This window comes from Rhinatrema bivittatum, chromosome 9, assembly GCF_901001135.1.
Source record: "Rhinatrema bivittatum chromosome 9, aRhiBiv1.1, whole genome shotgun sequence".
In the NCBI taxonomy this organism is placed as follows: Eukaryota; Metazoa; Chordata; class Amphibia; order Gymnophiona; family Rhinatrematidae; genus Rhinatrema; species Rhinatrema bivittatum.
Window position 1 is genome coordinate 3922814 of NC_042623.1, and position 72089 is coordinate 3994902.

At 44.1% G+C, this 72089-nt stretch overlaps 1 protein-coding gene across 1 annotated transcript; it reads right to left on the bottom strand.

Moving 5' to 3' along the window:
- Positions 1–12363: 12363 nt before the first annotated feature.
- Positions 12364–52966, bottom strand: LOC115098866 (protein piccolo-like). The gene is made up of 2 exons (XM_029615913.1): positions 51582–52966; positions 12364–14270 (listed from the first exon to the last, which is right to left on the bottom strand). Exons 1-2 carry the CDS (start codon positions 52860–52862, stop codon positions 12423–12425), a joined length of 3129 nt encoding a protein of 1042 aa, XP_029471773.1. The 5' UTR covers positions 52863–52966; the 3' UTR covers positions 12364–12422.
- Positions 52967–72089: the final 19123 nt, after the last annotated feature.

The window sequence follows — 72089 nt, forward strand, 5'->3', positions numbered from 1 at the left end:
GGGGCCTTGGGGCAATTGACACCATACCCAGGAGGAACACCATTCCCCTTTTTTTCCTTTTGCACGTTGTTCCCTGATCTATTGCAAGCACTTTCTGTATAATACACTGGCTACTTAGTTTTTGTACTTTCCAATATTAAACAGTTTTTGTGTTTATTATTGTGCCATGATGGCCAAGCATTGACAACAACTGTCTGCAATTGATCTATGCTTAATTTATCAATACTTATTTGTATATAGAATCACATGATTGTTCATTTGTGCTACGTTTGTTAACATTATTAGGTGTTCATTTATTTAGATTTTTTGTGAATGATTAATAAAGATTAATGTTTTAATTAATGTCACATTAACAATACTAGTGCGCTTTTGTCCATTCTGTGTCTGTACAAGCCCTGGGGAGGGCGTGGCAGTACATGAGCTTTGAGGTTCTTATCTATCATATTCTTTGTTTCTAATGAAGACATCTCACTAACTCTTGTCTTGATCACAACTGAAGCTAATTAGTTTTATGCTTTGATAATTGCTGGATTCATATTTATTTATTTTACTTTATTTTATGTTGACTTTTTATCTGCTTAGCTTGTTTTTACCCTTATAAGTGGAATATAACTATTGTACATAAATAAATAAATAAATAAAGGGAACCTGAGGAGATAATCAGAAGCAGAAAACCAAAGATCCCATCCTTTCTTAAAGTCTGCTACTGTTACTGCCTCCACCACTTCCTCCTCAGCTGAGTTTATTAAATTTGTTATACCCCCTTTCACTAAATCAAAGCAGTTTACATTAAAAAGAACAATCTGTCAATATAAATAAAGAAAACATAAAACAGAGAATACATAAAATATAAAAAAAATGCAAATCAAAAAACAGATTGAACATTAAAAAAAAAAAACAGTAGATTCAAGGATGCGGCTATCTAGACAATTTTTAACTAAAAACTTGCTTAAATAAACATGCCTTGATTGATTTATGAAATCTCCAAACTTATAGCATTCCTTTAAAACAGCCTTTGATAGCTAAAAGTTATCTAGCCTGGCAACTCTAAAAGATCCTACTGTATAGATATCAAAGCCAGAGCAGGATGATAGGGAATAATAAAGTCAGCAAGATATTGAGGAGAATCTCAATGAGGCTTTAAAAAGCAAGCATAGGATCTTAAAACATACCCTGTATGAAAATGGAAGCTACTGCCATTCTTCTAGACAAGCTCTTACATGATTATATTTTTTAAACAAAATTTAATTCTGGAAAGTCATTTTATGAATGCACCATAAGCTTAGTGAAGATAATCCAATACAGTGCTCTCCGGTGGTGCGCACTGTTAGCCCGGGTTTGGAAGCGTGTTTTCGACGCGCTAGCTTTACACCTTATACAGTAAGGGGTAATAGCGCGTCAAAAATGCGCGGCCAACTCCCCCGAAACTAATAGCGTGCGCAACATGCAAATGCATGTTGATGGCCCTATTAGTTATTCCTGCACGATACAGAAAGCAAAATGCGCAGCCAAGCCGCACATTTTACTTTCAGAAATTAACGTCTGCCCAAAGGCAGGCGATATGTTTAGTCGGCACCAGGAAAGTGCACAGAAAAGCAGACAAAACTGCTTTTCTGAACACCCTCCGACTTAATATCATAGCGATATTAAGTTGGAGGCCCCAAAAGTAAAAAAAAACTTTAAAAATTAAAAAAAAAAAATTAAAAAGCGGCCCGCGGGTTGGAAGACGGACGCTCAATTTAGCCAGCGTCCATTTTCAGAACCCATGGCTGTAAGAGGGTTTGAGAACCGACGCCGGCAAAATTGAGCGTCGGCTGTCAAACCCGCTGACAGCCGCTGCTCCTGTCAAAAAGAAGGCGCTAGGGGGGGGGGCGCTGTTCGCCACGAGACGAGATGGCCGCCTGATTTCTCGGCTCCCGCTTCCCCCCTGAATAAAACGTTCCGATTCACAGGTTTTTTGCGCTTGAACAATCCAAATTTCTCTAACAGAGACAGCTTTGAAGTCAGATGACTACTAAAAGGAGAAGCGATCTGCAAAAATTTTCGTTTACGCGATCTGCTTCGGAGATGAAAAAGGCAGGCCTCGCTCTCACGGATGGCACGGTAGAGGAAGATGGCGAACCGGAGGCTGAGGCCCCGCTCCTTTCACCGCAAGCAAGCATTGCGCCTCTGCCAACATTAGCTGATATACCCACCAAAACCACAATGAGAGAATGATTTATGGAACTTAGAGCGGAAAATAAGGCTAATAAAACTGAAGTGTTGGAATCGTTCTCGGAACTCCGAGAGGACTTTCTAGCCTTAGGCAGAAGGGTCGACGAGCTCGAATTGCGCTTAGACGAACAAGATACTGCTCTGCAAGACCTGAACCGCCACGATGCAGACACGCAAATGGAACTGATTCTGTTAGCGGACAAGATCGAGGACCAGGAGAACAGGTCGAGGCGCAATAACATTCGCCTCAGGGGAGTCCCAGAAACCCCGGAAAATGCGGACTGCATGACCATAGCACGCGAATTCTGTTCGTACTTACTCACACAGTCGGAGTTGGGACCCGAAGGACCTGCAGCGCGGGATCCCAAGCACTTTCTGATCGAAAGAGCTCACTGCTCTCTTGGTGCCCGTAGAGATAACAGGGCCCGGGACATCATTCTTAACTTTAACAGCTTCACCCAGAAAGAACAAATTCTGGCCATTGCTAGGAAAAAACGGCTCTGGGAATGGAATGGCGCCGAAGTGGCGGTTTTTCAGGACCTTGCCGCTAGTACCCTGAAGAAGCGCTTTGACCTGCGATCTGCTATGGATTCCCTGCGGCAATCTGAAATACGATATCGATGGAATTTTCCTTTCGCCCTAGCCTTCCAACATGGCGGCAAGTCGTACAGGGTAAAGAACATGGTGGAAGCTGTAACCACCTTTCGCGATGCAGGCCTGCCTTTACAGATCCCGGACTCGTCAACCAAAGCGCCAAAGCAACGGGCGGTGACCTCAAATAAATGGCAGAAAGTGGCAAGAGGCAAAAAGCGTGCGAACGCACGTGTCGGCAGTGATCAGGGGAGCTTGTCCGACCAGGGCTGACTGAGTACATAGTGTCAAGACGCAAGCACCGGAGAGAGGTCTCGGGTTTGGGTTAAATGCTTGCCTGGATTTTCCAATTCAGCGGTATGAAGCTCCTAACATGTGCAGGACTTATTTCTTAAGGTTATTTAGTTTATATGTTTAACTTTCTCTGTGAATTTGAGTGTTTCTTGTTGTTATGCTTTATATGGTGCATGATGGTTCGGGGGGGGGGGGGGGGGGTGAGGGGGGGCATTCTTGTACCTCTTGGCGAGATCCCCATGGGTAAGGGACCCAGGGAGAGAGGAGAGCTGGGTCACAATAACTACTGGGGGGGGTATGCCCAACAGATGTTCCTCTTAATACTGCATGGCAGACCTCCAAGCAAAAGTTCAGATAGGCTGGGACAGCTTAGAGAATCCTTAATACATAGTCACCCGGTATACACCACTACTTGCCTAGCTCATGGTATATGTCTTCACTCTACATTCTCATTCAATATGAGATGAAATGACCCTAAAATTAGCATCCTTTAATGTTAAAGGATTAAACACTTATAGGAAAAGGTACCTGTTGCAGAAAGATTTGTCTCGCTTACACGTGTCTATTGCATTTTTGCAAGAAACACATGTACGTAAACACCATGAAAGGCTTCTGAGATTCCGGGGATTTCCCCATATCTTTCTGGCTGCTGCGGGGAAAAACAGTAGATATGCCAGGACGGGTATTCTTATCACATCTTCTGTCTTATTTGATTTACTTGACACAATTACCGATGATCACGGCAGATATGTCTTTCTCAAGCTGCGTATGGGAGGGGACATTTATTCCTTACTATCCATCTATGCTCCCAACCATGATCAGGCCACATTCTTTGTTAAACTGCAGAAACTTCTGGAAACACATGGGGAGGGACATATTATATGGGGTGGAGACTTTAATATCACCCTAAATGCCTCCAAAGATAACTCCTATTTGAACCCGCAGACACCTAATCCGACGGGACATCGGGCCCGATGTGTGTTGCAATCCGTTATGAAAAAAAATCATCTTGCTGATGCTTGGCGTCACCTTAATCCTGTCTCTAGAGCATATACTTTCTACTCCAAGCCCCATAATTCCTACTCTCACATTGATTTTCTTTTGGTGGATTTATGCCTCTTATTGAAAGTCAAGCGAAGTGAAATAGATCCTATCACGTGGTCTGATCACGGATTGGTTTGGATGGAAATTTCCATCAGACCGGGGCAAGAAGGGCAGACCTTTTGGAGACTCAATGCCTCTCTTTTACAGAATGCTCTATTCACACAACACCTTACAAGACAATTAACAGAGTATTACGACCTTAATCGCACAGCAGATGTATCCCTCGGTTGCTTATGGGAATGCTCTAAGGCTGTAATTCGAGGGCACTGTATTGCTCGCGCCTCCGCAGTTAAGAAGGAAAGGGAGAGGGAGCGCCTAGCGCTGCTTAATACTATAGGGCAGTTAACCAGCTTACATTATAAATCTCAGACTGATAGAGTTTATTGCCAGCTCAAAGAGGCCCATCTTAAACTTAGATTGCTGGATGATACACAATTGGCTTACCAATTGGAACGTACTAAACGCATATATTTTGAAGGTAGCGACAAGGCTGGTAAAGTCTTGGCTCGACAATTGAAGGACCAGATTGTCCATAGTATTATCCCTAAAATAAAAGATCCCCAGGACCAGCTGACCATGGACCCCTCAGACATTCGGAAATGCTTCACGGATTTTTATGCCAATCTCTATAGCTCTGACCAACGAATTCAAGATCAAAATATTGATGAGTATTTACATACTGTCAAACTTCCCCAATTGACTGTAGAGCAGCCCATTAAGGAAGAGGAAGTATCATTGGTGATACAATCTCTCAAAAATAACAAGTCCCCGGGCTTGGATGGCCTTTCAGGGGAATATTACAAGAAATTGTCTCCCTGTCTATCCCCTTTGTTGACGGAACTTTTCAACGCTATCAGAGAGGGGGAACCCTTATATGCACAGGCTAATACAGCTGGAATCACAGTCCTGCCTAAACCTGGCAGAGACCCAGCTCTCTGCAGCTCCTATAGACCAATCTCATTAATAAATCAAGATTTAAAAATCCTGGCCCGCATATTAGCTCTGAGACTTAATAATTATCTGCCTAATCTGGTCCATTCTGATCAGGTGGGGTTTGTGCCACAGCGAATGGCTTCCGACAACATGCGGAAGATATTAGATTTGATCTGGTGGGTGAAAAGAGAGGGGATTCCAACGGTCTTACTTTCTATCGATGCTGAGAAAGCATTTGACATGGTCCACTGGTCCTTTCTCTTTCGCACTTTGCTCCAGATGAACTTTGGGTCACATTTCATGCAGTGGCTTTCCCAATTATATAACCAACCACGGGCCATGGTTAAGGTGAATGGAGGGTATGGAGAGAGTTTTGTTATCGGGAGAGGCACCCGTCAAGGATGTCCCCTCTCACCACTCTTATTCGCCCTGTTTTTAGAACCATTTACTAATAGGATACGACAGTCTACTGCAATTCTAGGGGTTCCTATTCAACATAGCAGCTTCAAGCTCTCCCTTTTTGCAGATGACATCATGCTCACTATAACACAACTGTCACACTCTCTTATAGGAGTTGAATCGGAAATAGCGCAATTCAGCAGTGTATCTGGTTTTAAAGTTAATCTCGAAAAATCGGAACTACTAAATATCAATGTCTCTCCTGAAGAGGTGCAGCGCATATCTGGCCGATTCCCTTTTAGATGGGCAAAAAAGGCCTTAAAGTATCTCGGGGTGTTTTTGAATGCAAACTTGCATGATCTCTTTGCTCTCAATTATGCCCCACTGTCACAAAAAATAGATAGGGATCTAGACAAGTGGCACAAAGGTTCTTTTTCATGGATGGGGCGTATAGCCATAGTCAAAATGAACGTTCTGCCCAGATTTTTGTATTTGTTTACCACTCTGCCTGTCCTGCTGAAGCCGGCTTACATTCGTAACACGCAAAAGAAAATATTTGACTTCATTTGGCGCCGTCGACCACCCAGGGTGGCACGGCGTATATTATACCAACATAAAAAGTTGGGAGGTATGGGGGTGCCCGACTTAAATGCTTACTACGGGGCTGCGCAATTAAAAGCTATAATAGATATGCATCGGGATGTTAATCCAAAGCAGTGGGTGGTAGCAGCGCAATTTATGTGTGGTGAAATGCCGGTGGAGGCGATGCCTTGGCAACCCAAAGCTACGTGGATGCATGTTCAGTGCATTCCATGGTCTTTGGTCACTACTCTCAAACTTTGGGGACAATTGAAAACAAGAGTGGTTGGTCCACATGCTTACTTTTATCAGTCAGCCCTCTTTCACAATAAAGACTTTGCAATAGGATACCAGTCATCTGCCTTCCAGATCTGGCAATCATCGGGCGTTACTACGATTGGGCATTTATTTCAGGGGGGACGCATCCAACCTCTCAGTCAACTGGAATCTAGTTTTACACTCCCAAGGAACACATATTTAGCTTATGCGCAAGTTCGTCATTTTATTCAGCTGCTGGGCAAATCTAAACAATTGAGAGAATATCGTTCCCTTTTTGAGCATTTTTGTATTAGAGCTGATACTATGACTAAAGTTGTGTCGAAAGTATACTCTTTGCTCCTTTCTGATGGAAATGCTAATTTCAAACACTTTGTGCACTGGGAAAAGGATCTGGGAGACTCGATTCCACACGAACTTAGAAATGTAATTAAACAGAGGGCTAGCAAATGCTTGATATCTGCTAGGCTACAGGAACATAACTATAAAATGATATACAGATGGCACCTCTGTCCAGCGCATTTGCATAACATCTATCCATCAACTCCCCCGCACTGTTGGCGGCTGTGTGGCCAGGAGGGAACCTACTTTCATACATGGTGGACTTGCGTAGATATTCATTCATTTTGGCAATCCATCTTTGGGTGGTTGGGACAACTATTTCAGAAACAGCTCACGATATCTCCTATCTCAGCTTTATTAAATGCACCTATAGAAGGGGTGGATATTCACCAACAGCGACTTTGTCTCTACACTTTAAAAGCAGCTCGTATGGCTATCGCACAGCATTGGAAATCCACCACCATCCCAACGCTGGGGGAGGTGACGGCACGGCTACAGACACATAGACGCCTTGACTTCCTAACTGCCATTAAACATAATAGAACCCACTCGCACAACTTAACCTGGAAACCATTTATACAACATATTACATAGGTGGAATCTCCCGGTGTTCCTTTGTGTGGGGTTGGCAGTGGTACGGAAGGCAATATACGTTACGCATTGCGATGGAACTCTTTGTATTCTGTTTGGCTTTTACAATGTGTATGCAACCCTGTATTGCCATTGGCTATCTTTCAATACGCCTAAAGGAAGCCTCGCGGGGCTGAGCTCAAATGATGACTTTATGGGATCTCTAACATCCTTTGACACTATTTCCTAACCTGCAACTGATCAAGGGAAAAGATTATGCTCTAGTAAGGCAATATTATACCGTGATGTATGTAGGAATAATGTGTATTGTATACTTTGACTCCGTGACTTTTCCATTTTATATGCCTAGCCCTATCGGGATTGTTATTATTGTTATTATTACTATGATAATGATTGAGCTACATAGAATATCTTATGCCTTACGACGGTTCTGTCATATTTATGGACTTCTTGCTGGGTAGGGGAGGGGGGTGGGGCGGGATATGTGAAGGGATAGTTATGTAACCGAGTATACAACATATCTTTGGAGGCACCCAATTGATGCCTGTTTTGTTGTTTTTCATGCAGGATTGTATTCCTTGACTGAATCGAGTTTTGCTTATGTTCTCTTGTATTCCTTTTATTGGAAATCAATAAAATATAAATTACAAAAAAAAAAAAAAAAAAGAAGGCGCTAGGGACGCGCTAGTGTCCTTGGCGCCTCTTTTTACCATGAGCTCTCATTCGCATCTTCTGCCCCCCTGAATCACGTGCACAGGAGAGCGGGCGCTTTGCCCGCTCTCCCATGACTCTTACTGAATTGGCCTGAATGTAAATAACTATCACTCAATTTTGATTTTGCCATCAATTTCAAATATCTTGGAATAAATAGTCCACAACTGCAAGATTGCATTACGGAGCATAACTTCCTAGATGAATGTCAATTTGTGTTCCGCTCTTGCCACAACACAGAAACCCTTCTATTATCCTATTCTGAAATTATTTGGAAGGGGTTTGACACAGACACTAAGTACTTAGCTGTTTTCTTGGATATCTCCGCAGCATTTGACATGTTGACCACTCTATTCTTTTTGGATGTTTAGAGTCTATGGGATTGTCTGCAGTTGTTCTTGCTTGGCTCACTTCATACCTCTCTTGTTCATTCCATGTAGCTATTGGAGATGCTACATCTAATCTCCATCAGCTCACCACTGGTGTGCCCCACGATTATTCTCTATCCACCATCTATTTAATATGTATTTTACTCCACTTTGCTCGGTTCCTAGGAGCCTGGGTGTAGTGTTCAGAATATATGAAGTGACACACAACTCCTCGTGCCAATCAGTGAAATGTTGCAGTTGACCTTCAAGAAGCTCAACAACTCTCTGTCTAAAGTAAAAAATTGGCTTACCATGAACAAGCTGACCATGAATCTTAAGAAGACTGAAATTTTCTTCTTAAGATGCACAACAATTTTAGATTTGCTCTCCACGTTTTGTTTTGAAGGGCAGCTTATCCCTATTTCCATGCAAGTACATAATTTAGGGATTCATATTGCTTCATCACTGTCAATGTTACTATAAATCAATCTATAAATCACTCCTCTTATTACAAAATGCGGATGTTACACTCTTGTTAAGTCATACCTATGTCCAGTAGACTTTTGTTTAATTACTCAAGCCCTGGTCCTATCTCCTCTAGACTATTGTAACACACTCTATTCAGGTTACCACTTTCCTCTTGTAATTCTTTACAGCTAGTTCAAAATGCTGTTGCTCGCTTAGTAATTGGTGTTTCTTCACAGGAATACATTACCCCTTCACTTGTAAAACTTCATTGGCTTCCAGTGACCGAGCACATACAATTCAAGGTATTATACTTAGCGGCAGATTTTAAAAGACTTGCGCGCCGGCGTGCCTATGTTGCATAGGCCGCCGGCGCGCGCAAAGCTCCGGGACACGCGTAAGTCTCGGGGATTTGCTTGGGGGGCATGTCGGGAGCGGCGCGGCATTCGGGGGCAGGGCCGTGAGCGTGGTGCTGGCCCGGGGTGTTCAGGGGCATGACTGAGGCCTCCAAACCTGCCCCTGGGACGGGGTATGGCGCACCAGCAGCCTGCTGGCGTGCGCAAGTTACACCTGCCTCGGGCAGGCGTAACTTTCTGCACAAAGGTAGGGGGGGGGATTTAGTTAGGGCTGGGGGGTGGTTTAGGTAGGGGAAGGGAGGGGAAGCAGGAAAAAAAGTTCCCTTCGAGGCCGCTCCGATTTTGGAGTGGCCTCGGAGGGGACGGAGGCAGGCTGCTCGGCGCGCGCAAGTTGCACAATTGTGCACCCCCCTGCGTGCGCCGACCCTGGATTTTATGACATGCGCACGGCAGCTCGCGCATGTTATAAAATCAGGCGTACATTTGTTCACACCGGGTTGCGTGACAAATCTACGCCCGCGCATAACTTTAAAAATCTACCCCTTAGTGTTCAAAAGTTTGTATGATCCTGCCCCACCGGGTGTTTCTTCTTCCATTCAATGATGTCATCTAAACCATTCATTTTGCTCTTCCTCAGGAAATTTGCTTCAGTTACCCCCTGCCAAGTTCTTACAACTTGCTCAACACTGGAAGAGAATTATTCAGTATAGCCACACCTTTCTTATGGAATAATCTACCTGACGTGATAAGAGTTGAGAAGAATTTGCTTCATTTCAGGAAGCTATTAAAAACCCATATGTTTTCATTAGTATTCAGTCAGTTAGGTGGTTAATTAGCAGTTACACAGTGTAATTCAGTAAGAACCTCAATTCTTTGTCATATTGCTTGATTAAGAACTTTTTAAATGTATTTTTGAATACAGTTGTTCTGATTGATTTGTTTAGATTCTATTTTTATTTTTGCCTATGTGCATTATATTAGAATCCACTGAGTTTTATGGCTCAGCAGAATATAAATCTCTTAAAATAAATACCTACATACATATTTTCTGATGTTATTCCCGAGTCTACCCCTTGGAGCTTCATATCATTATCTCCTGTTCTAGAATATCCCTTCCACTGGATAAGGTTTGCGTCTATTCTGCATTATTCATAATTTAGAAGTATCTGAATATCTCTGTCACATCTCCCTTCGCTCTCATCTCCCTTCTTCTTCTCTGGAGTATATATAACCAGGTTTTTGAGTTTCATTTTATAGGGATTTTAGTGCAGACCATAACCTTTCCTAGTCCACAGGAAGCTATTTCACTCGCAGGGTGTCACATTCAAGTCAGTTATAGCACAAAAGAAATGAAATTACTCCATATTTCACAAATAATAACCATCAATTTAACCCTACACAATTAATAATACAAAAATGAAATAAAGTGAGCTGCTAGCTTGCAGGCTGGAATAGCAACACCTGCCTTGCTTTACATATGCATGAGAAGATTGAATCTAATGCTATTTATTGTAAATGTCTTCATACAAACTCAGAATTCCTTGGATTTCTACTTCTAAAAATGACAACTGCAAACTACAGGAGGCAAAAAGATCATAAAATAATTTTTCATATATTTATCTTTGAAGCCTGTGCACAATATATGAAATACTGACAATGGGATCAGCCGAGAATAATGCAGAATAGGAATTTAAATTTGTGGCATCTTGAAATATGCATTAAAAAGTGGCTAAGGCTCTCCCTGAAATCCTATGTCCGTGACTGTTCACCTCATCACCCAGCAGGAAGGGCTGGCAGGTTAACTGTCTGAACCTTCTGCCTTCCACGTGCAGGGGAAAATCCTGTCACTGACCACACACAGACATTGTATTAGAAAAATCTCAGGGGCAGATTTTTAAAATTACGCGCGGGGGGCACATTTGTGCGCGCTACCCGGCGCTGCCGCGCGCATGTTATAAAATCCGAGGTCGGCGCGCGCAAGGGAGTTCACACATGTGCACCTTGCGCGCGCCGAGCCCTAGGGGAGGCCCGATGGCTTTCCCCGTTCTCTCCGAAATTGGAGCGGCCTTGGAGGGAACTTTTTTGTTCCCCCCCACCTTTCCCTCCCTTCCCCTATCTAACCCACCCCCCAGCCCTACCTAAATCCACCCCTACCTTATTTTGTTGAGTTACGCCTGCCTCTGTCTGCCGGCGCGGCAGGCCCCGACACAGGCTGCTGTGTCGGGGCACTCGGCCACACCCCTGGACCTCCCCCATGCCCCCGGACCATGGCCCCCGCCCACGGCCCCACCCACGCCCCACCCATTTTTGCAAGCCCCGGGACATACGCATGTCCCGGGGCTTGCGCGCGCCGCCGAGCCTATGCAAAATACGCTCGGCGCACGCAGGTGGGGGTTTAAGGGTTACACGTATAACTTACGCGCGTAACCCTTTTAAAATCCGCCCCTCAATCTCTGTTATGTTTTTCTTTGTGAAGTACGAGGAAGGATGGAAGGTTAGAAACTAAGCAGTCTGCAAGTGCTATGACTTTCTACTGACTCTCTCTCAAGAAGGCAAGGCTCATTCACGTTGAGGTCTGCCACTCAAGCTTTCCCTCTATCCCGTGCTTGAAGCCTGATTCCCTGGGGCAAACAGATTGAAGGCTCCTCGCCAATCACCATTTCAGAACTAGTACCTGGCTTTTTTCTTCACTCTTGGCATTTGCTGTACTCATGTCTCTAATGTTTATGTGCCCAATTTACTGGTCATAAGGAAAGAATAAAATCCAAGAGATGAAAACAAGTGAACCAAGGAATATATCAAAGACATTGCATTCCAGATAGACCATATGCTACAAAATTCTGCATAAATGGAATTTAGAAATTAAGAAGCTGTGAACAAACCAATTGTGAGACTCCAAAGAACAAAATGGCCTATGGCATGGAAGTGATTGAGACATTGGCATCATTTCATATTTCCTCTTTTCTGTAAAGTCGGTTTTCTTTAACAAAATAGAAAGAAAGTATATAATTCTGGAAATGAGTTAAAGATGGTACTTAAAAATGTTAATTTTAAAATGTTTTAACTTTTCTGAAATCAGTTCCATGGCCAAATTCCAATGAGAATAGCTAACCACAATAATGTAACAAAAATGCATGAATTTTAATGTATTAGTCACATTCTAAACTAAAGATTGTATTAGCATATTGATTTAGTCCTACTATATATTTTTTTTATTCCAGATGCTATTGAAAAATGCAAAAACGTCATTTACTTCTATCAAAGCCATAATCAAATACAGAAACACCCCCACTATAGCAAATGTTTGATTCGCATTTTCTTGAGTTATTACTTTGTTTTTTTCATATATACACACGATAATACATGACTGAGTACCTACCTCAATTAAATGTGGTGTTGGGTTAAATCCACAGAGATTGCACACTATGCTCCTGCATTCTGTACATGTGTTAAAGTTGGGAGGATCTTTGCAACCAATATTTAATTCAGTTTTGCAAAGCGGGCATGTTGTTTTAGTCAAAGTAATCTTCTGTAGCTCTGGGTGTCCAAAACTCTCCATAGTTTCCATCACTTGAGGTTTACCATCTTTAGGAAGTGTTTTTTTCGGTTCTAGCTTTGTGTCCTTAACGGTTAGAATGTGATCTTCTTTGGAAAGCTTCTTCTGTAGCTCTGAATTACCAGAAACCTCTTTAGATTTTTCTACTTGATGTTTACTGTCTTTAAGAAGAGACTTTTTCTCTTCTAGCTTTGCATCCTTAACAGTTACAATGTTATCTCCTCTGGATATTTTATTCTGCAGCTCTGGTTCTCCAGAAACCTCTTTGGATTCTACCACTTGAGGTTTACTGGCCTTTGCAGGATCTTCTTTCTGTTCTACCTTTGTATCTTTAACAGCGACAATGCTATCTGTTTTAGGAAACTCTGTTTTTTCAGTCACAGAAGGTTTTGTTTCATTTTTTATAGATGCTGTTCTTGGAGATGATGGAGCCTGGCTACTTTCTTTGCTTGGTATCTGAGAAAGAAATGGCTGTGATGGAGATGGAGGAGGCTGTTTACTCACAGACCCTTGAGACTGAGTGCTTCCTTGGGTTGCTGTAGAAATAAAACTGGAGGCCTGACTGAATATGGATGCTCCAAATCCAAATAATTTTCCTGTTACTGTTTCTTGAGGAGTTGTAGGTTGGTATTTAGGGGTTTCAGTCATACTTCCTAAATTAAGACTGAAACGCCTTGGTTGGTCTTTAGATTTTGGAGGCTCTGGAGTTGGTGCTGAGGGCTGTATAGGACTTGGTTTTAGTCCAACAGATGATTGTGGCCCTTTTGGCATTTGTTTGGCTTCAGGTTTAGGATCCATTTTAACTTCCGTTTTCTTAGGATCTTCTTTTACTGGTTTTGGTTCAATGGGTTTTTGACCCTTTGTATCTCGCACAGAGTCAGAGCTTGAAAGCTTGGAATCTGCTTGATGATAAACATACTGTTGGTATTTGAGACCCGGAGTCATATCCTTATGTTCATCTGGAAGGATAACGTGTGATGGCTCGGCAAAACCTGTTTTCTGAGAATCAATTGATTTAGGAAGGACGGATGACGGTGCTTTGAGAGTTGGTGATTCTTCTTTTGTCAATGAAGCCTGAGAGATAGCTGTGGTCTCAGCTGCATGTTTCTGCGGAATGGACTGCACTAACCCATCCTCTATCAGGTTTCGATGTTTCTCGTCTGATTTGAGAGTAGGCTTCATCTCTTGAGAAAGTTTCTGGACTTGAGGGTCAGTTACCGACTGTTTTGACTTCAGTGGAGGAGAACCTACTATTGATGGCTGCTTGGTTAGAACTGTTGGCTTTTTGGGTTCTGGAGATTTGGCATGGTCAGGTTTTTCAGCAATATGCTTCTTCTGCAGAGGCTGGGATACCTGTTTACTTGTTGGCGGAGAAGCAGAAACAGTTTTCTGCTTTGGTTGAAGAGGTTGTGGTACAGGGTCAGGAACTGAAGTTGCATCCATACCTAATGCTCGTTTCATCTGGCAATTCAAACAAAGCCATTCTTTCATCTATGTAATAAATAAATAAATAGAAAAATTCAATATGTTAGCAAAGTCATGATTAAAATACATTTAACAAAAAGTCCAATAATTACATAAGAACATAAGAAATTGCCATGCTGAGTCACACCAAGGGACCATGAAGCCCAACATCCTGTTTCCAACAGTGGCCAATCCAAGCCACAAGAACCTGGCAATTACCCAAACACTAAGAAGATCCCATGCTACTGATGCAATTAATAGCAGTAGCTATTCCCTAAGTAAACTTGATTAATAGCAGTTAATGGATTTCTCCAATCTAGCTTCTACATTCTAATTCTGTGGGTTGTTACAGGCATTGCTAGTCTCTTATCAACATAGAATTCAGAAGTTATCTTTGATGATGCAATGAAAATGAAATAAATATTTCCTTCAACAGGCAATCAAATTTAAAGATATTTAAAATGTTTGAATTAACTTAAACTGTTCATATTATGAACGTTATCTATTTCTTTTCAAACACTTTCTCCAACAACTTGAGAAGAATATCATTACTATATCTTTCATTTAAATGAATATATAGTATAGGAACATTACATTTACAAGGACATAGTCCCAGCTTTGAGGTTTGTTTGGGGTCTTTTTGCAAGAATTATAGTTGCAAGGGAAGAGGGGTTGTAGGGAAGAAAGTTGCAAGTAATGTAATCCAATTTTGAGAACATTTTAATTTATTTTATTTATTTAAAAAAATTTTATTACGCCTTTAATAAGAAAGCCACACTAAGCGGATTACAGCGTTAACGTAAAACAATTTCATAAAACAAAACAAACAAAATAAAACAATAAATATAAAACAATAATCATTTAAACCCTTCTCTAAACAAAGCAACCTTCACCATCTTCTGAAAGAATTAAAATCAGAAAGCTCTTTAATCTCCACTGACTCGCTATTGCACAGGACCACATCCTCCAATAGATGAAGCCCATTGCCTTGTGTCCTAAAAATGGACATCTTTAACTGGAGGCAAATCAAAAGATTTCTTGCCAGCTGACTGCAGCACTCTTTTTGGAATATACTCTGTTAACAAATTTACTAAATAAGATAGGGCCATACCATGAATCGACTTGAATTATAACTTGTAATAACTATTTTAGATGTAAAGACAGTCATATAAGAAGATTTTACCATATATGTATTTTTTAAATACTGCACACTGCTATTTTTGTGACAAACTATCACAGCAATTTTAAAAAGCTATTTATGCATATAAAGTGCACTTACATGTGTATAACCTATGAACAATTCAGTGGCACACATAGCAATTTTCAAAAGCCCACTTACATGTGTAAAGTGCATTTATATATGCAAAACATTTTTACAACAAAGTGTTCTCTGTGCTTATCCCATGCCTTACTGAGCCTCCACTGCGGAAGAGCTTCAAAGTATTACCACTCTTCCTGTGAAAAATTATTGCCTCTACAGAAGCACAGATACCTACCTGGGCTAGTGGCCAGATAAGCTGAATTTTAATTTGTTAGCCATAATATAGTTTGATTTCTTGCCGATATTATTCTTTTGCATTTCCTGTGTTTTTTGCATGGTTTGAAATCACTATATATTTTTCCTAGCTGTACCAGTATTTTTGAGTCCTTGCTAGTCTGTATTTAAGTAAATGAGTTTGTGAATTTAAAAAGAAACAATAGAAAGGGCGGGTATCCTCTGGGTCTGGTGAGTCACAGGACATTGTAGGGAGTCATCAAGAATGACCTAAGTAGTAGTAAAATAAATTGCACAGGTGCCTCTACAAAGAATCCTTGCCAGTCTGTATTTAAGTAAATGAGTTTGCTAATTAAAAAAAAAGAGCTGGAAGGACAGATGGGAAAGGAAAGGGAGAGGAGTAGCTCTTTATTTATTTATTTATTTTTAGATTTTTATATACCGGTGTTCCTATATGAAATAAAGATCACATCGGTTTACATTGAAACAGAACATGAAAATTGCCAAAAGGCATTACATAGAACAAGGTTATGAAACTTGGAACAGTGTACATAAGTTCAAAATTTAACAATAACGTTGTAACATTGATGACCAAAAGATAAAGGAGAAAAAAAAAAAAAAAAAAAAGACTTAAACAATTAAGTTGACAGGTCTTATTGAGCATAAAAATTATAACGTATAAGTGAGAAAGTCTCAAGTGTCCTGCAGCAAGAAATTAGATACCGAAGTAGGTAGTGGTATGGAAAATGGGGGTTTGTGAAGAAGATATGTTCTTGCTGGTTGGAGGGGAAAAAATGATGAAAACAATGTCAGAAACAATATCCAACAACTGAATTGCAAGAGACGTGGGGTAGGGAAGAAGCATTATGGGCCGTCCTAAACAAAGAGGATATGATGCTTCCATTTACATCGGTGTGGTCTACAAGCCTCCAATTCAGAAAGAAGAGCAGGACAGTGATCTGGTCGAAGACATCTGAAAGGTGGGAAAGAAGGGAGATTTTAACCTGCCGGATGTGGACTGGAGCATCTCTTCTGCGGAATCTACAAAAGGTAGAGAGACAGCGGATGCCCTTCAAGGTGTTCTGCTCAAACAAATGGCAATGGAACCCATGAGGGAGGGTGTGATCCTCGATCTGGTGCTCACAAATGTGGATAATGTCTCTAATGTCCACATAGGTGCCCATCTAAGCACCAGTAATCATCAGACAGAATGGCTTGATATCACAAACAGAATACAGAGGAATGCACAAGGAACCAACTTCTGAATTTCGAAAATGCAGGCTTTGTCAAAATGGGGATATTCCTTGAGGAAAAACTATAAAACTGGGATAAAATGGACGAGGCGGAACAACACTGGACAAATTAATAGGAGCTGTGATGCTGAGCGGTCAGGACTAGGCAGAAAATAGACTCCAGGCTGGCCTCTGGCAAAAGTCTTTATTAGGGATGTGAATCGTTTTCCATATCATCTTAACGATAGAAATCGTGTGGCAGGGCAAGAAAATCGTGTTAGGCACGATTTTTTAGTTAAAAAATCGTTAAAAATCGTTTTTTCCGATTAGTGCGCACTAAATCGAGTTAGTGCGCACTAACTGGGAGTTAGTGCGCACTAACAAGATTTAACGATTTTTAACGATAAATCGTTAGAATTTCTATTGTATCGTGTTCTATAACGATTTAAGACGATATTAACATTATCGGACGATAATTTTAATCATTGAAAAACGATTCACATCCCTAGTCTTTATAAGCTCCATTATTGGTGAACAATAATAAACAAAACAACATAGCTGGTTTGTGCAGTTCAACAAAACCTTTGTAACTTACAGTTCATTATCTCAAGGCTTCCATCTCACTCTGGAGCCCCACTCATCCCTGCTTGCAGTGATCCACCCTAGCCCAGAATCCCCAGCATGTTTGGGAGTTAAGGAGGACCGTACAGATAGCCGTAGCCGGTCCTTTAAGGTGTCTGGAGAGAGTTTCTTCTATGTCCCTCTCAGGGGCTTTTACAAAGACACCATTCCATGCTAGAACAGTAAACAAAGTAAGAGGAAAGGGAAATCAATCTGGTTCTCAAGAAAGGTAGCTGAAAAGATAAAGACAAAGGGGCGGATTTTAAGAGCACTGCTCGCGTAAATCCGCCCGGATTTACGTGAGCAGGGCCTTGCGCGCCGCTGCACCTATTTTACATAGGCCTACCGGCGCGCGCAGAGCCCCGGGACTCGTGTAAGTCCCGGGGTTTTTCGAGGGGGGCGTGTCGGGGCGTGTCGGGGGCGGGGCCCATCGGCGCGGCGTTTTCGGGGCGGGACGCGGCGTTTCGGGGGCGGGCCCGGGGGCGTGGTTTCGGTCCGGGGGCATGGCCGCGCCCTCCGGAACCGCCCCCAGGTCCCGTCTCGGCGCGCTAGAGGCCCGCTGGCACGCGGGGATTTACTTCTCCCTCCGGGAGGTGTAAATCCCCCGACAAAGGTAGGGGGGGTTCTAGATAGGGCCGGGGGGGTGGGTTAGATAGAGGAAGGGAGGGGAAGGTGAGGAGAGGGCGAAAGCAAGTTCCCTCCGAGGCCGCTCCGATTTCGGAGCGGCCTCGGAGGGAAAGGCGGCAGGCTGTGCGGCTCGGCGCGCGCCGGCTACACGAAATCGGCAGCCTTGCGCGCGCTGATCCAGGATTTTAGCGGCTACGCGTGTATCTACTAAAATCCAGCGTACTTTTGTTGGCGCCTGATGCGCCAACAAAAGTATGCTAAGGCGCGCTTTTTGAAAATCTACCCCAAAAAGAACAGCATATAAAGGATCTCAACAAGAGAAACACAGGGAAGAATACCTGGGGAAAATGAGGGAGATGAAGAAATGAGGTGAAAATGAGGTAGATGAAGAAAGAAATCAGGAAGGCAAGGGGGTCAAGAAGAAGAAAGGATTGCCAAAGAGGTAAAGCAAGGTGACAAAACATTTTTCAGATATATTAGAGAAAGAAGGGAGGCCTGAAATCATATAGTGAAATTGAAAATTGACAAGGAGCAATGTGTAGAGAGTAATGAAGAACTGGCAGAAATGTTAAGGGTACATTTTCAGCTGCAGTGTGGCTCGACTAGTTAGCCAGATAAGCATATCCAACTAAATAGCAAGGTATATTCAACGGTGTGGTCGCATCACTTAAAATGCCTGGTTATGTCTAACCAGCTAACCTTTGGGCAGTTCTATGGCCCGACCACAGTTAGCCGCATAACTTATGAGGCTAACTTCACTCTGCCTAGAAATACCTCCCGCCCGCCCCCAGAATGCCCCGATGAATATCACTGGGTAGCCATTTAGACAGACAACTTTTCATTTATCCATCTACATGGCTTTTGAATATCGACCTCTAAACAAATGCTTCAGTTCGGAGTTCACTAACGAAGACTCTGAAGATGGATCATTGCTAGTTGACATGGGTATCTACTTTAAATCTCTAATTCCTTCTCTACACATATCCAAAATATTACTAAAATGTGTTGATTCTGTTGCGCATCCCGTCGTGCCCGATCCGCTCCTGGGCCCGCTAACCCTTACTCCACACCAGCCAGTTCTGGGTCGGTCTCTCTCACCTCTGCCGCAAGCTCCTCATGGCCACGGCATTCCGCAGCAGCATTCCCCGACGCCTCACCTCCCAGCTCCAGCCAGGCCTCACGGAGGGGCTCGGCATCCTCCGTGGCATCGGCCCCATCCCTAGGTGCACGTGCGCGGACTGACCGCCCTCTTAAAGGGCCAAGGGCGGGCCCTAGCTCGTGGCACACCTAGATTGAGTCTAGTATAAAAGTGCTTCACTTCACTTCCTTGCCTTGGCAATCGGGTTGATCACTTAGTGATAGCAAGTTTGCCTTCCTGCATATCCTGTGTCTCCTGTTCCAGTCTCTCTGTTCCAGCGTCTCCTGTGTCTCCAGACCCAGCGTCTCCAGTCCCAGCGCCTCCTGCTCCTTCGTCTCTCCATCCCTGGTAGTACCCTTCGGACTGATCTCACGGTACTGACCTTTGCTTGTTCTTGACTACTCCTTGATCGCTGCCTGCCCTGACCTCTGCCTGGAACACTGACTACTCTCATCTGCCACCTGGAACCCAACCTCCTGCTTGACCTGACTACATCCAGACTGACCTCTGCTACCAACCCTGCCTGGCTGACCATCCGTACCAAGACTCTGGCCTTAATTCTCGCTTTACATTTGGACACTCTATTCTGGCCTCCTGCGACCTCTGGACTTCCTTGTCTGAGCACCGACCACGCACCCTTGTTCGTGGTGGGCACTCCTTTGAATTTTCTCTCTAGAAGACCCTGCGAGGCCTACCTAAGACCAGGCGGCCCGGGTAACCAAGGGTTCAACCTGAGGGAACCCCGTATTGCTTTTGGTGAAGCTCCAACTAGCCTCTTTCTCCTCCTGTGCTCTGCCTCCTGGTGGCAGGCGCTATCCAGGTCTGACCAGAGGGCCGTACCAATCCTGCACCAGGCCAAGGGTCCACTCACAGTGCAACAGTTTCTTTCTCTATAACATCTCCAAACTTAATCTCTTCCTTTCTGAACAAACTACCAGAATCCATACCCATTCTCTTATCTCCCTCTTAAACTACTGCAATCTGCTCCTCACAGGTCTCCCAACAAGCCATCCCTCTCCACTACAGTTTATGCAAAATTCAGCTGTGTGACTTATCTTTCACCAAAGTTGCTACAACCATATGACCCCTCTTCTCAAGTGATTGGCTTCCTATCTATTTCTGCAGACAGTTCAAGCTCCTCTTACTCACCTACAAGAGTCTTCACTCTGCAGCTCTTTGATACCCCACTTTTGGGAGATACTTTAAAATATAAACCCTTGATTATCCCCATCATCCTTGAATTTATTTTACTACGGAACATTTCATCTTCCGGTAATTTATTGAAGCCTTTCAATTGTTGGAATCTTTCTACCATATGTCCCCTTCTCCTTTCTATTGCATTTTAAGTGCCGTCAATTTCTTTTGTACAGTTTGTGCTGCGGGTCTTGCATCATCTTAGTTACCCTTTTCTGAAACACTTCCACTCTCTCAATTTCTTTTTGAAGGTACAGCTTCCAGATCTAACCACAATACTCAAGATAAATCTCACTCCTGACCTATCTAAAGGCAATATGACCTCCTTTTTCTGTTGCTGACACATCTGAACATACCTGTCCCCACCCATCCTGCCCAGTTTCATGCCATTTAAACTTTCACTATTCTGGATCAAATAATATAACTTCGATACCTCTAGGCTTTTATATTCAAGATGCTTACCTTGTCAGCATCAGGAGCCAGCCCTATTGTTAATGCATCTCTACTCTTGCACCTTTTCTATATTCTTGCACCCCCTTCCCCAATTAACTATGCATGTCCCGCCTCGTTTTTAATCCTAGCTGTACAAATGTCCTTCCTTCTTGTTCTAGGACCATAGAACTATTGCATTATTTCAAATTCCTCATTCTGCACTAACGTGATTCAGCATGCAGTATTAACTCGGTTGGAAGATCTTTTAGCAGAAAAGAATACTCTTGACACATCAATCTGGAACTGAAAGCATGTTGATGGGATTGATGGATGAATTTTAAGATTTCAGCAGTGTTAATCAGTTTAGACTACTCTGCTGCTTTTGATCACCGGATTCTTCTTTTAAGACTGGCAAAAATGGGAATTGCAGGGATTAGTCTTCTCTTGGTTATCCTCGTAGCTATTCTGTCATTGTCAACAGGCGCTTCTGGAGGACTATTGCTCATCTGAATCCACTTTGAGATTACTTCTGGCACCAACTGTTCTATATCTTATTGTCTGGCAATTTAACATGCCATTTTATATTTATGCCGATGATGTCTGTGGGCTAGAAAATGATTGAATCTGAAGCTCAGATTAATAAGCGCTTAGAGGCTATCTCTAATTGGCCGTTGAAAAATACAAAGGAGCTGATATTCAAACACTACTTAGCCGGATAAGCAGGCTACGTGGCAGCCACTGAATATCTGGCCACATTCAGTGGCCACCACTTAGCCGGAAAAGTCACTTATGCAACTAAGTATATAGCTAGATAAATTGTGGGCAGGCACTGGGTGGATCAGGGCAGAGCTACTTATCCAATTAACTTAGCTGCATAAGTAGCAATATTCATACTTATTCAATTAATTAACCAGATAACTTACACCTGCACAATAGAAAGTCTAAATTTAGCCAGGTAACACTTTTCTGGCCAAATAATGATTTTGATAGGGATAGTCAGTAGTATAGCTGTCTTGCTGAATATCCCATGTAACGGGCCGATACAGTAAGGACGCGTAAGAAACAGTGCGGCAGTGCTGGGCGCCCGCTCCTTTGCCGCACGCACATCTTGGTTCACAAGCCACTCGATTCAGTATTCAAATTAGCTGCAAATCCAAGCGGCGTCCAAAGCGTGTCAATGAAGCGGTAGGCGTTTGCAATCCATTTTATTGTATAGAGCGGCATGCAGCGCCTATACAGTATCCAGGGTGCGCTGGCACCACACCTGTCATTTCAAATGTCATTCCACCAGGTAAGTGGATGGTTCTTTTCTACAGACCCTGCTGCCTTAAGCGCCCCTTGGACGTCCGGCCGGGCACTCAAGGCAGTGGGGCCTACAGGCGGGAAGGTCCATGAACGGACGCCGCGACCTTGGACGTTCGAGGTTGCAGTTTCCGTTCATGCACCTTCCCACCTGTAGGCCAGATTGCCTTGAGCGCCCGGCCAGACGTCCATGTCTCCGCTGGACCCGGAGCCTCAGGACGCCTAGCGGACACCCATCTCTCCGGCGTCTGTAAAGGCGTCCATGTCCAGAGCCTCAGAGATGCCCAGAGATGGATGGATGGTAAAGTTGAACCGAAACATATCACATACCTCCTCCGGTCTTGCTGCTGGGTTCTCCGGTCGGATGGGTTCTCCTTGCTGCTGGGCTCCCCTGTTCGCCTCTCCAATCTGCTGAGCATTTCGAGCGTTTCTCATTCGAGCATTTCTCATTCTGCTTCTCAACCAAATGAAAAATGGCGCCAGAGCAATAATATACACGTTGTCCATGGCGCTGTCCGGTACGAAGCTGACTGAACACCACACTAACGCCAGGGTCAGGGTAGGCGGTAAATATGCAAGTTAAAGATGTGGCAAATAAGCTGGTTGAAAAGGTGATAATTTGGGCACACGTTACTGTATCAGAGGGAATAGCTAAATCAATCATTAACATATCATATTCATGCGGTGGGCAGAGACGGATACGCGTCCATTTCGGCAAGCGATAAGGACGCGTAAAACCGGATACTGAATCGCGGGTTAGCCTTACGCGTCCAAAATGTGCATCTAAAGCGGGTTAAAAACAGGGTAACCGCGGCCGCGCTTTACTGTATCGGCCTGTAAGTAAGCCGGATAATTCTTAAGCTTTTTATATTGGCCTTAATGTGTTTGATTGGATAAAACAATGTGCTGGGAGATTCTCCCTTGTTTTATTTAGCAGGGGCAGGATTGAAAGTGAAGAAAGATATCTGGAATCTGGGGGTGACATTAGATGAAGGCCTGTATTTGTGCATGCAAATTGCAAAGGTTTCTAAGGCTGCTTTTTTTCCCCAATTGTGGAACATGTGGAAGCATGTTTTGAGCCATTAGTATTGGGAATACTGACTCAGGCTCTCTTTGGTTTGCAACTAGATTATTGCAACACTTTATATTCTCTGAAAGGTCTCTATGCCATTTATGACATGATGCAGAATGTTGCAGCTCAGGTTCTATCTGGTGTGGGCATTAGGGATCATGTCTCCCTGATGCTAGAAAGCTTTCATTGTTTGCTAAATTCAAAGTACTTTGTTTAACTTCTAAGGCCTTGAGGGGGCCTGCCCTGATATTTTCAGGATAAACTGTACTCTTATATCCCTAAACGGGCTTTATTTTCACAGGATGAAGGCTTATTGGTGATCCCTTCAGTAAAGGAAGCTCGACTGGTGATTACTCGCAAAAGAGCATTTTCAGTGTTAGTGCCTTTTCTCTGGAATCAATTACCAAGAGATGTCCAGCCTGGGATTTACTGGCTTTTCTCAAGCATTTACAGACCTGGCTTTGTGCCCAGGACTGTGTGATGCTATGCACCTTATGATTCAACACGTAAAGGGACGTAGAAATGGACTGGCTGCAGGGATTGTATAAAGATTTAGCAGATTGCTTAATAATTTTATTACTTGATATTTTACTATGGATTTAAATATGTTTTGTGGAGTTACGTTTTCTGAATTTTGTATTTTGAACTCAACTTATGAAACAGGTATATAATATTTTTGTAAATAAATAATACATTTGTTCTGGGAGCAACAGCGAAAAATAAAAAAATCTTGCAAAGCTACTGCAATGGTATCTGTGACTCAATTGTGATTCTGCGTCACCAAGGAACCAATGTTACAGTACTATTTGATTGCAATCCACCTTGAGGTTGTTCTTGGATAAAAAAGTAGAATATCAAATGTTTAAAAATAAATAAAATGTTTTAGGTGATGAATAATAAGCACACAAACCGAGCATTCTCTCTCCAAATTCAAATAGAATTTCATCCAGATGATCATCAAATCTCCTCACATGCAAGACCCTATAATCTTACTAAGGCTCAGTTCATAAGAACATACATAACGTAAGATACGCCATACTGAATAAGACCATCAAGCCCATCATCCTGTGTTCAACAGTGGCCAATCCAAGTTACAAGTACCTGGCAAGTAGCCAAATATTAAATAAATCCCAAGCTACTATTCCTTATTGATTAATAGCAATTTATGGGAAGATCGACCCCACTCAGTAGTCATTAGCCCAGCTTTCATTTATGGGTACTTAAACTTCAATTAATATCAGGAGACTACCATCTTGATAGCTATGTTTGTGTATTTCTTCTTTTCTTTCTATACTTTTATTTAAAATAATAGTAAATTATTTAGTGCTTCTCGTTATAATTTTTTAAAATGTTTATTTATATTGATCATGAAGTAGATTGTATTTTTATTCTAACTTTGTTTTATTATTTTTATCTTATTTGAATTTTTTTGTTACTATCATTGTAAACCACTTTGGTCAATCTTGTATTGGTAAAACGGTATATAAATATTTTAAATAAATAAATAAACTTATCAAAACCTCTTCTAAACTCAGTTACACTAATTGCTGTAAGCACATCCTCTGCAATGAATTTCAGAGCTTAACTATGCACTGAGTGGAAAAGAATTGTCTTAGATTTGTTTTAAATGAGCTACTTGCTAACTTCATGGAGTGTCCCCTCGTCCTTCTATTATCTGAGAGAGTAAATAACCAATTTACATTAACTTTTTCAAGTCCTTTCATGATTTTGTAGACCTCTATCATATCCCTCATCAGTCGTCTCTTCTCCAAACTGAACAGCCCTAACCTCTTTAGGCTTTCCTCATAGGAGAGCCGTTCCATGCCCCTTATTTTAGTCACCCTTCTCCAGTGCAACTATATCTCCTTTGAGATGTAGTGCAGAACTGCACACAGTATTCAAGATGTAGTCTCACCATGGAGCGATATAGAGGCATTATGACATTTTCCATTTTATTTGACATTTCCTTTCTAAAAATTCCTAACATGTTTTGCTTTTTTGACCACCAAAGCACACTGAACCCACAATTTCAATGTATTATCCACTATGATGCCTAGATCTCTTTCCTGGGTGGTAACTCCTAAGATAGAAACTAACATTGTGTAACTTCAGCAAGTGTTATTTTTCCCTATATGCATCACCTTCCACTTGTCCACATTAACCTTCATCTGCCATTTGGATACCCAATCTTCAGTCTCACAAGGTTCTCTTGCAATTCATCACAATCTGCTTGAGATTTAACTACTCTGCATAATTTTGTGTCATCCACAAATATGATCACCTCACTCATCGTACCTCTTTCCAGATCATTTATAAATATATTGAAAAGCACCAGTCCAAGTACAGATCCCAGAGGCACGCCACTGTTTACCCTTTTCCACTGAGAAAATTGTCCATTTAATCCTACTCTCTGTTTCCTGTCTTTTAACCAGTTTGCAATCCACAAAAGGACATCGCCTCCTATCCCATGACTTTTTAGTTTTCGTAGAAGCCTCTCATGAGGAACTTTGTCAAACGCCTTCTGAAAATCCAAATACACTGCATCTACCGGTTCACCTTTATCCACATGTTTATTAACCCCTTCAAAAAATGTAGCAGATTTGTGAGGCAAGACTTGCCTTGGGTAAAGCCAGGCTGACTTTGTTCCATTAAACCATGTCTTTCTATGTGTTCTGTGATTTTGATCTTGAGAATAGTTTCCACTATTTTTCCTGGCACTGAAGTCAGGTTGTATTGATCCACAGTGATCAGAGCCTATATTTTCCCTTCCCATGAGCTCATGGCATTGAATCTGGTTCTACCAAATGAAGACAATGTAGCCTCTCCTCAAGTGGGCATATCCACTAATTGCCTGAGGACTGACCCTTGTAGGGTATCCAGAACCGGTCTATGCTTAGCTGACACTGCAGCAGACAAGCTCCCATCCACCTCCTGGCAGGACCTCCCTTTCCATGCCATCCTGGTGATGTGTCTTAAGTCTGAAATAACCTCCTGCCCCCGAGCTGCCGCAGGTCTGTATAGTACATAGGATTTCTCTTTTTCCAGGCTAATCCACAGTATTTCAACATGTCCCAGTTCTCACTTTATTTAAGTGGTTTCTACTGTGTAAAAGCTGCTTCTGATGTTTCTTTCCCATTGCTACTACATCTAGGAACTAAATTTCTACTAAAACAAATTTCCTTCTGCTTTACCACCAATTAATTGTACACCCTTTCCCCACTTTTGAAGCCAATTTATATGATTTATTCATGGCATTTGGCTTTGCAATTTTTGCTCTGTTATCATGCCTACTGACTGTGCTGTGATTAAAGTTCGATATAAATAAGCAATTATACAAAATAGCTAAAAAGGGAAAGTCATAACAAATTCATACTCCTACATTCCAGCAGCACTGATATAAATATCCATATAGACACACACACATATCATCATTAAAGTCGGCAAAAAGTGTATAATTGTACACATTAAAAGCATAGGATCCACACTACTATTAGGGATAGATTTTCAAAACATTTATGCACGTAAAATTAGTATCTACCCGCATAAGTAGCATGTACTCGCTCACACATTTTATAAGCATCAAAAGTACGTACATCTTTCTGGTCTCGTGTGCACATTTGCACACAAAAAAGTGGCTCAGTTTAGGGGCATTGCAGGGTGGGGCCAAGAGGCACACCTGCTCTTTATAGAAGAGACTTATTCACATAATTTTACACCTGCTAATTATCAGGCTCGTCTATTGTTTACTACTGACTGGATGGGAGGTCTGGGTGAACTGGGGAAGAGTTGAGAATAAAGTACTAGGAGGGACTTGATGATCTGGAAAAGTACTGGGTGAACTGGTGGAGGTTTCGGCAAACTAGTGATTTCAATTATGCAGGCATGTTTTAAAATATAACAACTTCCGCGTGCAAACAGAGTTATACACAAGCAAGTCTTTATGCATATAAAATATACATGCATGTTTTTAAAATAGGCAGGAAAAGTACATGCTTTCAATGCATGTAAGGAAAACATATGTGCATATGTTAAGACATAGACATACATGCATTTTATAATCTGCACGTACCTGATACATGCAAGTTATAAAATACTTTAGTAACTCTCCTTGTGGCCACCTACACGTGTATATGGGGCGGTAAGAGATGTCTGAAAGTTACGCTCTTAATGTTTTATCTTGTATAATCTCTTTATTAGATTTTGGTTATACATAAACCAAGAACACTTGTAATAGAACCAAATGATCTGATAAGTAATATTCGGCCTGATTTTAAAAGCCCTAGGCATGCGTATACCCGGTACTTGCCAAAGACCGACTTGATAAACAAGGGGTGGGCCAGGAGCAGGGTCAGGACGGGGCATGGGCGTGCCGGGAGAGCGCCGGGAGAGGGGAAAAGGGAGGCAGTTTAGATAGGGGGTTTAGCAAGTTCCCTCCTAGTCTACTCCTTTATTGGAGCGGACTGGGAGGGAACTGGGGAAAGGCCTATCGCGTCGCCACGCACTTCTTATAAAATTTCTCCCTTGCGCGTATGCCGATATAAAATTGGGCACGCATGGGCATGCGGGTAGCGGATTTTATAACATGCGCGTGTCGGCGCATCATGTGTGTGTGTGCCGGGAACTGCACGCCAATGGAGGCCCACACGCGTGTTTTCAAATGTACCTTTTAATGCATGAAAGTAAAAAAGAAAGAAAGGAGATATCCATACGATCATCAGTACAGCACCCACAACAGCGGGAAATAATAGAAGGAAAGATCATCTAACGTGAAAACAATATGAAGGCATATTCATTGTGGATATCCTGAAAACCTGACTGGCTAGGGGGCCTCCAGGACAGATTTGGGAACCACTGGTCTACAGCATAGGTAACTAGCAGGGTTGCTCTCAAAGAGATTCCTTCCTGAAGTTTGTGCAAAAAAGCAGATAAATCTGTATTTTCAGTTGACATTATCAGGTCCAACTGAAGAACTGGTAATGGGCACAATATTGCCCCCAGCTGGAAGGTAAAAAGCTTTAGAAGTAGATGGGACAGCATCCAGAGAAACACTGAATTACTCAATATAAAATTGAGAAATTAATAAAGACAGGAATAATCAAGAAGCATAAATTAAACATCCTAGAGTGATTCTCCCTGTTCTCTCCCCTCAGCCGTCTCTTCTCCAAGCTGAACAGCCCTAACCTCTTCAGCCTTTCCTCATAGGGGAGCTGTTCCATCCCCTTTATCATTTTGGTCGCCCTTCTCTGTACCTTCTCCATCGCAACTATATCTTTCCGGAGATGCGGCGACCAGAATTGTACACAGTATTCAAGGTGCGGTCTCACCATGGAATGAAACAGAAGCATTATGACATTTTCCGTTTTATTCATCATTCCCTTCCTAATAATTCCCAACATTCTGTTTGCTTTTTTGACTGCCGCAGCACACTGAGCCGACGACTTCACAGTATTATCCACTATTTATTTATTTATTTTTAGTTTTTATATCCCGATGTTCCTGTATAATATACATATCACACCGGTTTACAAGGAAATAAAACTGACGCCTCGAAGGGCGGTTTACATTGAACAAATACAATTGAACAAATAACAAATAACAGAAAACTTAAAGGGGCATAAAAGGAACATGGGAGAGGTTATAGAGAATAAACATGTCTAATTAACTAGCGTTACTGAATTATTGCGTTAACGAATTATTGCCTTAATGAGTAGTTCAGAAACCTATGTACAAGGGGGATGGTGGGTCAAGGTCTGTAGATATTGTATTCTTCCGACTCTTAGATTTCCGGGAATGCTTGTGCAAAGAACCAAGTTTTTAGCTTCTTTTTGAATGCATTATGGCAGGGTTCAAGGCGGAGGTCCAGAGGGAGCGAATTCCAGAGTGTGGGACCCGCTGTGGATAGTGCGCGGTTCCTCAGGGAGGTTTTCGCCGGGTGGGTGAGAAGCATGTTCCTGTATGCACGTCTAGTCGGTCTCTTGGAAATGTGAAACTGGAGTTGAAAAGTTAGGTTGAGAGGAGAGATGTTATGTAGGGCCTTGTGTATCATCATGATGGTTTTAAAGTGAATCCTGTATTTAATCAGAAGCCAATGAAGGTGCTGGAGGATGGGGGTGATATGATCTCTTTTTTTGGTGTTTGTGAGAATTCTGGCCGTAGCGTTCAGGACCATCTGGAGCGGTTTGGTGATGCAAGCGGGAAGGCCCAGAAGGAGTGAGTTGCAATAGTCCAGCTTCGGGAGTATGATGGATTGAAGAACCAGGCGGAAGTCTCTGTAGAGTAGTAGGGGTTTTAATTTTTTTAATACTTGTAGTTTAAAGAAGCATTCTTTTGTGGTATTGTTTACGAATTTGTTAAGGCTGAGTCTGTTGTCTAAGAATACACCCAGGTCTCTTACTTGTGGAGAAGTTAGGTCATTGGTGGTGACAGGAGATTGGCTAGCAGTAGGAGAGATGGGTGAGACATAATTTTCAGGAGCTATAATGAGGATTTCAGTTTTATTTTTGTTTAGAACCAGGTTGAGGCTGTCAAGTAATTTGTTAATTGCTGAGAGGCAGTTATTCCAAAATGACATGGTTTTGTGTAGAGATTCCACTATAGGGATGAGTATTTGTATGTCATCTGCGTATAGGAAGTGAATTAGCTTGAGTTTGGTAAGTAGGTGACAGAGAGGGAGAAGATAGATATTGAATAGAGTTGGTGAAAGGGATGAACCTTGTGGAACCCCCATCTTGGATTCAATGGGGTGAGACTCTTTGTTATTTATCTTTACCTTGTAATACCTATTTTCAAGGAAAGATTTGAACCAGTTGAACGCTGATCCTGTGATGCCGATGTCGTCTAGACGCTGTAGGAGGCACGAGTGGTTCACTGTGTCAAATGCTGAGGAGAGATCCAGAAGAGCGAGAATGCATGGTTGACCTTTTTCCAGATTAAGGAGAATAGTGTCTGATAGTGATGCTAAAAGCGATTCAGTGTTCCGGGTCTTACGGAAACCAAATTGGTTTGTGGTAAGGATGTTGTTTTCGTCTAAGAATTATGATTGTCTGTTTACAATTTTCTCCATAATTTTGGCAATCATAGGAAGATTTGCTATGGTCTGAAGTTGGCTGGGTCTGCAGTGGACAGGTTGGGTTTTTTGAGGAGAGGCTTGAGCATTGCCAACTTGAGTTGATTAGGGACATGGCCTTGTGCGAGCGAGCAGTTAATGAAGTCTGCAACGGGTTTAGCAATGATATTAGGGATGGAGCTCAGCAGATTGGATGGAATGTGATCTAAAGGATGGGACGATGGTTTTATCTTCTTGAGGATGTTCTCTATTTCTAAAGTGGAGGTAGGCTCGAATGTGTCGAGGGCCGCTAGGGATGTGTTATGTGATTGGAGGGTTGGGTGCGTTGATTGAGGAATGGAGGTGCTTGAGTAAATCAGGTGCGGCGAAGGTCCCTTGAGGGGGGCGACGAGTGAGGTGATTTTTTTGTCAAAGAAGACTGCCAGTTCGTTGGCTTTGTTGAAAGCTTGTTCGTCTGGAATGATGGGCGTAGAGGGTTTAGTGAGGGCTGATACGTAAGAGAACAGAGCTCTTGAGTCGAAGATGAAGTGGTGTATCTTTTTGGAAAAGAATTCTTTCTTGGATTTGTTGATGTCGATTCTATATGAGTTTAGGCATGATTTATAGGTGAGTAGAGTTGTTGTAGATGGGCTTTTCCGCCATTTGTGTTCCTTACCTCTGAGTTCCTGTTTGCGCGACTTCAGCTCAGAGGTGAACTAGGGTTTCCTGTTGACTTTGTCTGGATTGAGTGATTTTGTCGTCCTGGGGCATGCTTGATCTGCTACTTTGTTGGTGATGTTGATCCATGAAGATGTGGCCGAATTGGCGTCCGATAGGTCCAGATGCACTAATTCTGTGGTAAGATGTGAGCTGAGCAGATCTCCGGTGCAAGGTTTCCTAACAGATATGGTTATTGAATTTGTTGATTGTGGAGGGTGCTCCTTGATCTCAAGCATGGTGGAAATGATTCGGTGGTCTGTCCACGGTACCGGTAGGCAGGTTGGGGAGGTGTAGTGCGATATTCCTTCGTTTACGAAGATAAGGTCTAATGTATGACCTGCTTTATGGGTGGGTTCGTTGACAATTTGTCTAAAACCCATATGGCTGAGGGAGGAGAGTAGTGTTTCGCAGTTAGAAGAGCGAGGATGGGCATCCACGTGGAGGTTGAAGTCTCCCAATATGATGGCTGGTTTTCCGGTGTTCAGGTGTTTTGCTGCAAGCTCAATGATAGGGGATGGGTCTGCTTCCAGTAATCCGGGGGGCACGTAAATTAAACTGATTGCCAGATGTTTAGAGTTGAATAGAGCAAATTTGATGTTGGCTAGGTTGTTGGTGGCCTGCAAGGTCATACCTAGCCCTTTTTTGGCTGTGAGGAGGAGCCCGCCTCCTCTTTTTTTGAGTCTGGGGATAGAGAGGATGTCGTAGGACTGAGTGGGAAGCTGGTTTATTAGGACGATGTCGGAGGTTTTTAACCATGTTTCTGTGATGGCACAGATGTCAGGTTTTATTTATTTTATTTATTTAATATCTTTTATATACCGACGAACGTTGGGAACATCTCATCGGTTTACAGAGAACAGAACTTAGCAACAGGCTTTACATTTGTCACATGATTATAATAGGAATAGTAGAAATAACAATAATCGGAGAGGAAATCGTCGAGTATATGAGTTTTCTTGGAGATGGATTGTGCGTTGAATAGGGTAAGCGAGAAAAGAGCCAGGCCAAGTAGTTGCATGACGGGAGTAAGCATGATGGGCCTGAGCCTCTGTTTACGGTTGTGAAGGAGGGAGGGGGGCTTAGGAGCTCTCCTTAGGTGGTTGTAGATGATAGGAATTGTGAATGAGTGCATGGTGGCGGGTGTGGAGGGTAGATAGCAGCGGAGGGCTCAGTGGCGCTTCTTGGTTGGTGGGAACCTGATGGCTTGGGTTGCTGGGCGGGTTATAGAGTCAGGTGAGCAGGCCTGTAGAGTTGGAAGATTTGTATATAGGCCTGTGTGTCCCTGTTTGAGGGAGGGGAGCCAGAGATATATGGTTTTGAGAGGGAGTTACAGAGCTGGGCCAGCGTAAAAAGGCAGCTCAGAATCCAATTACCAGGCTAGGGGCTGCCCTGCGGGGCGGCATGAAGGGGCGCACAAAGGGGCAGGCCCCTTTGTCGCGCGTCTTTGGCGCACGACGCCGGTAGGAGGGGTGATGAATTAAATCCCCCACCCTCTGAGCTGATGACGTCGAGTCCCCGGATTGGTCGGCAGGGAGCTGGGGGGCGGCGAGAGAGAAGGGCAGACTTGCCTCGTGTCCGACGCTGGAGCCCCGGCGGTGAGTGTGGCTTTAGGAGCAGGCCTTGCCCCGGCGGGCTTCAGTGCCGGATGCGCAGGCCTCTCTACTCCGTCTGCACCTGGGGGTCGTTTCTGTGATCGGGTGTCGGCCGCCGAAGAAAGGAGGACGCCGGGAGGAGGGGTGATGAATTTAAATCCCCCGCCCTCTGAGCTGATGGCGTCGAGTCCCCGGATTGGTCGGCAGGGAGCTGGGGGGCGGCGAGAGAGAAGGGCAGACTTGCCTCGTGTCCGACGCTGGAGCCCCGGTGGTGAGTGTGGCTTTAGGAGCAGGCCTTGCCCCGGCGGGCTTCAGCGCCGGATGCGCAGGCCTCTCTACTCCGTCTGCGCCTGGGGGTCGTTTCTGCGATCGGGTGTCAGCCGCCGAAGAAAGGATCCACTATGACTCCTAGATCTCTTTCTTGGGTGGTAACTCGTAATATGGAACCTAACATCGTGTAACTACAGCAAGGGTTATTTTTCCCTATATGCATCACTTTGCACTTATCCACATTAAACTTCATCTGCCATTTGGATGCCCAATTTTCCAGTCTCACAAGGTCTTCCTGCAATTTATCACAATCTGCTTGTGATTTAACTACTCTGAATAATTTTGTATCATCTGCAAATTTGATTACCTCACTCGTCATTTTTCTTTCCAGATCATTTATAAATATATTGAAAAGTAAGGGTCCCAATACAGATCCCTGAGGCACTCCACTGCCCACTCCCTTCCACTGAGAAAATTGCCCATTTAATCCTACTCTCTGTTTCCTGTCTTTTAGCCAGTTTGTAATCAACGAAAGGACATCACCACCTATCCCATGACTTTTTACTTTTCCTAGAAGCCTCTCATTAGGAACTTTTCCTAGAAGCCTCTCATTAGGAACTTTGTCAAATGCCTTCTGAAAATCCAAATACACTACATCTACCGGTTCACCTTTATCCACATGTTTATTAACTCCTTCAAAAAAGTGAAGCAGATTTTGAGGCAAGACTTGCCTTGGGTAAAGCCATGCTGACTAGAACGGGTAGATGTGAATCAGTTATTTACTCTTTCAGATAATAGAAAGACTAGGGGGCACTCCATGAAGTTAGCATGTGGCACATTTAAAGCTAATCGAAGAAAGTTCTTTTTCACTCAGCGCACAATTAAACTCTGGAATTTGTTGCCAGAGGATGTGGTTAGTGCAGTTAGTATAGCTGTGTTTAAAAAAGGATTGGATAAGTTCTTGGAGAAGTCCATTACCTGTTATTAATTAAGCTGACTTAGAAAATAGCCACAGCTATTACTAGCAACAGTAACATGGAATAGACTTGGTTTTTGGGTACTTCCCAGGTTCTTATGGCCTGGATTGCCAGTGTTGGAAACAGGATGCTGGGCTTGATGGACCCTTGGTCTGACCCAGTATGGCATGTTCTTAAACCATGTCTTTCTATATGTTCTGTGATTTAGATATTTAGAACACTTTCCACTATTTTTCCTGGCTCTGAAGTCAGACTAACTGGTCTGTGGTTTCCCAGATCGCCCCTGGAGCCCTTTTTAAATATTGGGGTTACATTAGCCAAGCTCCAGTCTTCAAGTACAATGGATAATTGTAATGATAGGTTACAAATTTTTACTAATAGGTCGAAATTTCATTTTTGAGTTCCATCAGAACCCTGGGGTGTATACCATCCGGTCCAGGTGATTTACTACTCTTCAGTTTGTCAATCAGGCCTACCACATCTAAGTTCACCGTGATTTGTTTCAGTGCATCTGAATCATTATCCATGAAAACCTTCTCCAGTACTGGTACCTCCGCAACATCCTCTTTAGTAAACACCGAAGCAAAGAAATCGTTTAATCTTTCTGCGATGGCCTTTTCTTCTCTAAGTGCCCCTTTAACCCCTCGATCATCTAACGGTCCAACTGACTCCCTCACAGGCTGCTTCGGGTATATTTTTAAAAGTTTTTACTGTGAGTTTTTGCCTCTACGGCCAACTTCTTTTCAAATTCTCTCTTAGCCTGTCTAATCAATGTCTTACATTTAACTTGCCAACGCTTATGCTTTATCCTATTTTCTTCTGTTGGATCCTTCTTCCAATTTTTGAATGAAGATCTTTTGGCTAAAATAGCTTCTTTCATCTCCCCTTTTAACCATGCTGGTAATCGTTTTGCCTTCCTTCCACCTTTCTTAATGTGTGGAATACATCTGGACTGTGCTTCTAGGATGATAATCTTTAACAATGACCATGCCTCTTGCACACTTTTTACCTTTGTAGTGTTCATTACCGGAGCACTTCCATACTCCAGGATTTCAAAGGATGGGGCTGCTCCTTTCATTTTTTTCTATTTTTCTCATTTTATCAAAGTTTCCCTTTTGAAAGTTTAGCACAAGAGCCGTAGATTTGTTTACTGTCCCCCTTCCAGTCATTAATTCAAATTTTATCATATTATGATCACAATTGCCAAGCGGCCCTACCAACGTTACCTCTCTCACCAAATTCTGTGCTCCATTGAGAATTAGATTTAAAATTGCTCCCTCTATTATCGGTTCCTGAACCAATTGCTCCATGAATCGTGCCATATGGAATTCAAAAAGAAGCTAAAGACTTGGCTTTTCGCCCAAGCATTCCAGGAGATCTAAGGGCCAGAAGAACATAGATCTCCTTCTGTACATAGGTTTTCAGATTAGTTCTCTGACTGTCACTTAATTAGAAATGATTGTTCTATGATTGTTCTTTGTATGTTTATTTGTAAGTTCCTTATTTGTTTTAATGTAAGCCGCCCGCGAGGCGACAGTTTTATTTCCTTGTAAACCAGTGTGATATGTATATTATACAGGAACATCGGTATATAAAAATAATAAATAAAATAAATAAATAAAATTGTCATTTATTCCATCCAGGAACGTTATCTCTCTAGCATGTCCTGATGATACATTTACCCAGTCAATATTGAGGTAATTGAAATTTCCCATTATTACCGCACTACCAATTTGGTTAGCTTCCCTAATTTCTCTTAGCATTTCACTGTCCGTCTCACCATCTTGGTCAGGTGGCTGTAGTATACTCCTATCACTATAGTCTTCCCCGACACACAAGGGATTTCTACCCATAAAGTTTCAATTGTGATTTAGTCTCATGCAGGATGTTTATCCTGTTGGACTCTATGCCATCCCGGACATAAAGCACTACACCACCTCCCAGATGCTCCTCTATCATTGCAATATAATTTGTACCCAGTATAGCACTGTCCCATTGGTTATCCTCCTTCCACCATGTCTCTGAGATGCCAATTAAGTCTATGTCATCATTCACTGCTATACATTCTAATTCTCCCATCTTACTTCTTAGACTTCTGACATTAGCATACAAAAATTTCAAAGTTTGTATTTTCATTCTGCTTTTTAATTGATAGGGATAAGTTAGAATTTTTTAGCTCAGGTGAGTTTTTAGTTACAGGCACTTGGACTACTTTTCTAATTATTGGAACCTCACTGTCGGGATGCCCTAATTCTAATGCATCATTAGTATCCTTTGAAGATACTTCCCTCCGAACCATGCGCTGCTGAGCGACTGTCGGCTTTCCCCTTGTTACCTTCTTAATGTTAACTGAATTGTATTGGTAAACCCATTTGAGTAATTTCCACATGATAACATAAACCAAAGAGTCTGATCTGTACATCTGGACGGCACACATCAGAAGTTCTTACAGCGCCTCTGGCTGACATTTTCAATGCTTCTTTATAGGCAGGAGTAGTTGTGGATAACTGGAGACAGGCAGATATGGTTCCTCCTCACAAAAGTGGAAGTAAGGAAGAGGATGGGAACTACAGGCCAGTTAGTCTAACTTTTGTGGACAGCAAATTAATGGAACTGGTACTAAAACAGAGGACTTTTTTATTTATTTACAGTATTTATAGGCCACCTATGCCCAGCTCTAAGCGGCTTAAGGATAATGCAGCTTCTGGAATCCAATGGATTACAAGACCTGGGCCAGAATGGTTTAACCAAAATTAGGCCTTGTCAGATAAACTGCATCATTTTCTTTTATTGGGTGACCAGAGAGCTAGATCAGGAGAGAGCACTATTTTATTTATTTAAACATTTTTCTATACTGTCATTTAGTAATGCACCATCACAACGGTTTACAAATGGGCACGTAAATAAGTTTGGTTTATAAATTATCTAGTAGGTGCCAATAAATTTTCGGTAAGTCCTTTAACATGACTTTGCATAGGTTACATAAATAAACTGAGCACCCTTGGAATGGGCTCTGAAGTGACTGACTGGGCCAGAAACTGGTTGAGTGGGAGATGACAAAGGATAGCGGTAAAAGGCGTTCACTCTGAGAAGAGAGAGGGTCACTAATGGTGTGCCGGAGGGACCAGTCCTTCAGCTGCTTCTTTTCAATATTTTTGTGAGTGACATTGTGGAAGAAGTATTGCAAAAGATTTGTCTTTTTGTTAATAAAACCAAAGTCTGCAACAGTGTAGTCAGCCAGGAAGGTCTGGAAAATATGAGGAGGAATCTAGCAAAGCTCGAGGAATGGTCTAGAGTCTGGCAGCTAAGATTTAATGCAAAAAAAAAAGTCAGAGTCATGCATTTGCACTGCAAAAACCCAAAGGAGTGGTAGATTAGGTTTGTGCAGCCCCAAAAGTTTTGATTCAGTTTGTTTTTTTTCATTTTGCATTTTTTTTTCATCCAGATTTGATTTCTTTAATTTTTTTTTGTTCAGTTTGTTTGCCAAAATGAAAAAAAAAAAATGAGACCAAAAAAAATCCCTCGATATATAAAAAAATAAATACATTTTAAAAAAGGGTTTCTGCTGGTATCAAGCCTTGGTGAGGAAGCCTAACCCGAGGCCTGGTCCCAGGGCTGAAGCCTGATGCTGGGGTGCAGTCTCTCAATGAGGCCTAGAACCAGGCCTCCGGACATTTTCTCTTTAATGATGCCATTCACTTGAAGAATGTGCTGCACTGACCTTCCTCCAAAGCAGGCAGCACCATTTTGATATAACTGCAGACTTCAGTCTGAATTTTTAAAGCGGTTTTATGCGAGCAAATTATATGCATTTACAGTAAGCTGTATTACTTTCAGTTGCTTTCTGGGCAGCACCACAGATTCAGGAGAGACTTAGGCACTCCCTCAGCTAATAAGGATGGACGGAAGTGGGAACCTCAGGTCCTGTAGGAAAGGACAGGTAAATCAATAGGGAATCTGTGCTAGACGTTAGGCAACGAGAAGATGGTGGCAAAGTGTGCACCAGCAGAAAAGTCTATTTTTATTGACCTAGGCACGTGGCCAGGAGTTTCCTGCACTGGAGGCCACGTTTCAGCCGAGTGAGTCCATATATCTATATGTCTCAGCTGTGTATTCATTTTTACTGCTGGGCAGATTGTTCCTGCTGACCTCTGTATTGTCTCAAATTGAGTTCTTGTTCTATACCAAGGGGGACACAAAACGTAAGAGATGAAAATCTACCTGGCCCATTCAGTCTCTCTCTCTCTCTGGTTATCTACCACCTTGGTTAGGTGAGCATACAATTCCTCACCCAAATCTACACCCAACCTCTCAACTGCCCCAAGCGTTTCTCTCCGTCATTTCTTCTACCCATCATCCCCACAAGCTCATCATGCTTCATGCATCTCCCAAGTATTTCTAAATTCATTCATGGCTTTGCTTGTCACTATCTCCGTTGATAGACCTCCCCAGGTATCAGCTACCGTTACAGCAAATAAATCTCTTTTCATGTTTCTGCTGGAAAGCCAAAATAGCAGCCAAATGATGAGCTGCATGATCATGTGTTCCATGTACAGTCCCATAAGTATGAGATACCGTATGACCATACAGTCGTATATCACATGTAGGCCTTTTACAACCTTTAATAAGCAGCTCTGCTGACCATCTTTCTTAATTCACTATTTTGCATTGGAAACCATGATCTGAAAATGTTTTGACATGAAAATCTATTTGCTAGTCAGAGGTCAGAAGCAGTTTCACAGAGAGGCCTAAACTGCTAAAAAAAAGTTCCCTTCAAAATAGTGTTGGATCCTTTAACAAAAGGCAATGCAGATTGCAGCAGAGAAGTTCTAGCTCCAGGATATTTTGTGTAAATAGTGCATCACAAAAAAAAACGCAGCAGCACATCATGTAAGTTTTTGTGTTACACGTTCGCAGGTGGCATGAAGATTTCACAGTTCTGCGCTGCTTTACTCAGCCATTCAAGCAATAAATGGAAAGGTATAAAAACTCATTATTGCCTTCTCTTCCCGAGTTAATGATAAAAATAATTTTTGATAGATTTCTCATCCAAATAACTGTTTTCCATTTTATTGAACAAGCCGTATGGTGGCAACCTGCCAGCTGGTTTCAGACATTTGCAATACCGAAATTGCCTTCTCACTGTACCACTACACTCCAGAGGTCTCTCACCGGTAAGATCTCCCATTTTTCAGTGTGATTATAAATCAACTTTGTCACCCAACTGGTCTCAAATTCCAGAATCTTAACTGTAAGACATTAATCTAAAGCAGGAGCTGGCTTGTGTCTCCAAGCTCAGCTAGGAGCTACCATTAATTGTACACTTCAGAAAAAGAAAACCGTCCTTCAGAAACAAACACACACATATTGTATTCACATATACCAGCCCCCCCAGTATATGCATGAGAATTATTTGCATGCACAGTCATTAGGGATATCCTGAAAACCCAACTGGCCAGGACCAATTTGAGCACCCCTAACATACACAATGATTTCAGTTTTGGTTTTTTTTTAAGCTGATATTTTGCATGTATCCTACGTTCATGTCAGAATACAAATCACAAACATAATTATCACAATTAATGAAATGACATACATAGATATAACATAGAACAACTCGCAATATAAAAAAACAAAGCATAAATGCAGCTTGGAGACAAATAAAGATGCTGAAAATGCCGGCAATCCATACTGCTGCTATGTATATGCCATACCAAGGAGGCAAGTTTTTCAATGTTTGCAAAACTGCTTCAAGCACGTAATTAACCTAGGTTGTTCTAGAAGGGGATTCCAGAAATTAGGGCCAGCAACGGAATTCGCCCTATCCAGTGTATATTTGCCAAATACTAACATACATGCATGCATACATAGGCTTCAATTCTCCAAAACGTCTGCCTCAAATAAACTGGCCAAACACCTGGTGATGTTCTGCTCTTGGCATTTCCTCTCATGCTTGGGCAACTTCTGCTTTGACCCCTGAAGATTTACTTCCATGCAGAACTCTGAATTTCACAAAACAGAGTTCATACAAAACAAAGGGGTAATTTTCAAAAGTATTTACATGCTTAAAACTGTGTTTACGAGTGCTAATGCACGTTATGCCTGAAAGTGGGCTTTTGAAAATTGCTACAATATATGACATTGAATCATCAATAGGTTTTTCACATGTAAGTGCACTTTATGCACATAAATGACTTTTGAAAATTGCTACAACAGTACGTTACATTTACACACGCAACTCCTTTGAAAATTCACCTGTAAATTTGTAAAACAGTGCTTACGAGGAGACAGAGACAATCAAAAAGAGGAAAAGGTCAACTAAGCTATACAGAACTGTGCAAACTATTTGTGAAATAACATGCACTATTTTTCTACTAAGAATTGTATGCAAATAAGCCTGGCAAAAAAATAGCATACATAGTTTTGCTACAGAAAATTTCACAAAAAAAAAGAAACAAAACTCATTGAGGTGTAGGTATTTTTTCTTTTACAAAATCCAGTTTGTGAACCAAATTCTGCATATTAGATTTAATAAGTGCTAATAGTTAATGAACTGTTTTGCATCAATTTGCATCACAGTCACTCATTAAAGTGCAAAAATGTGCCAAATTTTACCATTTGTGGAAGGGGGAAATTTTTGCAAAGTCCACTCTGCATGCTAAGAGGATTTTCAAACATCTCCAAATGGCCCCGTATACACATATATAGGGGTCCGCAAGGAATTGCTTAGGTATTTTAGAATATGTGCAGACCCATCTTCGAGAGTTTTTAAATTTAAATTCATGCACACTTTACAGAACATTTGGTATAATGTGCAGTTTCAGAAACTTTCTAACACGCGCACATTTCCAGTTTTCCTGGGGCAGGCTCATTCCAAAATGTCCTCGCTCTTGGCAACATAATCTAATTCCATCACCAGTGATGGGGCCAGGCTGTGTGAGAACAAAGATCACCTGTTCAATGCCCGAACAATGCAGAGAATTTAATCACACAGCCTCTTAACTCCATGATGAAAGTGCCTCGAGTAAATTGGGGAGGTGGGTGGAGGGATGTGAGGAGGGTGGCGGCCAAAAACCGAACAGCAAAGAGCCACTGTGGTCAAGAGTTAACTGGCATGCATGGAAGAGTCAGAGAACCTGCAACACTGTACTAAAAGCATTTTATTCCTACTTTTCCTCCATACAGATTGAGTACCTCAAGAACCTCATGAAGTAGCCCAGGAACTGCACTGCCTGGATGGAACTGGCTGCAGTAGATGCATCCCAGGCAGGAAGAAGCTGTGGTAAGTTCCCTAAATACTCATCAGTGAGATGTCAACATAGTCTGTCTATTTGCTGCTTCCATCAAAGGCCCCACTATTGCCCTGCCACTCACCAATACTCTGTCTCTGCCAATAGCTGGAAGTAACCCTCATGCACATAAAGCAGCTTCTGTCTACAACCCATAGGCAACCATCCAGTAGTATGGTGAACACAACCTCTGAGTCATGGCCTGACATGTCATGAAGCTCTACATTTAAGATACGCGCGTAACCCCAGAAATTCTGCCCCTGCGCGCGCCAAGCCCGGATTTTATAACATGCACGCGGCAGCACGCGCATGTTATAAACCACTATTGTGGTGGTTAGCTGACTCCTACCTGGGAATGGGATAAGGGGACAACATCTCCCCTTATCCCATCTCCAAAGATCTATTGAGCAGATCCTTCAGTGTCCCCAGAACCTCCTGTCTGTTACCCTTTTTTGAAGAGGGACAACATCTCCCTTATCCCATCTCCAAAGATCTATTGAACAGATCTTTCAGTGGACCCACCAGAACCACTCAGAGCTCTCATCCAGTCCCATGGCATTCTCCACATTCAATTTTGCTAATTCCATCAAATCTCTTCTGTAAATGGTGTGGTCTCAACCCCACTACCATATGTACTCTTGGCATCCAAAAACAGTCCTTTTCTACTCCTTTCTTCAGTAAACACTAAACAGAAGTATTTGTTTAGTATTTTTGCTTTTTCCTCATCTCGCTTTTCTCATTTTGTTTTCTGGGAACACAAGAGCAAAAGAAATGCCATGCTGGGTCAGATCAGGTTCCATCAAGACCAGTATCCTGTCTCTGCCAGTGACCAGTCCAGGTCAAAAGTACCCAGCAGATCCCATAAAATAGATGATTCTTGTTACTGCTCCCAGAGATAAGAACATAAGAAAATGCCATACTGGGTCAGACCAAGGGTCCATCAAGCCCAGCATCCTGTTTCCAACAGTGGCCAATCCAGGCCATAAGAACCTGGCAAGTACCCAAAAACTAAGTCTATTCCATGTAACCATTGCTAATGGCAGTGGCTATTCTCTAAGTGAACTTAATAGCAGGTAATGGACTTCTCCTCCAAGAACCTATCCAATCCTTTTTTGAACACAGCTATACTAACTGCACTAACCACATTCTCTGGCAACAAATTCCAGAGTTTAATAGCAACAGCTTTCTTTAGTCTGCCTGGCTAATAATGTGTTATGGACTTTTCCTCCAGTAACTTGTCCAAACCCTGTGCTGCTAATCACCTTGACCACATCCTACTGCAAATGATTGCACAGCTTGACTGTGCACAGGGTGAAAAAGTACTTTCTATGATTTGATTTGAATGTGCTGGTTGTTAGTTTCATGGAGTGTCTCCTTGTTTTAGCATTATTTGGAAGGGTAGATAACCATCATTTATTTACCCGTTCCACCCCACTCATGATTTTATAAACTAAAATATCCCCTTCTCAGCCTTCTCTTTTCCAAGCTGAAAGCCCCAGCCTGCGTAGCTTCTCATCATAGGAAAGATGGGTCCATCCCCTTTATCATTCTGGTCGCCCTCCTCTGTGCCTTTTTTAGCTCGGCTATGTCTTTCTTGAGATGGGACAACCAGAACTAGAACTGCATATACTACACAATGCATGGTAACAGCATGGCTCAATACAGATGCAATATGATTTTTTCTGTTTTATTTTCTATTTCTTTTCAGATCATTCAGAACATTCTATTTGCTCTTATGGCTGCCACCACACACTGAACTGAGGATTTTAACGTATTTTCCAAAAGGACTCCAAAGTCCTTTTCCTAAGAAGTGACTCCCAAAGCAGAATTCAGTATCGCATTATTTTTCTATCCGTGCATCACTTTGCTCATCTCTACATTAAATTTCAACTTCCATTCAGTGGCCCAGTCTCCAATGCTCAGCCATCTCTTCTCCAAGCTGAACAGCCCTAACCTGTTTAGTCTTTCCTCATAGGGGAGCAGTTCCATGCCCTTTATCATTTTAGTCACCCTTCTGTGTACCTTTTCCATTGCAACTATATCTTTCTTGAGATGCAGTGACCAGAATTGTACACAGTATTCAAGGTGCAGTCTCACCATGGCATTTTATGTCTGGGATGGCATAGAGTCCAACAGGATAAAGATCCTGCATGAGACTAAATGCACAATCAAATCTTTATGGTAGTAATCCCTTGTGTGTTGGGGAAAAATATAGTGATAGGGGTATACTACAGCCACCTGGCCAAGATGGTGAGATGGACAGTGAAATGCTAAGAGAAGTTAGGGAAGTTAACCAAATTGGTAGTGCAGTAATAATGGGAGATTTCAATTACCCCAATATTGACTGGGTAAATATAACATCAGGACAGTTTTATGGAGCAATTGGTTCTGGAACTGACGAGAGAGGGAGCAATCCTAGATCTAATTCTCAGTGGAGCACAGGACTTGGTGAGAGAGGTAACGGTGGTGGGGCCGCTTGGCAATAGTGATCATAATATGATCAAATTTGAATTAATGAAAGGAGTAATTAAGAATTAAGTAAATCTACGGCTCTAGCGCTAAACTTTCAAAAGGGAAACTTTGATAAAATGAGAAAAATAGTTAGAAAAAATCTGAAAGGAGAAGCTACAAAGATAAAATGTGTGCAAGAGGCGTGGTCATTGTTAAAAAATACCATCCTAGAAGCACAGTGCAGATGTATTCCACACATTAAGAAAGGTGGAAGGAAGTCAAAATGATTACCGGCATGGTTAAAAGGTGAGGTGAAAGAGGCTATTTTAGCCAAAAGATCTTCAGTATACAAAGCTCGTTTATAGACAGACATTCTTCATACATTTATAAGGATATCCCCTTGCAAAAATCCATGTTCTCTTTACCTAGAGCACCGCATAAAGCTAGGTAGAGAGAACATGGTACAAATCAACTCTTCTTTCACCTTTCATCCCTCCAAATCACATTAAACCTTCACTGATAGTAACTGTGCTGTTCGTACATATGACTCTGCAGGTAAAATTGCCGCCAGAACCCTATCGCAGATGCATTGTGGTAAAATAGCCATGTGATATGGTATCAGGAAAATTACTCTAACAATGCCCTATTTTTATCTCGGTTGCTATTTGCTATATTTAAATCGCAAAATGATAAATCTATGCTTTAATTTGCAGTACCAATCTTGAAAAAGAAAAAAAAAATTTGAAAAGAGCAATCCATGCTAAATCACAGAAAAAAAAAATCAGTGGACATCCACTGTGATGTCCGTTGTTGCAATGTTTCTCTCATCACCTCTAATGCTTCCAGCTGAGGGATATTTGTGGAGAATGAAAACCCATCCAAGGAGACCAAACTAATCTGATGATGTAACTCACCCAAATCTGGTAACATTTGCATGGCATGTGTCGAATCACGTGTATATGAATGTGCTTCAGAAACAAAAGATCTAAAATGTAAATCCAGAAGAAGCGAACACGGTTCCAATAATGAACCCTTTAATGAAATGATTGGACATCCGGGAGGATTCTTTACATTTTTGTGGATCTTAGGGAGCATGTATATCACAGGGGTAATTGGATATTTAACTAAAAGAAAATCTCTCTCCATAGATTAAAGCAATAAGTGTAAAATATAAAACACAAATTGAGATACACTGATGGACATTGTGTCTTTTTTGACATATTTTTTCAAAATTTAAAGGCTAGTAACGTCATTGAGTCCCGTGTGTGTGCTCCCTTAAGATCTGATTGGTTTGTTTAAATGTTGAAAAGCTCATGGTGAATAATGCCAATCCAACGTTTGTTTCTGCACAATCCCCTGATGCAGCTCCAGTGAAAACATCGATGGTTACCTGTAAGCAGAACTCATCGATGTCGGGATTTCTTTCAAGGAATGCAAACAAATTCTGCCAGAAACGTGAAGATTATAAGTTAAGTACAAACAGCATACTTGCATTTTCTGTTCAGTTGTTTTGGGACATTTTATAATATATTTACCTTTGAAAGTTTTTACAGAAATGCTGAGCACCTAGAAAACCTAAAAAATTGACTTTTCACGGGCCTATGATGATGATGGTCAGGAGGAAGTCAAAGGTTTTGAAATACGCATTTGACTTGTCAGTTTGATGCCCTTTATTTTATATAAAACGTTTTTTTTACAATTGACGGTTTGAGTATTTTGAAAAACACTGGTGTTATATGTCCATAATAAACCGGAAGGCACAAAACGTTTGAGCCACAATATATAAAATGTTTTAAGCTACTATTTATTTTTAGGCTAGTAATCCCCATGCCTTCTGTTAATGGTTTATTTTTAACAAAAAGAGATATCACACCTCCTTTTCTGCCAACTCTGTCTTTTCTAAATATATTATAACCTGGTATGGCCGTACCCTATTCATGGGACTCAACAATATCCAAGGTGACCTCTACCATTAGGGCTTGAAGATCTGGATTCTGATGCATAGACCAGGAGCATCTGTGCTCATAGCGGACCAGCAGCTTCCGCCTTGTCTTACTTATACTCCACATAACTTCACACCTACTTTAATCTTCTTTGGAATATCAGAACAGAAGGAGACAGATTTTCACTTTCCAGATTTTCCCCACTTTCTCCTTTTGGTTTTTTTGGGGGGTCAGCTCAAATCAAGGGGCCTAAGTCGGTACTCCTCTTCTCTAGTTGAAACACTTGTCAATGTATGATCCCATTTTAAGGGACAGAAAGCCATCATTACAGTACAGGCTTTTATGGTTCCATCTATGGCACCAGCCCCCAATATATCCAAAGCTTTCTTCTTCACCTCAGGTTTTGGGGCATGCATTGATGCTAGCTCCGTGATATCGCCTCTCCTCACCTTTCCCATGAACAGGCTAAACCTCTGAGACATCTATGGACCTTGCCAGGTGTCTAAGATTATGTCCTATATTCTGAGACTTGGGAATTATCTGGAAAAGAAGAAAACTGAGAATATCAGGGAGGTCGATATTCAAAAGCCATCGAGACAAATAACTGGAAAGTTATTCGCTGGCTAGATTTTAGCCACATAAACCGGGGGTGTTCTGGGGTGGGCAGGAGACGTTTCTGGGCAGACCAGAGTTAGCCGCTTAACTTATGTGGGTAACTCTGGTCACGCTATAGAGCTGTCCTAAAGATGGCCTTTAAGATAACCGGACTGCTGAATATTCCCAGATAGCTGTATGCGGCCTCTCCACACCTGACTATCCACCTCATAATGCCTTTGTATGCATCCATGGTGCAAATGCACTTTCAGAACCGTGTGCATTTCTGGTTCTTCCATCTCAAAAAAGGCACAGAGAAAGGCAAGAAAAATGGGATGGAAAGGCTCCTTTTTATTTTTGATTTATTTTATATATTTATTTGTTTTATATACCGTCAATTTTCCTGGGAATTAACAGGATTTATTACGTCAAGAAGAAAACCAGGAGAAAATCAGTGGGAAAATGTGAGTCATTTTTATTCTGGGTAAATAAATCAATGTGAAGCAGATTCTCCCGCTCACCCCCTGAGCTGCATCCTGTCCCCTTCCTAGCATGTCCCGTTCTCTCCCTACACCCCCCAATGAGCAGCTCTCTCTCCTCCCCTCCCCCATTACACAACATTCATCCTCATGGCTGCAGGTTTTCCTGTCCTTTTTGGCGGCAGCTGTGTAGCACTATATTCCTTTTTCTGTGGGGCAGCTGTGTAGCACTATGTTCCTTTTTCTGTGGGGCAGCTGTGTAGCACTATGTTTCTTTTTCTGCGGGGCAGCTGTGTAGCACTATGTTTCTCTTTCTGCGGGGCAGCTGTGTAGCACTATATTCCTTTTTCTGTGGGGCAGCTGTGTAGCACTATGTTTCTTTTTGTGCGGGGCAGCTGTGTAGCACTATGTTCCTCTTTCTGTGGGGCAGCTGTGTAGCACTATGTTTCTTTTTGTGCGGGGCAGCTGTGTAGCACTATGTTTCTTTTTCTGCGGGGCAGCTGTGTAGCACTATGTTCCTTTTTCTGCGGGGCAGCTGTGTAGCACTATGTTTCTTTTTCTGCGGGGCAGCTGTGTAGCACTATGTTTCTTTTTGTGCGGGGCAGCTGTGTAGCACTATATTCCTTTTTCTGCGGGGCAGCTGTGTAGCACTATGTTTCTTTTTGTGCGGGGCAGCTGTGTAGCACTATGTTTCTTTTTGTGCGGGGCAGCTGTGTAGCACTATGTTTCTCTTTCTGTGGGGCAGCTGTGTAGCACTATGTTTCTTTTTCTGTGGGGCAGCTGTGTAGCACTATGTTTCTTTTTGTGCGGGGCAGCTGTGTAGCACTATGTTTCTCTTTCTGTGGGGCAGCTGTGTAGCACTTTGTTTCTTTTTCTGTGGGGCAGCTGTGTAGTACTATGTTTCTTTTTGTGCGGGGCAGCTGTGTAGCACTATGTTTCTTTTTGTGTGGGGCAGCTGTGTAGCACTATGTTTCTCTTTCTGTGGGGCAGCTGTGTAGCACTATGTTTCTTTTTGTGTGGGGCAGCTGTGTAGCACTATATTCCTTTTTCTGCGGGGCAGCTGTGTAGCACTATATTCCTTTTTCTGCGGGGCAGCTGTGTAGCACTATATTCCTTTTTCTGTGGGGCAGCTGTGTAGCACTATGTTTCTTTTTCTGCGGGGCAGCTGTGTAGCACTATGTTCCTTTTTCTGTGGGGCAGCTGTGTAGCACTATGTTCCTTTTTCTGTGGGGCAGCTGTGTAGCACTATGTTTCTTTTTCTGCGGGGCAGCTGTGTAGCACTATGTTCCTTTTTCTGCGGGGCAGCTGTGTAGCACTATGTTCCTTTTTCTGTGGGGCAGCTGTGTAGCACTATGTTTCTTTTTCTGCGGGGCAGCTGTGTAGCACTATGTTCCTTTTTCTGCGGGGCAGCTGTGTAGCACTATGTTTCTCTTTCTGCGGGGCAGCTGTGTAGCACTATGTTCCTTTTTCTGCGGGGCAGCTGTGTAGCACTATATTCCTTTTTCTGTGGGGCAGCTGTGTAGCACTATGTTCCTTTTTCTGTGGGGCAGCTGTGTAGCACTATGTTTCTTTTTGTGTGGGGCAGCTGTGTAGCACTATGTTTCTTTTTGTGTGGGGCAGCTGTGTAGCACTATGTTTCTTTTTGTGTGGGGCAGCTGTGTAGCACTATATTCCTTTTTCTGTGGGGCAGCTGTGTAGCACTATGTTTCTTTTTGTGCGGGGCAGCTGTGTAGCACTATGTTTCTTTTTCTGTGGGGCAGCTGTGTAGCACTATGTTTCTTTTTGTGCGGGGCAGCTGTGTAGCACTATATTCCTTTTTCTGTGGGGCAGCTGTGTAGCACTATGTTCCTTTTTGTGCGGGGCAGCTGTGTAGCACTATGTTTCTTTTTGTGTGGGGCAGCTGTGTAGCACTATATTCCTTTTTCTGTGGGGCAGCTGTGTAGCACTATATTCCTTTTTCTGTGGGGCAGCTGTGTAGCACTATGTTTCTTTTTGTGCGGGGCAGCTGTGTAGCACTATGTTTCTTTTTGTGTGGGGCAGCTGTGTAGCACTATGTTTCTTTTTGTGTGGGGCAGCTGTGTAGCACTATGTTTCTTTTTGTGTGGGGCAGCTGTGTAGCACTATATTCCTTTTTCTGTGGGGCAGCTGTGTAGCACTATATTCCTTTTTCTGTGGGGCAGCTGTGTAGCACTATGTTCCTTTTTCTGCGGGGCAGCTGTGTAGCACTATGTTTCTCTTTCTGTGGGGCAGCTGTGTAGCACTATGTTCCTTTTTCTGCGGGGCAGCTGTGTAGCACTATATTCCTTTTTCTGTGGGGCAGCTGTGTAGCACTATGTTCCTTTTTCTGTGGGGCAGCTGTGTAGCACTATGTTTCTTTTTCTGTGGGGCAGGAAGCCTGCCGGGAAGTGCTTCTGGTGGGGGTGGCCCACTTCCAATGGCTGCTTAGGGGGGAGCACGGCAGGACTGGAGGGCGAGTGGTGGCACTGGTGGGGACAGGACCTGAGACGCTGCATCTGGAGCTCCGGAGCTGCTCTTTAATCAACCGAAAATTAGGGTGAATTTTTTGGAAAAATCTGGGAAATTCTGGGGGGAAGTCAGTTTAAACTGAAAGCTTAAACAGATAAAGGCCCCTTAGCTTGGGAAAGAGCTGTGATTCAGGTCATAATTGTTTTTGTCTGTTAAGTTTTATTGTCAATGGACTGCATTTCTGTTTACTGCCTCGGCCTTCGGTATTGGTGGTTAATAAACACCCATTAAATACAAATACAAAATACAACTTACAGGAAATAGAACTGAAATGCATAAAAGCAGGAGGGGTGAAACGGGTAAACAGGGAACAGTTATTAACCCTTTCAGACAACACTAGGACTGAGGGGACTCTCCATGAAACCAACAACCGGCAGATTTAAAACAAAGCACAGGGAGTATTTTGAGTATTTTGTCACTCAGCACCCAATCAAACTATGGAATCTGCTGCTGGAGGATGAGGTCAAGGCACGTAACATAGTGCTGCATCCGTCGCTCTCAGACGGCTTTGACCTCTGTGCCGCACCCTTCTGTCTCCTCAAGCCTTGGGAAGATGGCTGCTGCCGCGTCTTCATGTATGTATGTCTCTCTCTCTCCGGTCTAAGCTGCTCTGCCGCTTCCCAGCTGCCGCAGGAAGCTCTCTCTGCCCTTAGGGGTATTTCTTCACTAACCTGGGTACCCACTCCTCGGGGGCCCTTCTGCTCTATTTCAGGTACCTATCTTGGGATACCGGGTGGTATTCGCTCCTCGTGGGCCTGCTCTCCCTAATCTGGTGCCTGCCACTGTACAACTTCTGCCTGCCAGGACCTTCAACAATACAGCTTTCTGCTTCAGTGACCACTAACCCTTTCAGTCTGTCTCACCTTCAGCTTCAGCGCTCTGTGTCTACATCCGGGACCTCTCCCTGCTACGCCGCGCTGCCTATCACCTACTCGAGTGTGAGACTGGTCTCCTCTGCTGAGGACCCCTGGACTACTTCTGCTGGGTTACCTTCACTGCTGCCGGCTCCCCGGGCAGTGCCATCGAGCTGTACAATAAATACAACTTCTCTGTGTCTGCGTGTACAGAGTCTAGCCTAGTACTGCGGTTCCTCACGGGGCTCCTCACGGGGCTCCTCCCCGTGGGAGTGGCCATCGCCGCAGTACCCAAGAATCCAACACCTCATAACCACAACACATAGTGGGGTTAGTTCCTGAAGGAAAAGTCCATAAGCAGTTACTAGCCAGGTAGGAAAGCCGTTGCTTATCCCTCGGAGTGAGATAGATCAACTATTGGGGATCTGCCAGGTTCTTGTGGCCTGGATTGGCCACTGTTGGAAACAGGATGCTGGGCTTGATGGACCCTTGGTCTGACCCAGCCTGGCAATTTCTTATGTTCTTATGTCAGAGACAGGATGCTTGGCTCTGTGGACCTTGGTCTGACCCAGCCTGGCACTTCTTGTGTTTTTAAACGCTCTCTGCAAACAGCGACTGCTGCTAGCCAGGTCATTTGACCCACAAGTGGATAATACGTAGAAAATTAAATGAAAAAGTATGTGCATGTGTCATCCCCCACGATGCCGTTCCTCAATGCACACCGTGCTTCTGTGTAATTTTACAAAGGGCCATTCCTTCAGGTGAGAACCTATTTTGCCCTATAAAAGCACAAATAGGACACACTATCATAAACAGTACGTATTATTTGCCCTTTTGGCATGTGAAGCGACTTTTTCAAAATGTAAGTCCTGTAGGCCTAACATAATCCTCAGTCCTTTACTCCGTCGTGCTCCTCCTTTTCGTCACAAAAATACCTGAAAGGGCTTTCCTTCCATTCTGGATGCACAGGTAAGACACAGAGTGACACTGGCAGAGAGGAGACACGATGTAGAAAAAAAGAAGCAAGGGGAAGGCAGGGAGTGGGAAAAAGTGGGCAAACAGAGCGGGGTGGAGTCTGAGGAGCTGGAACAGGAGGAGGACTCAGAGCAGCACAAACTCAACAAGTGGACTCGAGAGCTGGGATGAGAAAGCCACAGTCATCCAGAAATGAAACAAAAGGAATGAAAGGCTTTAAGGTCTGATAAATACTCTCAGGACATACAGACAGGCTCTAGAGGCGAAAGAAAATGGAAAAAATATATTTTCAAAAGCAAGGGCTAGGCAGAGTGGGATACAGGAGTTACAGTAACTCCCACCCAGAGACGAGATTATTCCCCGCCCAACGCCTCGCACACAGGCTGCATTCTCCTTCTTCTCACCCCCTCCGCAGACGGATTTACTTTCCTCCCTCCCCATCACCCACACATAGGATTTTTCTTCTCAAACTTCCCTCCCACAAGACAGCATGCATGTAAACCTTCTCACCTCTTGTATATGAGGATTGGGGTTAAAGCCGCACTGGCTGCAGACCGTGATTTGACACTGCGTGCAAGTATTATAGTTGGCCTTTTCTACAGAGTGCATCAGAAGTTCAGTGGTGGTGCACAGGGGACACATTTTCTTCTCCGGAAGAGGATCTGAAATCTGAGCTGCAGGTCTGACCGGAGTTGCTTGTTGATGTGAAGGTTTCTCAGGCCCTGCCTGATCGCTTGGCGGTTTTGATGGCTGACGGAGTGGAACATTTGTAAATCCTGGTAAAGGCTGAGCAGGCCTTGGGTGCTGGGATGGCTGTTTTGCAGGAGCATGTTGCTGAGGTGGTTGTTTTGTAGGTCCTGGATGATGAGGTGAAGTCTGTGTACGCCCTGGTGGTGGGGATAGTTGTTTTATAGGCCCTTGTTCCTGTGGAGATGGCTTTGAGGGTCCTTTTTGCAGTGGTTGATTTACAGGTCCTGGTTGTTTTGGTTGTGGTTTTGAAGGCCCTGGTTGCTGGGGTAGGTGTTCTGCAGGCCCTTGTGCCTTGGGTGAGCTCTTTGCCTGCTGTGAGACTTGTTTTGAAGAAAGGGGTGCCTTGCTGGAGCTTGGTTGTGCAAGTTGTTTTACAGGCCCTGTTTGCTGAAGTGGAGGTGTTGCTGGATACCCTGATGCCTGGGGTAATAGTTTTGTAGGCACTGGTGCCTGGGATGATGGCTTGCTAGGATCTGACTGGTATACTAATGGTTTTGTAGCATCTGCTGGATGCGGCAAAGGCTTTGCAGAAGTCTCATGAGGGTGTATGGGCTTTGATTGGTGAGGATGAGATTTTGTAGGTCCCGGTGGTTGAACGGGTTGCTTAATTTGCTCTCTGGTAGGCACGGATGACTGACTAACTTGCTTGGATGCCCCCGGTTGCTGAGGAGTAGCTTTTCCAAGTTGTTGCTGCTGTAGCTGAGCTGTTGTTGGTTTCACAGCCCCTAATTGCTGGGGGGGATGCTTAGCCTGCCCTTCCATCTGGCTTATGGGTTTGGGAGATTGCTGTTGTTGAGATGAGAGATTTGTACTTCTCCTAAGTTCTCCATGTTCCTTCTCAACAGTTTGTTGCTTTTTGTTGGCCTCTTCCTGTGCCGAATCGGATTCTGACTTTGAATCGAAAGGGTTAAATTTGTTTACTACTGAGGACACAGCACTTAATGGACTGCCCTCGGTGAGAAAGCTGGGCATCATGCTCGGCTTTTGTTCTTCTCGGAAGTCAGTCCTCAGACTCATGGAGGAAGGGCTCTTCCCAGGCATCTTTTGCTCCGGCCTAAAGGCATCGACAGTTCTGCTTTTGCTTAGAACGGCTGGGCCTGGATCGGGAGGTACACCTGGCTGTCTTGGATGGTGTTTTGCATCAACATCAGGATCCCTTAAAAAAAAAAAAAAAAAAGTATGAAAAGGATTTCTGTAATAGATTGAAAGACAACAATGCAGGACTCTAAGCCTGGGCCCCTCCACATTTATCTGCCTTAGCCCTGTGATTTTCCTAGACTGTAAAACTGGTTCACGGAGATTCCCTCCTCTCTCTCGTATGTGCTGCACCTTCCTGTTCTTTAAGAAGGCAATTTTTAAAAACCACTTTTTAAAGCAGACTTACGCGCATAAATACGCTTTGAAAATTATCCCAGCAAAACGAACCTGCACAAGGTTCACACAATGTTTTCTTGAAATGTTATGAGCATAACGAGGAATACAGGTAAATCCAAAAGCCTTTCCCAATTTCACTACTCAGTCTGGGTAAAATTACGAGTGAATATGACAGATGTTTACCCACGTATCGAGAGGGCAGTTTTATGAAAGGCCACCTCTGCAGGTAAAACACTATTTTACCCTTTAAAATGACTCCCTAAAAAATGTTAACCTGAGCTATGCAAATTCAGTCTTCTCTCACATGCGGTGCACAGGGCAACCTTGGGCCAGCCAGCGCCATTTTGAATTATGACATCACCAGGGCAGGAGCATCTGGGGATGACTCTTGCCTCGTTATGGGCCCAGAAGCTCGTTAGAATAAAAGGGGGGTTTACTATTGTTAATGGTTAGATGAAGGGTGCGGTTTGGAGATTGGGTGAGACTACTGAGGGGGCTGTAGTGCTGGGGAGGGGATATAGTGATGTTGGGGGATATAGTGCTGGGGAGGGGGATATAGTGCTGAGGAGGGGGATATAGTGATGTTGGGGGATATAGTGATGTTGGGGGATATAGTGCTGGGGAGGGGGCTATAGTGCTGGGGAGGGGGATATAGTGATGTTGGGGGATATAGTGCTGGGGAGGGGGCTATAGTGCTGAGGAGGGGGATATAGTGATGTTGGGGGATATAGTGCTGGGGAGGGGGATATAGTGATGTTGGGGGATATAGTGCTGGGGAGGGGGATATAGTGCTGGGGAGGGGGATATAGTGATGTTGGGGAAATGCTTTAACTTCACCATGGGGGAGCAAACTGGGCTAGATGCCCTTTTTATCCACAAAGTCCAGGGTAACTAGAGACGTTAATTATAACTCGCATCAGCAGAATTAACATACTTTAGCATATTAATGAGTTCGTCTACATCTTACAATGGACATATATATTATATAATGGTTCCTTACAGTTCACTCTCATGTGAAATGTTTCTTTCCTTTCTTCCTGTACTTCGCATCTTATATACTTTAGTTTTATCTCCCTCAATTATTCTGTCACCTCCTGTACATTATTCTCCCCTGCTCCACGTCTCCCCTTCCTTGTTTTAAGTTCCTTGTAAAACGAGATGATGTACCCACGAATACCGGTAAAGAAAAGATGTTAAATAAATAAATGAATGGATTTCCAGATGAATCCAATATGTACTAAAGTGCATTAGGGGATTTAAGATGCATTAAGGCAGTAAAAAGGTCCCTGTAATTGTGCTGGTGTCTTATATACAACAAAAAAAGAGGCCACTGAAGCCCCCAAATTAGCAATACTTAAACCAGAAATGTTCAATAAAAATCATTCACACACCCTGACAACTACAGTCAAGTACAAGCAGCCCAGAGAGCATTTTTATAATACAAATGGGATAAACAGAAAGAGCTCATTGTAGGAGGAGTCTGGATTTTAAAAGCAAAGCGGGAGACGAGCGCGCAGCAAGCACCTGCACGTCCCCCTGACTTTACAAACCGTCCACATGATGCACAAATATCTCGCATCACATGTAGGCGTGGCATGGGCATTCGAGGGAGGGGCCAAGAGATGGGCGTGCATGCAGCTGTGCACACCCAGGTCCATTTCAGCACCAAGTTACTTCTGCTAATGAGGAGGCGTTAAGTCTGAAGACAATTATTTCCAGGCATCTGTAAAGTGCTTGAGAGGCCTGGATTAACTGGGGGGGGAGGGCAGGCTAAAGAACCAGGGGGGGGCTGGAGGTCCTAGCTGAAGACTGGGCAAACTGGTGGATGAACTGGTGAAACTGGTCATGGCCTGTTAGAAAATTCAAAGCTGGTATTTCCTTGCTGTGCGCGTACAAGCTTAGAATTAGGAGCACACCTACACGCGCCCAGCCTGCTTTATTACATCTGCCTGTACCTGCGCTCACAATATAAAATTCAAAGCTGGTATTTCCTTGCTGTGCGCGTACAAGCTTAGAATTAGGAGCACACCTACACGCGCCCAGCCTGCTTTATTACATCTGCATGTACCTGCGCTCACAATATAAAATTCAAAGCTGGTATTTCCTTGCTGTGCGCGTACAAGCTTAGAATTAGGAGCACACCTACACGCGCCCAGCCTGCTTTATTACATCTGCCTGTACCTGCGCTCACAATATAAAATTCAAAGCTGGTATTTCCTTGCTGTGCGCGTACAAGCTTAGAATTAGGAGCACACCTACACGCGCCCAGCCTGCTTTATTACATCTGCATGTACCTGCGCACACAATATAAAATTCAAAGCTGGTATTTCCTTGCTGTGCGCGTACAAGCTTAGAATTAGGAGCACACCTACACGCGCCCAGCCTGCTTTATTACATCTGCATGTACCTGCGCACACAATATAAAATTCAAAGCTGGTATTTCCTTGCTGTGCGCGTACAAGCTTAGAATTAGGAGCACACCTACACGCGCCCAGCCTGCTTTATTACATCTGCATGTACCTGCGCACACAATATAAAATTCAAAGCTGGTATTTCCTTGCTGTGCGCGTACAAGCTTAGAATTAGGAGCACACCTACACGCGCCCAGCCTGCTTTATTACATCTGCATGTACCTGCGCACACAATATAAAATTCAAAGCTGGTATTTCCTTGCTGTGCGCGTACAAGCTTAGAATTAGGAGCACACCTACACGCGCCCAGCCTGCTTTATTACATCTGCATGTACCTGCGCACACAATATAAAATTCAAAGCTGGTATTTCCTTGCTGTGCGCGTACAAGCTTAGAATTAGGAGCACACCTACACGCGCCCAGCCTGCTTTATTACATCTGCATGTACCTGCGCACACAATATAAAATTCAAAGCTGGTATTTCCTTGCTGTGCGCGTACAAGCTTAGAATTAGGAGCACACCTACACGTGCCCAGCCTGCTTTATTACATCTGCATGTACCTGCGCACACAATATAAAATTCAAAGCTGGTATTTCCTTGCTGTGCGCATACAAGCTTAGAATTAGAAGCACACCTACACGTGCCCGGCCTGCTTTATTACATCTGCATGTACCTGTGCTCACAATATAAAATTCAAAGCTGGTATTTCCTTGCTGTGCGCGTACAAGCTTAGAATTAGGAGCACACCTACACGCGCCCAGCCTGCTTTATTACATCTGCCTGTACCTGCGCACACAATATAAAATTCAAAGCTGGTATTTCCTTGCTGTGCGCGTACAAGCTTAGAATTAGGAGCACACCTACACGTGCCCAGCCTGCTTTATTACATCTGCATGTACCTGCGCTCACAATATAAAATTCAAAGCTGGTATTTCCTTGCTGTGCTTAGAATTAGGAGCACACCTACACGTGCCCAGCCTGCTTTATTACATCTGCCTGTACCTGCGCACGCAATATAAAATTCAAAGCTGGTATTTCCTTGCTGTGCGCGTACAAGCTTAGAATTAGGAGCACATCTACACGTGCCCAGCCTGCTTTATTACATCTGCCTGTACCTGCGCACGCAATATAAAATTCAAAGCTGGTATTTCCTTGCTGTGCGCGTACAAGCTTAGAATTAGGAGCACACCTACACGTGCCCAGCCTGCTTTATTACATCTGCCTGTACCTGCGCTCACAATATAAAATTCAAAGCTGGTATTTCCTTGCTGTGCGCGTACAAGCTTAGAATTAGGAGCACACCTACACGTGCCCAGCCTGCTTTATTACATCTGCCTGTACCTGCGCTCACAATATAAAATTCAAAGCTGGTATTTCCTTGCTGTGCGCGTACAAGCTTAGAATTAGGAGCACACCTACACGCGCCCAGCCTGCTTTATTACATCTGCCTGTACCTGCGCACACAATATAAAATTCAAAGCTGGTATTTCCTTGCTGTGCGCGTACAAGCTTAGAATTAGGAGCACACCTACACGTGCCCAGCCTGCTTTATTACATCTGCCTGTACCTGCGCTCACAATATAAAATTCAAAGCTGGTATTTCCTTGCTGTGCGCGTACAAGCTTAGAATTAGGAGCACACCTACACGCGCCCAGCCTGCTTTATTACATCTGCATGTACCTGCGCTCACAATATAAAATTCAAAGCTGGTATTTCCTTGCTGTGCGCGTACAAGCTTAGAATTAGGAGCACACCTACACGTGCCCAGCCTGCTTTATTACATCTGCATGTACCTGCGCACACAATATAAAATTCAAAGCTGGTATTTCCTTGCTGTGCGCGTACAAGCTTAGAATTAGGAGCACACCTACACGTGCCCAGCCTGCTTTATTACATCTGCATGTACCTGCGCTCACAATATAAAATTCAAAGCTGGTATTTCCTTGCTGTGCGCGTACAAGCTTAGAATTAGGAGCACACCTACACGTGCCCAGCCTGCTTTATTACATCTGCATGTACCTGCGCACACAATATAAAATTCAAAGCTGGTATTTCCTTGCTGTGCGCGTACAAGCTTAGAATTAGGAGCACACCTACACGTGCCCAGCCTGCTTTATTACATCTGCATGTACCTGCGCACACAATATAAAATTCAAAGCTGGTATTTCCTTGCTGTGCGCGTACAAGCTTAGAATTAGGAGCACACCTACACGTGCCCGGCCTGCTTTATTACATCTGCATGTACCTGCGCACACAATATAAAATTCAAAGATGGTATTTCCTTGCTGTGCGCGTACAAGCTTAGAATTAGGAGCACACCTACACGTGCCCGGCCTGCTTTATTACATCTGCATGTACCTGCTCTCACAATATAAAATTCAAAGCTGGTATTTCCTTGCTGTGCGCGTACAAGCTTAGAATTAGGAGCACACCTACACGCGCCCGGCCTGCTTTATTACATCTGCCTGTACCTGCGCACACAATATAAAATTCAAAGCTGGTATTTCCTTGCTGTGCGCGTACAAGCTTAGAATTAGGAGCACACCTACACGCGCCCGGCCTGCTTTATTACATCTGCATGTACCTGCGCTCACAATATAAAATTCAAAGCTGGTATTTCCTTGCTGTGCGCGTACAAGCTTAGAATTAGGAGCACACCTACACGTGCCCAGCCTGCTTTATTACATCTGCCTGTACCTGCGCACACAATATAAAATTCAAAGCTGGTATTTCCTTGCTGTGCGCGTACAAGCTTAGAATTAGGAGCACACCTACACGTGCCCAGCCTGCTTTATTACATCTGCATGTACCTGCGCTCACAATATAAAATTCAAAGCTGGTATTTCCTTGCTGTGCGCGTACAAGCTTAGAATTAGGAGCACACCTACACGTGCCCAGCCTGCTTTATTACATCTGCCTGTACCTGCGCACACAATATAAAATTCAAAGCTGGTATTTCCTTGCTGTGCGCGTACAAGCTTAGAATTAGGAGCACACCTACACGTGCCCAGCCTGCTTTATTACATCTGCATGTACCTGCGCTCACAATATAAAATTCAAAGCTGGTATTTCCTTGCTGTGCTTAGAATTAGGAGCACACCTACACGTGCCCAGCCTGCTTTATTACATCTGCCTGTACCTGCGCACGCAATATAAAATTCAAAGCTGGTATTTCCTTGCTGTGCGCGTACAAGCTTAGAATTAGGAGCACACCTACACGTGCCCAGCCTGCTTTATTACATCTGCATGTACCTGCGCTCACAATATAAAATTCAAAGCTGGTATTTCCTTGCTGTGCGCGTACAAGCTTAGAATTAGGAGCACACCTACACGCGCCCGGCCTGCTTTATTACATCTGCCTGTACCTGCGCTCACAATATAAAATTCAAAGCTGGTATTTCCTTGCTGTGCGCGTACAAGCTTAGAATTAGGAGCACACCTACACGTGCCCAGCCTGCTTTATTACATCTGCCTGTACCTGCGCTCACAATATAAAATTCAAAGCTGGTATTTCCTTGCTGTGCGCGTACAAGCTTAGAATTAGGAGCACACCTACACGTGCCCAGCCTGCTTTATTACATCTGCATGTACCTGCGCACACAATATAAAATTCAAAGCTGGTATTTCCTTGCTGTGCGCGTACAAGCTTAGAATTAGGAGCACACCTACACGCGCCCGGCCTGCTTTATTACATCTGCATGTACCTGCGCACACAATATAAAATTCAAAGCTGGTATTTCCTTGCTGTGCGCGTACAAGCTTAGAATTAGGAGCACACCTACACGTGCCCGGCCTGCTTTATTACATCTGCATGTACCTGCGCTCACAATATAAAATTCAAAGCTGGTATTTCCTTGCTGTGCGCGTACAAGCTTAGAATTAGGAGCACACCTACACGTGCCCAGCCTGCTTTATTACATCTGCCTGTACCTGCGCTCACAATATAAAATTCAAAGCTGGTATTTCCTTGCTGTGCTTAGAATTAGGAGCACACCTACACGCGCCCGGCCTGCTTTATTACATCTGCCTGTACCTGCGCTCACAATATAAAATTCAAAGCTGGTATTTCCTTGCTGTGCGCGTACAAGCTTAGAATTAGGAGCACACCTACACGTGCCCAGCCTGCTTTATTACATCTGCCTGTACCTGCGCTCACAATATAAAATTCAAAGCTGGTATTTCCTTGCTGTGCTTAGAATTAGGAGCACACCTACACGCGCCCGGCCTGCTTTATTACATCTGCATGTACCTGCGCACGCAATATAAAATTCAAAGCTGGTATTTCCTTGCTGTGCGCGTACAAGCTTAGAATTAGGAGCACACCTACACGTGCCCAGCCTGCTTTATTACATCTGCCTGTACCTGCGCTCACAATATAAAATTCAAAGCTGGTATTTCCTTGCTGTGCGCGTACAAGCTTAGAATTAGGAGCACACCTACACGTGCCCAGCCTGCTTTATTACATCTGCCTGTACCTGCGCTCACAATATAAAATTCAAAGCTGGTATTTCCTTGCTGTGCTTAGAATTAGGAGCACACCTACACGCGCCCGGCCTGCTTTATTACATCTGCATGTACCTGCGCACGCAATATAAAATTCAAAGCTGGTATTTCCTTGCTGTGCGCGTACAAGCTTAGAATTAGGAGCACACCTACACGTGCCCAGCCTGCTTTATTACATCTGCATGTACCTGCGCTCACAATATAAAATTCAAAGCTGGTATTTCCTTGCTGTGCGCGTACAAGCTTAGAATTAGGAGCACACCTACACGTGCCCAGCCTGCTTTATTACATCTGCCTGTACCTGCGCACGCAATATAAAATTCAAAGCTGGTATTTCCTTGCTGTGCGTGTACAAGCTTAGAATTAGGAGCACACCTACACGTGCCCAGCCTGCTTTATTACATCTGCCTGTACCTGCGCTCACAATATAAAATTCAAAGCTGGTATTTCCTTGCTGTGCGCGTACAAGCTTAGAATTAGGAGCACACCTACACGTGCCCAGCCTGCTTTATTACATCTGCCTGTACCTGCGCTCACAATATAAAATTCAAAGCTGGTATTTCCTTGCTGTGCGCGTACAAGCTTAGAGTTAGGAGCACACCTACACGCGCCCAGCCTGCTTTATTACATCTGCCTGTACCTGCGCTCACAATATAAAATTCAAAGCTGGTATTTCCTTGCTGTGCGCGTACAAGCTTAGAATTAGGAGCACACCTACACGCGCCCGGCCTGCTTTATTACATCTGCCTGTACCTGCGCACACAATATAAAATTCAGTGCATCTGGCCCAGTGGCGCAGCCAGAACTGGCATTTTGGCAGGGCCCAAGGTTAACCTGCCAGGGCACTAGGCAGAGGGCTGTGAGCATGCTGGCTCTACTGTTATCAATAAAATCTTTTCCCACCGCAGTCTCTGCCACAATGTCCCAGAGAGAGAGAGAGAGAGAGAGACTGCTGGGACAGGGTGGGGCCATGAGATGACTCCCATCCCTCACCCTGTCCTCAGCAGTCTCTCTCCCAATTCCTGCTCATCTCCAGGAATCTCTATTTCTTAAATCTCAACCTCCTTAGGTCAGGGGTGGCCAACTGCAGTCCTCAAGAGCCACAAACAGGCCAGGTTTTCAGGAAATCCACCATGAATATGCATGAGATAGATCTGCATGCACTGCCTCCACATTCACAGTCCTTGTGGATATCCTGAAAAACAGGACTACCCGGAGTTTGCTACGCCCGCCAGTTGTTTCTCTCTCAAATCCCCTTCCCATTCTGCTTCTCTCTTAACTGAGCGCACTGCTGACTCTTCTCAGTGCTGTTATTTGCTATTTAGCAGATTCAGGGACTGGATCAATAGGGGCCCTGCCAAAACTGTGGCAACAGTGGAACTAATCGTCATTAACCTCCCATCCCTCCGAGCACGAGGCTGTAAAAACAAAATGGATCATAGTTTTAAGTGTAAAGCTTTCACTGAATATTCAGATTCTGGTATCATTGTCTCCACTGCCAGGCACATTGTATGTAAAGTAATAGAAAACCGCTCACAACCTATAGAGCAGACGTAGTGCTAGCTCGGCGAGGACCCAGGACCACTGCTACCTCTTGTGCTGCGTCACTGCGTCGTCTCTCTCAGGGTCTGAGTGTCTGCACATTGCTTACTGGAGACCGCTGCAGTTAGGAGCAGGTCCCCAGATTTCTGATGGACCAATCTGGGACATTTTCTCTCTGCAGTAACAGCAGGGAGGAAGCTTTGGGGTCAAGGGGGAAGAGGGTGGTCCACTGGACATTCCCCACAAAAACTGTGGTAATCTGCCCTCCAATAATATGTAAAAGTACAAATTGTTTTACCACAAAATATCCATACCCAGTATGTAAGCCTCAGGACTGAAGGGTATGTCCTGTTGACAAGAAAGCTGGGGCACCAGAGAAAGGCAAGTCAAAGAAAATCCGACTATTTCCAAAATATAGATTTTGTGTAGGATACATGTACAGATGAGAGGACTCTGAACTGGGTCCCCGAATATTTTACAATAATCAGTAAGGCTGCAGGATCCTCTGACTTTACAGCCTGGCTCAGCTGAGTGCCGGAGGCCCGTGCGGATGCACAGTTTGCACTGTGGGTTGTGCAGGCTCATCAAGGACCCCCCTCCCCAGCAAAAGGCAGCACAGTAAATATTGTAACGGACTCTAGAACACGTCAGGCTGCTCTAGATCCCTACACAGACCCTGCACGCTCTCAGAATCCATCATCTCAGTCTCACAGAACACAAAGAGTGAATAAGGGACCACGAACTAGAAATACATAGGGAAAAACGAAACCTGAAGTAGCCAGAGTCTGAGAAGTGCAAGCCTGGAGACAGAGAAACAAAACTGCACTGAGCAAAACCTAAAGCTATCAGAGCAGCCTATGCATAATACTGACATATTCCAATCACTAAATTAAAAAGATCATGCTTTTTTCCATGTTTGACTGGTTCCCAATGTCCTACTCCTCCCACTGAATCTGCCTCCCCACCTCCAATTTTATCCCAATTCCTGATTCCCCAATCTCCCTCTCATTCTCTGAGTCCAGACTCTTCCCCCCACCCCAAGCCTCACCCAATATCATAAGAACATAAGAAAATGCCATACTGGGTCAGACCAAGGGCCCATCAAGCCCAGCATCCTGTTTCCAACAGTGGTCAATCCAGGCCATAAGAACCTGGCAAGTACCCAAAAACTAAGTCTATTCCATGTTACCATTGCTAATGGCAGTGGCTATTCTCTAAGTGAACTTAATAGCAGGTAATGGACTTCTCCTCCAAGAACTTATCCAATCCTTTTTTAAACACAGCTATACTAACTGCACTAACCACATCCTCTGGCAACAAATTCCAGAGTTTAATTGTGCATTGAGTAAAAAAGAACTTTCTCCGATTAGTTTTAAATGTGCCACATGCTAACTTCATGGAGTGCCCCCTAGTCTTTCTATTATCTGAAAGAGTAAATAACCGATTCACATCTACCCGTTCTAGACCTCTCATGATCTTAAACACCTCTATCATATCCTCCCTCAGTCGTCTCTTCTCCAAGCTGAACAGCCCTAACCTCTTCAGCCTTTCCTCATAGGGGAGCTGTTCCATTCCCCTTATCATTTTGCACTGCAGTATTCTCAGAAATGTGCATTATAATAGCCCAACAATTCTATTTCCCAACAAACGTAAGTGTAAAACACAGAGAATATTAATTTTACCTGGGAATAGTACCTTACTGGTACAATTGGTCATGACCTTTGTCATGAAACAATTGACTGTCTTATAACAATTTATTGTAACTGAACCTTTTGTGGCACCTGATAGAAAGTACGATAGTACGCACTCACCTACCTTAATTTATCTGCCTACATGTAAACCGTTGCGATGGTATATAACTTAGCAACGGCATAGAAAAGATTGTAAATAAAATACATAAATAAATAAGTCTTTTTTGGAGCTGCGGCGAGCAGAATTGTACGCAGTATTCAAGGTGCGGTCCCACCATGCAGCGATACAGAGGCATTATGGAAGAAACATAGGAGGTGGCTGTATATCTGGGTCCTCTCCCTCCTTTTCCTCACAGCCCCTTCCCAGTCCTTTTCCTCCTCACCTCAGAGCTGCTACACATCCCATGGCCCCTTCCCCTACTAATCCTTCCCCATCTCGTCCCCCTGTGCCTCCTCTCACATGACCCTTTCTCTCTATCGACCCCTCGTGTCCCCACGTGTTCCTGTCCTCCCACTCTTCTGTGCCCACCCTACGACTTATGATTCCTCTCTCTACAAATCCCTTCCTGACTTCTCTCTTCCCTACTCCCTGCAATGCCTCACTCTCTCCCTCTGCACAGGGAAACTCATGCATGGGAAGGGGCTGCATGCACAGGCAGGCCCTGCAATGGCCCCACTCTCTCCCTCTGCACAGAGAAACTCATGCACGGGAAGGGGCTGCATGCACAGGCAGGCCCTGCAATGGCCCCACTCTCTCCTTCTGCACAGGAAACTCATGCATGGGAAGGGGCTGCATGCACAGGCGGGTCCTGCAATGGCCCCACTCTCTCCCTCTGCACAGGAAACTCATGCATGGGAAGGGGCTGCATGCACAGGCAGGCCCTACAATGGCCCCACTCTCTCCCTCTGCACAGGAAACTCATGCATGGGAAGGGGCTGCATGCACAGGCAGGCCCTACAATGGCCCCACTCTCTCCCTCTGCACAGGAAACTCATACATGGGAAGGGGCTGCATGCACAGGCAGGCCCTGCCATGGCCCCACTCTCTCCCTCTGCACAGGGAAACATGCATGGGAAGGGGCTGCATGCACAGGCGGGTCCTGCAATGGCCCCACTCTCTCCCTCTGCACAGGGAAACTCATGCACGGGAAGGGGCTGCATGCACAGGCAGGCCCTGCAATGGCCCCACTCTCTCCCTCTGCACAGGGAAACTCATGCACGGGAAGGGGCTGCATGCACAGGCAGGCCCTGCAATGGCCCCACTCTCTCCCTCTGCACAGGGAAACTCATGCATGGGAAGGGGCTGCATGCACAGGCAGGCCCTGCAATGGCCCCACTCTCTCCCTCTGCACAGGGAAACTCATGCATGGGAAGGGGCTGCATGCACAGGCAGGCCCTGCAATGGCCCCACTCTCTCCCTCTGCACAGGGAAACTCATGCATGGGAAGGGGCTGCATGCACAGGCAGGCCCTGCAATGGCCCCACTCTCTCCCTCTGCACAGGGAAAACTCATGCATGGGAAGGGGCTGCATGCACAGGCAGGCCCTGCAATGGCCCCACTCTCTCCCTCTGCACAGGGAAACTCATGCATGGGAAGGGGCTGCATGCACAGGCAGGCCCTGCAATGGCCCCACTCTCTCCCTCTGCACAGGAAACTCATGCATGGGAAGGGGCTGCATGCACAGGCAGGCCCTGCAATGGCCCCACTCTCTCCCTCTGCACAGGGAAACTCATGCACTGGAAGGGGCTGCATGCACAGGCTGGCCCTGCAATGGCCCCACTCTCTCCCTCTGCACAGGGAAACTCATGCACTGGAAGGGGCTGCATGCACAGGCTGGCCCTGCAATGGCCCCACTCTCTCCCTCTGCACAGGGAAACTCATGCATGGGAAGGGGCTGCATGCACAGTCAGGCCCTGCAATGGCCCCACTCTCTCCCTCTGCACAGAGAAACTCATGCATGGGAAGGGGCTGCATGCACAGGCTGGCCCTGCAATGGCCCCACTCTCTCCCTCTGCACAGGGAAACTCATGCATGGGAAGGGGCTGCATGCACAGGCAGGCCCTGCAATGGCCCCACTCTCTCCCCCTGCACAGGAAACTCATGCATGGGAAGGGGGCTGCATGCACAGGCAGGCCCTGCAATGGCCCCACTCTCTCCCTCTGCACAGGAAACTCATGCATGGGAAGGGGCTGCATGCACAGGCGGGTCCTGCAATGGCCCCACTCTCTCCCTCTGCACAGGGAAACTCATGCATGGGAAGGGGCTGCATGCACAGGCGGGTCCTGCAATGCCCCACTCTCTCCCTCTGCACAGGGAAACTCATGCAGGGGAAGGGGCTGCATGCACAGGCGGGTCCTGCAATGGCCCCACTCTCTCCCTCTGCACAGGGAAACTCATGCATGGGAAGGGGCTGCATGCACAGGCTGGCACTGGATTTCCTTTCTCTTGGGATGGGCATTTGCTCAGTTTTAGCAGCGGTGCAAGTGCAGATTACATTTATCAGGCACTTGGGTGGGCCACAGCCCACCTAGAGCCACCCGTAGCTACGCCACTGATCTGCCCACACACCCATATATACGTGTAAATGGGTGTCCATGCACCTGTTTAATAGTTACCAAGTCAAGTTGTGATAGTCACCTGAAAACGTTGGGGAGCAATTTTCAAACTCCCAATAGTGCTGCAAAGTGCACGGGGATTTTCTCTTGTTTTTCTTACCGCTGGACTTTGCACCAATTTTCAAAGGAAAAGTCCGTGTGTACTATTCCTTTGAAAATTGCCAAAGGAAAAAGTCCCCACCAAGATTTCCAGCTGCTGTTACTGCAGATACATTTCCAAGCACAGCTACATGCACCGCTTTGAGAATCCAGAACCATGCACGTCCCAAGCCTGCCCCAGGAATGCCTCCACTGTTTATTTCATTTGTTTAAAACTTTTCATATTCCACATCTTCCAATCAGTCCCGTGTGGAGAACAATCCAAACAGCCATTAATAAAATTAAACCTATGAAATCCAATGACACATTCCTATAAAATATATAAAACAACAATATAAATATAAATATATAATCAAAAGCATAGCCCTCTTAAACACTGGTAAACAACATCAACCTACGCTTCACTTTCATCCTAAAAACCTTAGTATCCTTCTCCAATCAAAGCTGCATGAGGGAGCCACATAAGAAAAAGCGTGGCCACGTGTGGCCCCTAACCCACAGCTACATAAAGCAGGATAACTATCCTGAGAGCGTGAAATCCCAGCCTAACCTGCCAGCAAGGGGACAAGGATTCTCCCCTGTTAACAATTTATGCACTTTCATTAATAACTTAAAGGGACAGCTACATTTTAGCCAGAGGCAAAGCAAGTTTGTTTATTTAGCATTTATTTAGAGAAGAAAGCAATGTATGCTGTATCCACTCCTGCTGCAGTTCCTCCATCAGATAAAGTACACAGTGCGAACAAGGTACAGGTGGATTCACTGTCACCTCGAGACAGCTGGTGTCCTGACCTACTTTCAGCTGTTCTAGTTTCCAGTGAATACTTACCGCTGAGTTACGAGGATCTTTTCATACCATGCACCCTATATATGTCCTTATTAAACAAGCCATGCTTTGAATTGCACAGTAAACACAAATCGGCTGTGCAATAATCTATTATTTAAACTTAATTTTTCTGTACATGTACACTGCTGTAAATTCATTTTTCCTGTACTGGCATCCTCCATCCCCAAAATTTTATTTTGTATTTTATGAGCATTTTAGTGCATATTCTAGAGAACAATCTCTTTCAGTAATTGGTAAGTGATTTTTCACTTGGAATCCTGAACTGTTCTGAAAATCAAGGCCAGCTCCAGGGCACAGAGCTCCCTGGGAAACAATCAGCTCCCCGCTGGCTCTTCGATATACTGGACAATGCCCAGCTCACGGCACACCGGACAGCCACCCAGTGCACCCTACCCGAAGGCCAGTACTGCTGAAAATCCCAGAGAATCCCCTCTCCATGATGGACGCAGAAACACACTAACACAGTAGATGGTGACGGATAAACCACAACTGGCCCATCCAGTTTACCTAGCAATTCTGGTCCACACTGCTCTAGATATTTCCCAGTTGCCAGCTGGAAAAGCTTGACCACCTGCGGGTTATCGTTCCTTATCCAAGTCTTCCTCGTTGGATCTCTCCCATCCTAGGTAGACGAGCGAACAAGTTTCCATACTTAACCCAGCTTGCACCTCCCTCCCGTTAATGTCTTTCCACCAAGCTCTGTAATAACCACCAGCCGTTGCCCAAACCTCCCACTGTCTAGCTCTCGTCATCTTGCTGAACGGTACCAGGTCACCAAAAATCTGCTAGCATTGACCTAGGGAATTCTCTGAGACATTTTACCTTTCGGAATCAAACCATCTTCCGCACGACCTATGATGTTCCTAGGCTGTGATTCCTTTATATGCCCCTTTTTTCTTCTCCAGCTTGCAGGATTATATCCGCTCACCACCCACCTGCTGTTATTGAGGAGCTGCAGCCTGCTGGATCCAACCCAGCTGCCCCACGATCTGTGGTATTGCTAGCGTGTGTGTGCCTTGTTTGTCCCGTTTTTACCTTTATTGCCTGTCCCCTTGTCTCTGCCCCCAAGGGATCGAATGTAAATCTTTAACCTCTGAAACCTGTCCACTCTGCTCAATATCTGTCTCGAACATTTTGTCATGGGACTGGTGTTCACCACCTCTGCTCATAGGTTATTTTGGGTATCTACTGCCCTCTCAGCAAAGAAGTATTTCCTCATATATCCTATGAACTTTCCTCCATTCAGCGTCACCTTATGACTCTTTGTCTTTTAAAATTTCTTTTATATAGAAAACCTCACCCTCCCATACTTTATTAAAGCCTATCAAACATTTGAATGTTTTAACATATCCCGTCTTTCCTTCCAGAAGCTCATTTTGAGTTTCTCAAGCTTTCCTTTGTAGGGTTTGTGTGTGGCGGCTTCAGGTCATCAATGTCATCTAACTGGAAAGTCCTCCTGCATCTGCCTCGCTGAATCGTAAGTTACCTGTGCCCCCTCTTCCTCTCTGCACTCTCAACCTCCGCCCCTCTCTCACTGTGTGGAAGTTAAGCTCTTCCCCCTCTCTCCCTGTATTCTCCAGCTCCACCTCCTCTGCAATCCACTCTTCCCTACCACACGTTTCACACTTCCTACACTGCACGGTGTTTCCTCATCCTGGGGTGGGTTTTATGTAACACAGCAAGAGCCAGATTTAAGTTTCTAGAAAAAAGTGCAAAATGCCTACAAGTCAGCCTGCTGCATAATTCTGAACTAGAGCAGTTGACAAATTTTGGGATGGAAAACTATGAACAGAAAGAACACTATGTAAACAAAAGCTTGTGCAAGTACCGTCAGATGACGAGCTGGGCACGTTCGTGCATCCAAGACATGGCCAGACGTCAAGCCTAGACCCTGGGATAAAGTAACAGGCGATTACAGCCGCACAAGATTATCACAAAACAAGATGGCAAGACATCGGGAGGAAAGGAGTGCGAGAGCTGCTTTAAGCATGGAATCTCATCTACCTAGAATGGTAGAGAACAAGGAACGTCGGCGAGCGCTCAGAACTCTGCGGCTGCAGCTGGGAGGGAGCCTTAGTGCCGCAGACCAGAAATACCTGGGCGGAATGGAAGGGACAATCGTTCTTTATCTGCCATCATCAATCCATCTCTGTAGCCAGAGCTAGAAAAGAAAATGAATAAATCGGTAGGAAAAAAAAGCGCTCTCTTTGGCCTTGTGACCTTGTGTCCCATATTTACAGTGACAGGAACTGAAAGGGACACTCAATGGCATAAACAAACTTTAAAAAGATGAAGACACTTGCCCCCAGTCCTCTTCCCGTAATGCTTGAAGGCTGCAATGTGGAACCAGGAAATGGCTCTCTGTTTACATTTCTCCTCTCGTTTAGATTGGGAGCTATGATTTCTGCTTTGTTCTTGTATTCCAGGTAATTCAACCAAGACAACGGATTAAGCTAAACCAGGCTCCCCAGGCCCAGGAGCATGTACACCTGGCTTATTCCAAAAAGCAAAATAAGTCACCATGGCACAGCACGCAGCAGTACCAGAAAAGCTGTAATTATTTTACAGAGGAAGACTGCGGCGATGTCACGGCGAAGAACAATCAAGTGACAGTCAAAAAACAACTTTCGTTATTCCAGATAAGATGAACTTGATGCTGTCACTTTCATTAGACTCAGATTCCACATGCAGACAACTCCAGAATTTCCAAATTGCTAGGAATAAGTCTATAGAATAAATCCCTACATGTCTCCATAACCTTCTGAAAAACAATGTCATGAGGGATACAATACAGTCATCCAACAGCACAGATTGATTAATTGCTGCCACTGTGAAGATACTGAGAGGCTCGTATTGATCATTGGCAATGGCAAACTAAATAAGGCAACTGGGAGAAATATCCATCTACAAGCTCACACAGGTAATAAACACACACTCTCACGCAGGTAATATACACACACACTCTCACGCAGGTAATATACACACACTCTCACGCAGGTAATATACACACACACTCTCACGCAGGTAATATACACACACTCTCACGCAGGCGATACGCACAGTCTCACGCAGGTAATATACACACACACTCTCACGCAGGTAATATACACACACTCTCACGCAGGCGATACACACAGTCTCACGCAGGTAATATACACACACACTCTCACGCAGGTAATATACACACACTCTCACACAGGCGACATGCACACTCTCACGCAGGTAATATACACACACTCTCACGCAGGTAATATACACACACTCTCACGCAGGTAATATACACACACACTCTCACGCAGGTAATATACACACACTCTCACGCAGGTAATATACACACACACTCTCACGCAGGTAATATACACACACTCTCACGCAGGCGATACGCACAGTCTCACGCAGGTAATATACACACACACTCTCACGCAGGTAATATACACACACTCTCACGCAGGCGATACACACAGTCTCACGCAGGTAATATACACACACACTCTCACGCAGGTAATATACACACACTCTCACGCAGGTAATATACACACACTCTCACACAGGCGACATGCACACTCTCACGCAGGTAATAAACACACACTCTCACGCAGGTAATATACACACACTCTCACACAGGCGATACGCACAGTCTCACGCAGGTAATATACACACACACTCTCACGCAGGTAATATACACACACTCTCACGCAGGCGACATGCACACTCTCACGCAGGTAATATACACACACTCTCACGCAGGTAATATACACACACTCTCACGCAGGCGACATGCACACTCTCACGCAGGTAATAAACACACACTCTCACGCAGGTAATATACACACACTCTCACGCAGGCGATACGCACAGTCTCACGCAGGTAATATACACACACACTCTCACGCAGGTAATATACACACACACTCTCACGCAGGTAATATACACACACTCTCACACAGGCGACATGCACACTCTCACGCAGGTAATATACACACACTCTCACGCAGGCGATACGCACAGTCTCACGCAGGTAATATACACACACACTCTCACGCAGGTAATATACACACACTCTCACGCAGGCGATACACACAGTCTCACGCAGGTAATATACACACACACTCTCACGCAGGTAATATACACACACTCTCACACAGGCGACATGCACACTCTCACGCAGGTAATATACACACACTCTCACGCAGGTAATATACACACACTCTCACGCAGGTAATATACACACACACTCTCACGCAGGTAATATACACACACTCTCACGCAGGTAATATACACACACACTCTCACGCAGGTAATATACACACACTCTCACGCAGGCGATACGCACAGTCTCACGCAGGTAATATACACACACACTCTCACGCAGGTAATATACACACACTCTCACGCAGGCGATACACACAGTCTCACGCAGGTAATATACACACACACTCTCACGCAGGTAATATACACACACTCTCACGCAGGTAATATACACACACTCTCACACAGGCGACATGCACACTCTCACGCAGGTAATATACACACACTCTCACACAGGCGATACGCACAGTCTCACGCAGGTAATATACACACACACTCTCACGCAGGTAATATACACACACTCTCACGCAGGCGACATGCACACTCTCACGCAGGTAATATACACACACTCTCACACAGGCGATACGCACAGTCTCACGCAGGTAATATACACACACACTCTCACGCAGGTAATATACACACACTCTCACGCAGGCGACATGCACACTCTCACGCAGGTAATATACACACACTCTCACGCAGGTAATATACACACACTCTCACACAGGCGACATGCACACTCTCACGCAGGTAATAAACACACACTCTCACGCAGGTAATATACACACACTCTCACGCAGGCGATACGCACAGTCTCACGCAGGTAATATACACACACACTCTCACGCAGGTAATATACACACACACTCTCACGCAGGTAATATACACACACTCTCACACAGGCGACATGCACACTCTCACGCAGGTAATATACACACACTCTCACGCAGGCGATACACACAGTCTCACGCAGGTAATATACACACACTCTCACGCAGGTAATATACACACACACTCACGCAGGTAATATACACACACTCTCACGCAGGCGACATGCACACTCTCACGCAGGTAATATACACACACTCTCACGCA

What these genes read in the sequence shown, in the direction of transcription:
- LOC115098866 (XM_029615913.1), bottom strand. Translation starts at nt 52,862, where the DNA reads ATGCCTGGGAAGAGCCCTTCCTCCATGAGTCTGAGGACTGACTTCCGA. An exon ending in CCAATCCTCATATACAAGAG is followed by an intron (nt 14,271 to 51,581) that starts GTGAGAAGGTTT and finishes TTTATTACATAG; the next exon opens with ATGAAAGAATGGCTTTGTTT.